We start from the raw sequence: 72,089 nt of genomic DNA, 5'->3' as shown, positions 1-72,089 counted from the left end.
GAAATGCAAACTGCACTCTCTGCTGATGGACGGAAAATCAAAGTTTCCGATCCTAAGAAGGAACTGAAGCATGAAGTTCAGTTGCTGGCTGATATCGTAGCCAAAGGGCTATTGGCCAAGGCAGGATCGTATGCTGCCCTGACTTTGGAGAAGTTTCAAGCTATTACGATCATTATGGCTGGAAGAAAATTCAACTGGAAGCAACTTATTTTTAGTATCTTGAAGAACATGTTTTCCTCCACCAAGCAATCAAAAGGATTTTCAGTGCCACTAAGCTATTTGATGAAAGTCAAAGGGTTGGTGGCTGATGATTCGGAGCGATTATCTAAATTCAAAATTTTCAATGGGAAGAATATTCTGCCACCCAACACTAAACTAGACATTTCTCCTGCTCAGTTTGTAAAGATAAAACAGGAGATTGGGACACAACAGCCTGCTCCCAAATCAGTTAAATAGGAGAAGACATTGGCTCAACTGAAGACTGTTAAAAGAAAACTGATTATTAGTGAATCCGATTCTGAGAAGACGCCCTCTCCAGAACTTGCATTACCAACCACAGTAAAATCAATTCGTACTGAAAGACTGATATCTTCAGATGCCCAACAGCCTATCAAAGCAGTTCCTCTGAAGATTATTCCACCAGAAATCTCAGCTGGTGCAACAAAGGAAACAGTTAGAATCAATGGTCCTCTAATCCACATCAATCGTCCTACCGTTCTAGCACCTCCCAGACCCAAAGGTATAAAGATTATAGAACATGTGGATACTACTCGTACTGGATTGGAAATTCCACACATCCTCAGTACTGAAAAAGGCAAAGGCAAATTGATTGAAGAGCCCAGGCCATCCAATACAATTTAAACTCATATTGACCTTATTTGGGAACATGTTAATAATTTTGCAGCATCAAAACTTAAAATCTATGAAGACTGGACCGTCTACAGAACTCAAATTTTTGCTAAGCAGCTGAAAAAGAAATCCCAGCTGAACAAATTTATCAAACTTGAAGCAATTGTCCTCAAGATGGTCAAAGCTGCTAGAATTGTTCAGGCTTTGGAGAGAAAAACATATTTTTTTGATCAAATTCGAGCTAAGAAGCTATCTCAACTTCTTGAAAAATTAAAGGCAAACTACATTCCCACCAATCCAACTGCCTATAATGATCGAGCTGTGATCACTCAGCTAGATACAGATCTTACTAACTTTCAAGCTCAGATAAAAATGTGGGAAATGGATCAGGAGTTAGTTCTTCCTGAGGAAGCCTCTGAAGAAGAAGAAGAAAACCCCTCCTCTCAGCAGAAAGAGCCATCCTCAGAACAAACTATTGTTACAACTGAAGAACCAGTTCAGGATGTGCCACAATCATCTGCTCTGGAACATCTGCTGTACTCTGAAGCCGAGTTGAATTTTGCCAACATTTATAAAATAATTCAAGCAGTAGTGACAGAATCCATGAATAATGAAACCATTTCTGAAAAAGTTGATCACTCAACTGATCAAATCACTCAAGAGGTTTCTATCTCAACAGAAGCTCAACAGAAGCACCAGTTCAGCCTGCTGTTTCTGAACTAAAGAAGCAAAACAGTGGTGCCTACTCAATCACCTAATCAACAGATTGCTGAAAATATGGAGGCAGTTCATGATCCTTTCACTGAAAATCTTATTCAGCAGGAAAGCCCAATTGTTGATCAACATCAATCTTCATCTCCTCCAGTCCAAGTAGCAGTAACTGAAACAGATGTTCCAGCACAGACTGTCTCTGAAACGATATTATCTGATAGAAACATGGTGGTCTTTGATCAAGTCTCACATGAACCAAGAACATCTAATCAGTCATCTCCTCTTCAATCCACAGAAATGGATCTTGTTCTTGAAGAAATCCAGAATATGCAGCACAATATGCAACAGATGATTACTGAAATCAAGAAAATTCAATCCAGACAATTCTCTCATACTGTCAAATTGGATTCTTCAATTGAATATGACTCCGCAAAACTGAAAGGCCATTCAAACAAACATGGAGTCTCTTACCCGAACTGTACTTGAGATGAAAAATAACAGAGGTCTAGCTCAAAGTCTCTATACAACTCAGGATATAATCAGTCAACGAGTTGAGCTATTGGAAACTTCTGTTTCTAATAAAATGGAATTGCTGCAGACTTGTTTACAAACTGTTGTCTCAAGTATCTCCGCAGATGTCAAAATTCTTTCCACTGACGTTCGAAAATTATCTGAGAAGATGGATTTGTTTGACAAAAAGGGGGAAGAAATCAAAGATCAAAGAGCATCTTGAAAAACAGCAGAAAACAGCAGAAGCAGTTAATCAGATTATTAGATTCAGCTGTTATTAAATCAAGATCTCTTTCAGTTCAAGAAATTCAATCTCTTATTTTATCTACAATGAGCTCAGATGTTCAGTTATTATTTACTTAGTTTTGTCAAACACCATAAAGGGGGAAATTGTTGGAAACTAAATTCCGGCGTTTGACAAAATATGAATCAACTGAAAATACGAACCAACTGATCGAGTAAACTGAACTCAGCAACTGGACTTAATAACTGAAATCACTGACTGATCAGTTGGAAACTGATCAGTTGATATATTCAGCCGTATGCTAAGCACCCTTCAACTGAACATATCTCGGGAAAGAACAATCAACCGTCAAGAGACATAGAAGATTGCAACGCCGCACTTCAATCAATACAGCTTAGAAAAACGCATTTCGGCGAAAGCAATTAAGACGCCGCATCACAATAAATGAAGCAAACAATGTCCAACGAATAATCAACGGATACAAAGATTCAAATTCATCTCAAGTTACCGTTGGAGAAAAGAAGCTTATAAATATGACAGAAGAACAGCTGAAGAAAGAGAGTCAACACTATTCAAAAAGCTTGCTGTCACTCTGTCGAAATCTCAGCTCAATCTTACTTGATATATTCGTAGCAGTTAAGGCTACAATTTGAGCTCATTAGCAAGTTGTAATAATCGTTGAAATTCGATAGTGCTAATATCAGTTACGCACTGAGAACATTCGGTAATACTAAGAGTTTCAGTTTTGGCAGTGTTAAGTCCAAACTGAAGTGGGTCAGTACAATTCTTGTATTTGATCAAAGTCTTTTAGTGGATATCCTATCCTTGAGATAGAAGGGGTGACGTAGGAGTAATTAAATTCTCCGAACATCAAGAAACAACCCTTGCCTATTTTATTTCAGTTTCGTATTCTATCTTTCAGTCAGTTATTTTCCGCAACTACTTTAGTTTAACTGATTGTCATTGACCAACAAGATTTCGAGAATCAGTTTGTCACCAAACTGAACTCAAAATTCGAAAAGATCAGTTTTAATTGTGAGTGTTTATTCAACCCCCCTTCTAAACACTCTTGATACGTTAATCGATCCTATCATTTTTGAATAGTGTTGACTCTCTCATTTCTTCAGCTGTTCTTCTGTCATATTTATAAGCTTCTTTTCTCCAACGGTAACTTGAGATGAATTTGAATCTTTGTATTCGTTGATTATTCCTTGGACATTGTTTGCTTCATTTATTGTGATGCGGCGTCTTAATTGCTTTCCCCGAAATGCGTTTTTCTAAGCTGTATTGATTGAAGTGCGGCGTTGCAATCTTCTATGTCTCTTGACGGTTGATTGTTCTTTCCCGAGATATGTTCAGTTGAAGGGTGCTTAGCATACGGCTGAATATATCAACTGATCAGTTTCCAACTGATCAGTCAGTTGATTTCAGTTATTAACTCCAGTTGCTGAGTTCAGTTTACTCGATCAGTTGGTTCGTATTTTCAGTTGATTCATATTTTGTCAAACGCCGGAATTTAGTTTCCAACAGACACTTTTCCCAATTAAGAACTAAGTTCTTTTCTTGACATCTCTGCAAAACAAGGGAAAGGTTATGTAAACAGTGATCAAACGACGAGCCAAATACCGAAAAGTCGTCCATGAAGACTTCCATTATTTCCTCCACCATATCTGCAGAAATGGCCATCATGCACCTCTGGAAAGTGGCAGGTGCATTGCATAACCCAAACAGCATTCTCCTAAAAGCAAACGTGCCATAGGGACACGTGAAAGTTGTTTTCTCTTGATCCTCCGGTGCTATAGCAATCTGGTTATAACCTGAATAACCATCTAAAAAACTGTAGTGACAATAACCAGCAAGTATATCAAGCATTTGATCAATAAAAGGTAATGGAAAATGATATTTACGTGTGACATTGTTCAACTTCCTATAATCAATACATACTCGCCATCCAGTCACAGTACGAGTATATATTAGTTCATCATTTTCATTCTTTACCACAGTCATTCCACCCTTTTTAGGCACTACTTGCACAGGAGATACCCAACTGCTGTCAGAAATAGCATATATAACTCCAGCATTTAACAATTTCAACACTTCATTTTTCACTACCTCTTTCATGGCTGGATTTAGCCTCCTATGGTGATCCACATAAGGAGTATACGACTCCTCCATCAAAATTTTATGCATGCATAGAGTGGGACTAATCCCCTTGATATCAGAAATAGACCAACCAAATGCAGTTTTAAATTTCCTCAACACTCTCAACAATTTCTCCTTTTCAGTACAAGTAAGAAAGGAAGAGATGATTACCGGATATGTCGAATTTTCACCTAAAAATGCATAACAAAGGTGGCTTGGCAGTTCCTTTAATTCAGGAGAAGGTGCTTTTACCTCAATTTTCTCATTTACATTAAACTCTTCAGGCGGTGCATCTTTTCTCCTTTCTTTCTGCAGTGCTTCAAGAGCCACCCGTTGCTCTTTCACTTTCCAATTTTCTTCATCAACAGTTCCAGCAGCACCTATCAAACAGCTCTCCAAGGGATCCCTAGTTCCTGCACAATCAAAGGACATACATGAGTCTAAAACATCAATGCTTTTACAAGTGCTTATCTCATCTGACTCCTTCATGGCGTGATAGATATTAAAAATGACAGCTTCTCCACCAATTCTCAAGGTGAGTTCTCCTTTGTGTACATCTATCAATGCTTTTCCAGTGGCTAAGAAGGGTCGCCCAAAAATCAATGGAGCATCTTGATCTTCTTCCATATCAAGTATTACAAAATCAGCAGGGAAGATAAACTTGTCAACTTTTACCAAAACATCTTCAACAATTCCACGAGGATAGGTGAGTGGCCTATCTGCAAGTTGCAAAGTTATAGTGGTTGGTTTTACCTCCCCTAGCTTCAAGTCCCTATAAGTAGAAAATGGCATAAGATTAATACTTGCTTCAAGATCACATAAAGCTTTATTAACTTGAGTACCACCAATAATGCAAGGTATAGTAAAACTCCCTGGATAATTTAGTTTTTGTGGTAGCTTCTTTTGGAGAATGGCGCTACACTCTTCGGTCAACTTCACTGTCTCAAAATCTTGCAACTTCCTCTTCTTTGACATCACATCTTTGATGAACTTTGCATAGTTTGGCATTTGCTCTAAAGCATCAGCAAATGGAATGTTGATGTGAATCTTCTTGAAAATCTCCAAAAATTTTGCAAATTGATCATCCAATTTCTTCTTTTTGAAGAGTTGGCTTAAATACCGGAGGTTGTTCAACTTCAACTTCAGCTTTGGATCCCTCAGTTTCCTCTTTTTCAACTGTCTTCTCCTTGTCCATTCTCTCCTTGGAACTTTTCACCTATAGTTCTCTTCCACTTCTCAAAGTTACAGCTTTGCATTGCTCCTTTGGATTCACTTCAGTATTACTTGGGAATTGACCTCTATTTTGATCTCTCAATGCATTAGTCAATTGTCCAATCTGTGTCTCCAATGATTTCATTGTGGCACCCATATTTCCCATGTGAGTTTCCATGCCATCAAGACGAGATTCAGTCCTAGCCATCCTTTTACTAGATTCAGCAACAAATGTCCCAACTAGATCCTCAAGTGAAGGTTTTCCTTCCCCCTTTGATGTATTGAACCCCGGTGGAAAATTCAACACATTCTTATTATTAGCATATGAAAAATTCTCATGATTTCTCAAACCAGGATGATAAGTGTTAGGGGGAGGGTTACCTCGATATCCTCCGTAGCCACCAAAATTCCTATTGTTGATATAATGAGCCTCATCAGGAATATGTGGTTCTTCAGTAACAACCGATGCATTTTCAACCTCTGTTGTACTAGCTTTATTCATAGCTGCAATTTGAGTTGTTAAAACTTAAACTTGTGCGGTGAGTGATGTAATAGGATCTATGGCATACATCCGAGTTGTTAAAACTGAAACTTGTGCGGTGAGTGATGTAATAGGATCTGTGGCATACATCTCAGCTGGCTTCTTTACTCCTGACCTCTCAGACGGCCACTGATAACTGTTAATGGTCATCTGTTCAAGCAAATCATATGCTTGATCAGGTTATTTTGCAAATATCGTGCCACCAGCTGCTGCATCCACAGTGCCTCTTGTTTGTCCATTCAAACCATTGTAAAACAATTCAATCTGTACCCAATCTTCAAAACCATGGTTTGGACACCTTCTCAACAACTCCTTATACCGTTCTCACGCCTCATATAATTGCTCAAAGTCAGTCTGCCTAAAAGTACTTATCTCAATTTTCAACTGTGCAGACTTCGCAGGTGGAAAATATTTAACAAGAAATTTGGTTGTTAATTCCTGCCATGTAGTGATACTCCCCTGTTGCGACTTTGATTGTTGCACTCCCAAGAGCAGGTTGTCCACAAGTAGTATAATTCGATGAGTTCGAATATCATATCCACGAGGAAGCTAAGGTAATTACAAGTCCACTACAATATCTTTTTATTTATTTTTTCTTTTAGTTGTTTGAATCTTTAATTGGTAATTTTTAATTGTTCAAATTTTAATTTAAGTAGTTGAGATTAAAGGATCCACTCTTGGTATTTTAATAAAGTTAACATTAACGAACAATATTGAAATCCACTTAATAAAATGTTTCAATATATTAAATAATCATATTTATATTATGTTATATATTATTATCTTATAAGTATATAATATATACCAAAACTTATAAATGTGGTCAAATATTTATTGTGCTATATATATTTGTAAACACTAAATCAAGGTTCCCACTTTAAATGGTTGGTAAAACCAAACAAACATTTAAATGGTACCAATAAATTAATACTATGATATATTCATATATAATAAATCAAGGAATCCAATTTAAATGGTTGGTAAAACCAAATTAACATTTAAATGGTTCCAAGAATTTAATATTATAATATATTTATATATAATAAATCAAGGCATCCACTTTAAATGGTTGGTAATACCAAACTAATATTTAAATGGTTCCAAGAATTTAATGTAACATATAGCAACAATAAATCAAAACTCCCACTTATAAGTAGGGTATAAAAATGCTTAAAGAAATAAATATAACATAAACAATAAATAATGATTAAATAATATAAAACATAGATTTTTACCTTTTAGTAACCTTATTATCATGCCAAGAGTTTCACCTTTTCATATCAACTTTGGGAAGTTAGCTACTCATTATTCAAAGTGTAAAACTTTGAATATGAATTTAACATGCTAATTATATTTAAATGAAGAAATAAAGGAAAAATATAGAGAGAAATATTATGAACTCAAAGGTTTGTTCATAAAATGAGGGATATCTCAATAAATTACAATGCACCCCTATTTATAGCCAAATTTGGGGAGACAACCACAAATAAAATATTATTTTTTACACATAAGTCTTCATTGGTGTTCCAAGAAATTAATATTTTAATACACATCACTTTTGAAAATCTTCTTCTCCGAATTTGCTTCTTCACATAAAAATAAACATGTGGATAATTGAGTTGTCTAGTTGTGGTATTTTTTTCAAACCATTTGACCAAGTAATTTGAGAGATATGGTCAAAATACTAGAGTATGGTAAAACTGTCACTCCTTTGGTAACTTTATTTGTTGCTTAATTTGATCTCAATTGTGAGAGGATTTTTATCTCATGCTTGCCACCAATATTGTAGATATTAACATCAACTTTCTACAGGTCCAAAAATCATCTTAATCCCATTTGCAACGCCAAGTTTATTCTTGTTTTATCGAACCTGTAAAAAAATAGTAAAAACTTGTAATTACACAACAACTTATATTTTATACAATTTATTATAAAACATATAATATTTAAACATTTAATAAAACAAAAACTATATATTATATTATAAAACATTTAATTAATGTACAATTTTTATGTTTATCATCCCCAAAAGAAGCGATTGGAGTCATCCTCTTGCTTGGTCCCTAAGAGAAAAAGGAAACAACCGCAATCGAATTATATCATCAGAAACACCATTTATTTTTACCGTGTCAGTGATTTCAAGGAATGTTCTGAGATGTAGATGAGGATCTGCAGTAGCGGCTCCCCCAAACTGGTTCTGTTGAACCATGTTTATCAATGCGGGTTTGAGCTCAAGTTATTTGCATTAATAGTCCCTCGTGCTATGCCCGAGTAATGAGCATTTAGTACCGGCCTAAAATGATCTCTGATGGGTATTGCAGGGGGTGGATTTTCATTATCTCTGTTGTCAGCCATTGCTCGAATCTCTTCTCTTCTTGCTTTTCTTAATCTTCTTGCGGTTCTTTCGATCTCAGGATAAAAGATAAGCAAGTCAATATTTTGCGATCTTCGCATGCACTGTCAAACAAAGACAAGAAACAAATCAATGTTTAATGTAATACAATAGAAACAGCTCTAAATTAAAATCAAGACTAATTGGTAACAATACTAATATAAATTTATAATAAACACTCCCCGGCAACGGCGCCAAAAACTTGTTGCATATTTTCTTAATTGCTTGCAAGTGCACAACGTCAAGTTGTAATAAAATGTATTTTCGAGTACAAGTGTCGATCCCACGAGGAGTATGTATATAAATGTATATTAATGCTTGTAATTAAAATAGTCTCGATTTTATTTAGAAAAATCAATTAAAAGATTTGTTTGCAAGAATAACTAAATTGAAAATGGATTTTTAAATAAAATACAACACCAAACTTTAGCAAATAAAAATATAATAAAAGATCTAGAGATCCGATTTCACTCAACTATCCACCATGTGTAATTTCTTGTAGCTATGTTGTAAAAATTCTTCTTATTCATTAGCCAAGAATCCTATAGTTATCTACTCCCTCTCCCGAGTGTTAAATAGATATTGGTTATCTAAAATTTGATTGCAATGTTCCCATCAACAATCTACAAATAAATAACACATCAAGCACTAGATTCTCTATAGGCTTCAATAGCAATATAGGCCCTCCCAAACTCTATAAATACCATTGATGTATTTTTCTCTTTTCTTGTTTATAATTTTCTTTTCCAAGTGATAAATTGTAAACATATAAATCATTCAACTCATGGCCAATAAATTGAAAGCATTAAGATTATAATAATACAAATGAACAATATGAAGAACTTAAATAACTTAGTTCATAGATTCCAACACATGGTTTCTAGTTTTGTTCCATCATTCCTCTAGAATTAAAACTTAGTTCATAATAACACAAATAAAATAACAAAACATGGTTCTAAAACAAGACATATCAAATGAAAAATAAAAGAAAGAAGAACTTAGAACAAGAGTTTGAAGTGCAGTTTCTGTCCCCGGATTTGTGCAAAATATTTCTCGAGAACTAGATGAACTTGATCTTCAATCTTCTAGCAGCAGCCTCCACTCTTTCCTTGGCTCCCCAATACCCTAGATGGTAAGTAAATAATGTCTTTTTATAGTCCAGACCAGTCTCCAATCGCAGCACACCTTTTTCTTCAACTTTCATGCGCAGCACACAAAGTTACAGATTTTCTGGACTCTGTTTTGCGAAGACCGCGGGTGCGCTAATGAAGCTACCGCGGGTGCGGTGCAGCTTCGGGGAAATCTTTTAATTTCGAACTTCATTGACCGCGGGTGCGGTTCAACATGTACCGCGGGTGCGGTAGGCTCTCGGCAATTTTATCTTTTGCACTTTCCAATTCAACACTTTACTACTCCAAACTCTCATTCTAAGCTTCCAAACTACAATAACAAAAACAACAACAAATCACATAAAACCTGCTCAAAAATCACAAAATTCCAAGTTAAAAACAAGTAATAAAAGTACAATAAATTGCACTTATCAGCTGTAGATGAAGTGAAGTTAGCTATAAGGTTGGATTTTCGGGCATCCAACAATGATGATGAGTATGAAGCTATGCTGGCAGGGCTCTGGACAGGCAGGAACATGGGAGCTACACAGGTGCTTGTTTTTTCTGACTCACAATTGGTGGCGCAGCGGATGAAGGGAGTTTATGATGTGAAAAATGAAAAAATAATCGAGCGTGCTCGAGAGGTGGACAGAGTTAGAGAGAAGTTAACAGAGGTCATGTTTGAGCAGATCCCCAGGAAAGAGAACGAGAAGACATACACTCTAGCCAAAATGGCCGGGGCGATGGGGAGTTGGAAGACTACAGATGTGGTGTTTCAAGTTGAACTCACACCTCACACGAGTTCGCCTTCAGTTGAATAGGAAGAGGAGGATTGGAGAACTGTCATAATTGGTTATTTGAAAGAGGGAAAGATTCCTGGTGACTCTAGGGAAGCTCGTAAATTGAAGATAAAGTGTTCGCGCTATGTGCTAGTCGAAGAAGTGTTGTATCAGAGATCCTTTGCAGGGCCACTCCTTCGATACTTGAGTTATCAAGAGGTTGATTATGTGCTCCAAGAAGTTCACGAGGGATGTTGTGGAAATCCTTTGGGAGCCTATACTTTTGCAATAAAAATGATGCTAGCAGGCTATTGTTGGCCCTCGGTGCTACACGACGCCCAGGAGTTAGTGACATCTTGTGATAGTTGTCAACGTCATGTTCGGTTGCATCACCACTCGACCACGCTGATGAGGACTATCATAGCTGCTTGTCCTTTGGCCAGCGGGGAATTGATATTGTAGGACTTTTCCCTATAGCTCCCGCTCAGAAGGAATTTTTGTTGGTAGCAGTAGACTATTTTTCGAAATGGGTTGAAGCGGAGCCTTTGGCCAGTATTATTGAGAGTGAGGTCTTGAAATTCTTATGGAAAAAAATAGTGTGTAGATATGGGGTGCCTAGGAGACTGATATCCGATAATGGAAGACAGTTCCAAGGAGCTAAGATCCAATCCATGTGTAAAGAGATGAAAATTCAACAAGTCTTTACCTCTGTAGTTTACCCGCAAAGTAATGGACATGTGGAGGTGACTAATAGGACGCTAGTTCAAGGTCTAAAGGCTCGACTTGGCAACGTTAAGGGCAATTGGGTGGATAAACTACCAAGTTTCTTGTGAGTATTCCGAACCATCCCAAGAGAAGGGACTAAATAAAATCTTTTCAGTTTAGTATATGGTAATGAGGCGGTGCTCCCAGCTGAAATCAGATTGGAATCGGCGATGGTTATGTTCTATGATGAAGATAATGGTATGAGACGGGCCGCTGACCTTGAGCTGTTGGAAGAGAAAAGAGAGGCCTCGAGCATTCGCATGGAAGCTTATAAAAATCGTATAGCTCAGTCCTACAATCGTAGGGTCATTCAGAGAAGCTTCCAAGTGGGTGAATTGGTCCTGAGAAAGGTACAAGAAGAGCATAGAGGAAATTTGGACCCAAAGTGGGAGGGTCTTTTTAGAGCAATCGAAAAGCTTAATTTTGGAGCCTATTACCAGGAGAATGTGCAAGGAAAAACTTTAAATAGACCCCGTAATTCTTACTACCTTAGGAAATATCACTCTTGATTTTATCGTCGATGTATTTCATTTTTAAATTTTTCCTGTGTAATCAGATGAAATTCAATAAAACCAAGTTATTCTAGTCAGTTCATGAATGTTTTTGTATTATGAGGATGAGAAAAATTAAATTTTACCTACTTGGGTGGTGCATAGTAGAGGAGAAGAGTTGGAGAGAAGGAAAATTAAATTTACCTACTTGGATTGCGACAGTAAAGAAGACGAGTTGAGAAGAATGAAAATTAAATTTTACCTAATTGGGCTGAGCCCAGTAGAGGAGATGAGTTGGAGAGATTGAAAATTAAAATTTACATACTTGTGGTGCGCCTAGTTGAGGATAAGGAAAATTAAATTTTACCTACTTAGGCTGCGCCTAATAGAGGAGATGAATTAGAGAGATTGAAAATTAAAATTTTACCTGCTTGGGCTGCGCCTAGTAGAGGAGAAGAGTTGGGGAGATTGAAAATTAAATTTTACCTATTCGGGTTAAGTCTAGTAGGGGAGAAGAGGTGGTGGAAACAAAGGTTAGATTCTACTTACTAAAGTTGAGCATGACAAAGAGAAGATGTGAGGATAGAAATGGAGCTTTGGTAAGCTCGCACCTTTGTTGATGAGCTTTGGCAAAGTCGTACCCTAGTGGTTTCAAAACATTGAAGATAAACTCAGAAGAAACAATATATTCAAATGCAAGTTAATCGATGTAGCATAAAAGTTGGTTTCATACATAACAAAAGTGTGCAAAAGAAGATAACCGAATATAAGTGTCATACAATCCATAATCGCATAATAGTAGGTAAAGAAAAGCAATGCAGTGAGTGACAAAATACGGCCCAAAGTCATACATCATCTGCATCAATGATAAAATAGCATAAAAAAATAACGTGGTCTAAAGGTCATGAGGGAAACTCGCTACGAAGTCCCCAAGGCTGATGAAGTTAATTTGGTACAAAAGCATCAGAGACTATAGCTTACTAGTGTTTTCGCTCCCACTTTCCTTCACGCCTAGCATCCCGTTCTCTCCTGTCGACGATCTGCCTAGATTTGCTACCCCTGGATCCATGCCTTTGAGCAGATGGAAAACCAGCCGACTGTCCCTCTAGGGCAGACACTGTATCGGGGTCCCCAACACTACCCGTATCACCAGAATCCTTGCTCCGTCCATCAATATTATCTTCATAACTGCTGCCACAATCATCTGATCTTTCTCGTGATTGTAGTATTGTGGGAAGTTGACCTGCAAATGGTCTTGCCCCTGATAATACAACTGTTGGCTGGTTGCCCATGGATGTATTAGAAGTAATAGCATCTTGCTGAACCGTTCGTACACTTGTTCTCAAGTTGCCTTCATTACCTTCCGGTAAATTGTCTCTTTCACGGTACCTATCTCGTTGCCTGATGATTAAAAAGTGAGAAATTGTGTCAGATGGCAAGACTTGAAACAACGATTTTTAAAAGCATGCCGACATCCATTGGATCTGGCCAGTAAACAAACGAGGTGATGGAAGAAAACCGAGCTTTTTCGTAGTAACATCAGTATCAAAGTCAAAAAGGCAATCTTTTGGAATTAAGAAGGGACACTAGCCAAAAGGCTTGATGCGAGTCAAGCAGTTCAATAAACTTGAGGAATCTTAACCAGCCTTAAAAGATCAAGACGCTGAAATCACAATAAAACGCTACCACTGCCTGCCTGAAAAAGACAGCATATCTGAAATATTGAAAAGAAAATCAAATAAAAAAGAAACACTAGAAATCCACATGATTTAAGGAATATTTGCAATTAATGTCTGACAACACAAAGCAACTATTATGATAGATGTTTCAATAAAAACAGAGTTTGCGGCCGCCTCCTCGCTCCGAAAAAGTGCTAGTCGGCTAAAAATTATTTCATTATTTTTTGGGCTTTTTTTGGGATTTTTTCTAAAAGTTTTTTGGGATATAAATTTAAATTAAAAGTTCAATCTAAAAAAAAGGTAATTTTTTATAGACCTTTGTTGGCTTGCCCTAACACACCAAACTTCATCTTATTATGTTGATACCATGGAACCCGCCTAGGCGGCCTAGGCGCTGGTCATGTGTATCATAGGGCCTCAGGGAGCAGGCAAGATGCACAACTTATTGACGCTAGGCATACCATAGTATAATACACTAAAAATTAAATGCTTGAAGAAAATTTCATCAAGAGTACCAACGACAACAAATATTTGTTAGTATCCAAAAGTGATGGCAATGGTATTTCATTCCGATTTGAATTTATAATCCATTCATTTAGAACAACTTAAAGGACCCTAGAGCCTTGATACGCACCAATGCTCGTGCATCATGGAAAAATCTCCTTTCCCTCGCGACAGCTTGATCCTAGGTGCTTGCATTATGAGCTTTTAATAACTATAAGCAAATCCCAGTGCATGAGAAACTGAGGGAGGTTGAAGCTTTCGTATTGGCCAAAAGAACTAGCAATGTTCCTTCACCCTAGTTATTATAATTTTCACAAGTTTCAAGGAGAGGCTTGTCATGTATTTATAAATCATAAAAGTCAATGGTACTGGTAATTTTCACAAGTTTCAAGGAGAGGTTTGTCATGTATTTATAAATCATAAAAGTCAATGGTACTGGACACGGTTATAATTTCTAGTTGGGCTGGTTGGACTTGCGGGTGGGATGGCTCACAATAAATAGCACCATTCCCGTTTCAAATCCGTTATCATGTTGGAGACTAGAGTTTACAATCTAACGAACCACTACACTAACAATAAGTATCCTGAAATTCCCAACAGGTCAGCCATGATATCTGCTTGTAGACTGAGAAACTGTCCAGGCCCATAAGACAGTAAATCCATAGCTCCAAGTGACATACCTAGATCAGCTTAATGCTGAAAGGTTAAAAAGATCACATATTTTTGTATTCTTAACAGATTGTCCTCGAATGCTACCAAAACAGCTTGTACAAGACTCTAAATTTAAAATTTAATGAAGCAATTGAGATGGGAGTGTAAGACGCACCTACTATGGCTGGAGGATGCAAATTCTCGTCTTGATGACCGCATCCCAGTTTCCACTTGCTCAAGTTCCCTCTGGAGTTCGCGCTACATAAATTCATCTTGTATTTGATAAGCAAGCAATGGATTGAGAATATTTTCATTTGAATGGTGAAACTATCTTTCAGCCAAATGTATATACCACTCAACTAATGAAAATTTTCAAGTAAATTTAGTCTAGCTTAGCACAAACCATGATCGCATAAGAATAATTGCAGAAAGGTCAGCACACATGACAAAAGGGATCAATGGAAATCCACGAATTACTGAAAGCTATTAATAAATTGATCAGTTAAACATGTTCACAAAAATCTAAAAAAATGACCAATGGAAGGCTATTTTGTGAGCAATCAGTTGCTTAGGTCTTTTACCTGCGCCAACTTCTCTTTCTCAATATCAAGGTTGTGCCGCAATTCTCTTGTTTTTGCACGCTCAAGTTCCAGAACCTGCTGTCTCTGAAGCTCCTTTTCTACTTCAATTGTTCTCTCTCTGATACAACAAAACAAATCCTTCAACAATGCAAGCAGACACACTAATCATGACACAAAATATGATAAATTACAGAATAAGTGGAAAACCTATCAAATTTTTGAATGAGTTCTGATTCTCGTAAAGCTGCTTCCTCTAAAAAATTTTGGCGTGAAAGCCTTAGAAGTAGCTTTCGCTGCCTACGAGCAACTATATCTTCCCTGACTTTTGTTTTCTCTCTGAAGAAAGAGAATATGAAAACAAAAGAGTGTATTTAGAGGGCGAAAGCTACAATCACATCGAGAAAAACACATCAACTTTCAAGGAAAATCAGAAAAGGAGAAGAAATGATCAAATGCAATTTTGTAGCAGCAGAGGTATCTTTCCAAAGGAAAGCACAAGTCCAAGTTCTTCTAGAACAACTTACAGTCAGGGATCAGATCCATGTTTTTCACCCATAAATACAAAATAAATTTCAGTGTAACAAACAGGATGTATTTAACACTCACATAAGATCTACAAAGAAACTACAATTCCTTTAAAAATCTAATATATTAATTCAGTGGCATTTCCAAATATTGAGCTTTTTCAGTTGCAATAAGTAAAATAATTCAAGTGCGTGACATCAATAACTGGGATTGCTAGCATTAGTAATATTTGTACTGGATTCGCTTGCTTCTTCTCTAAGCTACGCAGTTGTGATTGACATAAAAAAATATTAAATACACATACAATGATCTGATTCCATCCTTGATTTGCTGCAAGCGGTCATCATCCTTTGCATAAGCTGTATGAGACAAATAATTATGAAACTGAAATAGATATGGAGAGTGAATTTGAGAGATATTAGTTGGTAGTAAACTGTGGAACACAATTACTCTCAGTTCATAGTAACTCATGACAACTGTCTCTCATCCACTCAAAAATGTTTATTATCTAAAACCAAAAGCCTGCAAATAGTCCCTTTGGTTTAAGGAATATGCCATCTTGAAGTAAAATATCCATACTGGATAAAAATGGTAGCTGCCGCCAATCTTGAAAATCAATAGATGAATCTGGGACAGGACGTTCACTTCGAATAAGTTCCATTTCCATTTCAGCTTCTTCTAGTTCCTAAAATAAATAAAAGATGTCATAATTTGATTGATGAGCAGATTAAGATAGATCATCATAAGTGTGCCAAGACTAACCATGGCCTTTTGCTCAACTTCATTTGAGAAAAAATCAAAGTATGACTGGGCAGAGGATAAATTGCCAATAACCTGCAAAGAAATGAACAATAGATCAAAGAAGCACCATAAAACAAAAGGTAGGCGATAACAATAGACCACTAATAGACTGTGTTCAATATAAAAACATGATGTTGTACATGCACATATGCTACGTCTTCGTGATGCACAAACCTTTTGCTCAGTGAAAGAATAACAGGGCCCATGCTCATGGAAAGAAATTACCAGAATAAACATATTTAACTACTTAATATTGCATACCTGAAGAATTGATTCACGTGTGGTTACAAAATCAGGCATTTGCTTAGGAGAACTAGAAGAGAGCACATTCTTTAAGATCTACATCCCAAAAGATAAAAGAAAAATAAGGTAAGCAGAGCGATAAATTTTTTTAACTAATACCAAGAAAAAGATGCATCTAGTAGGGTGTAAGGACATTTCACTTTATAGCTACTGCAGCAAACATCTACAACTAATTCCATAGTCTGACAATTCATAGAAATACATGTGAAATTCAATTCTGCCTGGCCACCAACCTCTTTAGCCTGGTCTCCATCATCTTTAAGTCTGCACAGTGCTTCACAAGCCTTTTTCTCGAGATCAGTGCAATATCTACCTGCAAAGACAATAAACAGGGAAAAATGGTATTCTTAGATAACCAAATCTGAAAGACTAGAATTAGACTATATTTCTGGCAGCCCATAGCAAAATTACCATTTCCAGACATTCCAAAAGTTTCAATATTTCTCCAAATACATTCAGGAATCAGAGAGATGTCTTCAACTGGAGAGAAAAGGCAAACACTTGCAATGAGTGCCAAGGAGAACTGTGTCAATGGTCCATAGCATGAAGGTTGTGCGAGAGTTGTCAAACACTGAAGAATACTCTCAGCTGCTGCTAGAAATGACTGTAATTTACTTCTTTCTACATATGGAATATAGTAGATAAGAAGTGCTGTTGCATGGGTTCTTAAAAGCAGTGATGAGTCGGATGACGCCAACAAGACGACCTGGTCCCAGGTAGATGAAACCAGAGCGGATAATTTTGGCTCATAATCAGAAAGTGGTAGGTTTGATGAACCTGTTAAAGTTTCAGTCGTTAAAGGCAAAAACCACCTTTCTCCATTGGCATCTTGGCCGACAAGTCTAGCCAAGTGCTTGAGGGCAATATATCGTTGTTCAGGCTCAGGATGACCAAGCAAGGAACAGAACAAATCAAACAAGGGTATGGGCATTTCAATTTGACAAAGGTTATGGATGCCTCTCGCCAGAATCAATGATATCATTTTATCAGTTTGCAATCTCCAAATAATATTTGGAGCACTGTCCGAAAAATTCTTCACTGCTGAGAATATGTCACGAATCACATTATCCAAATGGAAAAAAAGAGGCACTCCTATAATTGATTCAAGCAGTACGGATGCAACCTCCCAACAAAGGTTTTCTTGAAGCACTAAGATCATTCTAGAAAGTCCTTCAAGACTAGTATTCCAAAATCCCGGGAATTCATCAACAAACTTACTTCGAAGCAGCTTCTCCATTTCCGAAGAAGCAGAAGCCCTATCTGCAATAAAAAACAAACACTTTGAGTACATGAAACACTCAGCAGATGTAAGTGCCAACTTCTTTGCCAATTTATGATGTATTTTCCAGCATTGTTCTGTGGTTGGGTTGAGTTTTGAAACAAGGGCCTCTAGGTTTTTCGAGATACTCCTTATCTCCTCTAAATCAAGTTGAAAAATCCTTTGACTTGCATCAGCATCTGCACTATTGTTATCTTGATGCCTCTCTGAATCCTCAGTAGGAGAAACAGAGTAGAACATATCACTGAGAAACCCTGAGCATGACTTGGGAAAACCTTCATCACTATCAAAGGTAGAGTTGGTACATGCTGACATTTTAAGTGGGATGATGCCCCAGATTCTAGAAGTGCCAATCAGTAGGTCTTTGCAGTTTTCCATGAGTGCCTGATATGCACATATATAATCATGAAATGCAGTTGTTCCCTCGAAGGAAGTAAAATCAGCCCATAAGATGGCGGACTGCAATACCTCGGCTTTCCCGTGGAAAGATAAATTACCAAAAATGGTAGCCAAAACAAATATTGTCAAAGCCTTGCATTTTCCTACATCTTTTGGAGAATCTGAACTTTCATCTCGTTGTCTAATATTGTTAAAAAGCTGACCAAAGCATAACGATTCAAAGTTATTAAATGACCCATCAACCAAAAGCTTTTCTTCATCAGACACCTTGTTCAAGGAATATGCTATGATGGGCTTCAACAAGCGCAATATGGAATCAAGAAATGACACATCAGAGTATGAAGTCCTGCACAGAGATACAAGCACTTGCACCACTTTGGGCATTTCGGGTACCATTGCTTCCATGTGCTCCACCACAATTGCTTCAAGAATGAACAGAATAACAGCTTTAGCATTCTTTGCAACAAAACCTTTGAAATAAACAGATTCAGATTGAAATAAGTCTTGGGGCTTCTGACTTTGAACAAATGGCCACGAACATAAACTAGAAAACCAACACATCAGATCTGGCACAAGAGCGGAAGAAAGAAATTTCAATTGCAAACCAACAGCTTCCAATATAGTTTCCCCAAAGGCTTCAAATTCTTTCTTCAGATTGGGAAATAATTTACAGATACCTGGATATAAAGCATGAAAAGATTGCTGTGCATCTTGATACCCGTGACTTCTGCCTCTATCCACCATGTTATTATCTTGGTGGATACCAAGTCTTTCAATTGACTCATTCCCACTTTTCTGTTCAATGATATTATCAACTAAAGAGAGATCGTCTGAAAATATGGACAAAATATAAGTTAACTGTGACAAATCAGAAACAAGGAAGAGACGCTCTTTCAGATATTGCTTTGCATTACGTGAAACTGCCATCCAACCAAAATATCTAACCAAAGGTCTAGCAGATGAAGAAAAGGCAGGCACTTTCTGTAGCCACGCAGAAGCGGGAATTAAATTTGAGAACCGAAAACCACTTTTAGCATTGATTGTCAGTTCATAACTTTCATCATTACCACTTGACGCAATCACCAATCTGTTGAGAAGAACCCAGCGGCATTGCACCTCATGCAGCTTAGAACTTTTCAATTGTGAATTTCCTTCAAATTCAAATGATTTCAGCTGTCCCTCAAAGGACTCTGCAAAATTTAATATAATGTCAACTACATGCTCCGGGGAACAGAACAATTTTGTAGCTGAATGCAACAAGAAGAGAAGACACCACATCAGAATCTCATGCATATAATATTGCTCCCAATCTGAATTCCTCTCCAGACGCCTAACCAAAAAATTGCACAGCATCGCTTGGTTTTGCCGAACCAAGGTAATAGCATCTGCATTAAAAATATCCTGCTGGTTCAAATTTATAATATCCTCATCCTCTTCAACATTTGATGTAGATATATCTCCCTCCAATGCAACTTTGCGATATTTCCTGTCTAACTCAGCTGCCGCAATCAAAATTTCAAGAACAAATCTGTCTCTTTTCCTTTCAAGATCAGCGACCAGTTTCAAGTCATTGTTTTTTGGGGGGAAAATACTGTTAATATCTGCAAGCCCACAGTTTTCACTGGTCCTTTTATTGTGAATATTTCCCACACCAACTGAAATGTCCTTGAAAGACTTCATGAAGTAGGGATTGATATAACACTCTGCTGCCAAAAGCAAAGCATCTATCGCAGTATCATGACTCTCCAGAGTAATTTCATTCTGGGAGCTCAAGTCCAGAGCTAAGCGCCTAAACTCGGTAGCCCTCAGCTCACAATCTCGATAATTCATAAGATGTGAATAATTAGTCATCAAATTGTACAATTCTATTCCATGACTGGAAATCAATGCCAAATCATTATGAAAATAGTTAATATTTTTCTGCACAGCATTATTGAACTGGGAGCAAACATTTGAACTGCTTGAATCAGAAATATTTTTGTCTCCACTGGCAGGAACATTGGTAAGATACATTCTATTCACTTCTGGAGGAGCAAAAAGAAGACTTACATCTTCAGGAACATCCACTTTAACACTGATGTCAATATCATCAACCTTCCCATCACCATTTTCTTGGCTATTTAATCTGGAAGAGGCTATTCCATCACAAGAAGCAGCAGGCAAGGTGGTAAATGATTGTGGTTTCTGTGTTGCTAAAGCAGAAAACTTGCGGCCATCAATATCAGGAGGTAACTGCAACTGAGCATCCAAAACTGCTAGAAGCACACTGCATAAAAAATAATTCAGTGTTATCAGCATTACACTTCAAGGAACAATAAAATAAATGGATGGAATTAAACTCATGCTTTTCGAGATTGTAAAGGCTGTTAAAAATAAATCTGTTATGCCTGAAATTATATGTTCAGAATTATGGAAGTTAACAATAATGAGTCGAGGCCTTTGGATCAAGCTACTGGAAACAATGTCCCTTTTCCTATATAAATTGAATTATGGGCATTCATCTGGCATAGAAAAGGTGCAAACTCTAAAGTAAAAAGAGTTAATATCAATGTTTTACTTGATGCATACTTTCTATAAACAATGTGTTGGAGTAATCTTTGTTGGCTAAACATTATTAATTTAGAAGAACCAACTCTGATGAAATGTTCAACTGATACTGTTTTGAAAATGGTCAAGGGCTCATCCACCAATCTATTTGACCAAAACCCAAAAGACAGAGACATCCTTAGGAGGCAAAGGTTAAGTTTTTCAAGTCAAAATATTTCATCTAAGATAAATAAAACAAACTCGGTAATGATCCAGGAGTCAACCTTCTCGGTTAAAACACAATACTGGAATTTATATCACAACAAAAGCGCGATTTAATCATAGCTGAATGCCTGAATCGGTAATGTTCAATCTTGCCTTATTTGTTCGGTCTTTAAAAGGACTTGGCTACTTTAGCTATGAAAAGCAGCTCGGTAGAAGGGCATTTCTTTCACAATCATCAACCATTTTAGTTGGATTTCCCTGCCCTAGGCAGTTTTGTAGAAGGATGATGATGGTTATTATCTTAAATCAGCTGTTAAGATGAGATTTATATTTAAATTAGTTTGTTATCAGTTTGTCATAATTCGGAAGTTAGGCACGTTAGATTTTAATATAAGCGCACGATGTACCTCTTGATTCAATCATCACTGAAAACACATTCCCTATATTATGCAGTCTTCTACATTTACAAATATTATCAAAGACGACGTTGATCCAGTTCATCTGATCCATGGCAAAATACGGGATGGCTGCTTCATCGAGTAGTGCTCCGTCTTCGTTGTCGGCCAGAGTTACCGCTCCCTCTCAAAACATGACAAGCCTTGTTAATAATATGTCCATCTTGATCACTTCCACAAACGGAATGGACATAATTATCTCCAATGATACCAATCCGTGATTATGTGCATCTGTGGAAAGGGAAAGGATGATTTTCTTTCCAGCGCTATCTACTGACCAGAAAAAGATGACAAGGCTTTCAGATTTGGAAATCGGAGAACAGTATGGTGGCGTCGTGGCTTATTAATTCCATTACAACCAAAGTTGATGAAAACTTCCGGTTGTATCCTTATGCAAAGTATACTTGGGGCGCTGCGAAGGAAACCTACTCGTGCAAGGAGAGTACAGCTGAACGCTTTGAGATCGATGGCCCCATACATGGCCTAAAACAATACGATTCAGTTGTCACCTCTTACTTCACTGCCTTACACGCTACCAGCAGCAACTGGACTTATTTGAAGTCTATGATTGGAAGTTCCCAGATGACAAGGCCTGTTACAAGCCTATTAGTGAAAAGAAACGGGTTTTTATATTTTTTTACGGGCCTTACCAGTCAACTGGATGATGTCAAGAGTCGGATTCTCGCCACAAAGGCCTTCCCAAATTGTGAGAGGAAAAAGAAGTTCAACATGAACAGCCGAAGAAAACTAATGTTGGGCCTTTCATCCAGGGCCTCGTCTTGATAGAAGGCTCGGCTCTTGTTTATCATCGCAATTCCTCCTCCAAAATTGTTGAGAACCCCTCTCCCAATTCTGGCCACAATCCTTTCCCTAATGCCATGAATGGGCCACCCTCATCAAGGTCATCTTTGGGGTGCAAAGTGCAAGAAATCAAATCATTCCTCGAAAACATGCTGGAGAATCCACGGGAAACCGCTAAATGGAAATTCTCTCGCACAAAGCATGTCAATTCTGCTGTGGCAGAAACCCCTGCATCGGATCAAAAACTCTTTAGCAAGGAACAACCAGAGATGCTCCACAAATTAACTGGTTCAGCCATTTCTAACACCGACAACTCTTCCCTTATTAGCCCAGGCAATGTAGCATATGGAGGTAATATTCCTTTTGCTTTCATCTCCAAAAGGTTTTATCCAAATATTGGATAGTTGACTCAAGTGCTTCGCAACATATGACAGGAAATTTGGAGCTTTTACATTCCTACGGCCCCTGTACAACTACACAGGTTGCCCACATTGCAAATGGGTTGAATGCTACAGTTTTGGGTTCTGGATCAACACATATTTCTAAGGATTTGTCTTTACATTAAATTTTATTTGTCCATTATCTTCGCAACCTTTTATTAGTTAGTAAAATTCAATCCGGATCTAAAGTGTTTCATTAACTTTTTCTATGATTTTTATGTTTTTCAGAATTTGGCATCGGGAAAGACGATTGATAGTGCTATTTTTGTGCCAGGCTGTATCTCCTTAAGTTGCATTCCTTGCAACGACCAACATACCACGACATAATTTATTTTTTAAATTTTGTTGTTATTCCAAATGAAGATAGTGATTTATTATTTTGGCACTGTCGTATGGGGCACCCAGAACATTGTATATCTTGAGAAATTGTCTCCTTCATTACTCCATAACAAAAAAGTCTAATTTTTTGTCCAGTGATGTTTGTCAATTTCCGATACATACACACTTCTTTCATATCACAACCTTACAAGCCTTTACAACCATTCTCTCTTATTCATAGTTATATGTGGGGTCTCTGCCATGTAAAAAATATTATCGCTGGTTTTTGTTATTTGTTGATGATCATACAAGGCTCTCTTGGGTGTTCATAATGAAAAGACAACTAGTACCTTATTCCAAAACATCTATACAATGATCGGAAATCAATTTTCAGCCCACATTCATGTATTGAAAACTGATCGAGCCCGTGATTACTTCAATTCGATCCTAGGCGCATACCTTCAAAGTCAAGGCATAGTCCACCAAAGCTCATGTGTGAATACTCCACAACATAATGGTGTTTCATAGCGTAAAAAACGCCACTTACTTGAGGTGGCCAGATCTTTACCCTTTGCCCACAATGTCCTATATATTTTTGGTGGGATTTCCTCCTCACTGCCACATTTATGATTAAAAGAATGTCTTCCCGTGTCCTCAACTACAAATCACCCATCCAAACTCTCCTTGAATCTTACCCTACCACCCGTCTGTGCTCTAATATACCTCTCAAAGTTATTGGGCGCCCTGCCTTTGTCCACGTCCATTCCACCTTCGGGTAATTAGGTGCATTTTCTGGGGTATTCTCCAAATCAAAAGGGTTATATAAGTGTTACTCCCAGGTAGCAAAGAAATTCACACCTACATTACCACAGCTGGAACCCACCCAGCTCACACCCAATACTGATAACCAGTCATTACAGGTGTACACTCGAAGGAATAAGCATCAAAAGAAGAAACACAAACAACCAGTACAAATTCAGCAAGTTCATGAATCTTCCTCGGTAACAAACTCCATTGGGAACACACAAGGTACTGATTGTGATTTCCCTGGAAATAATGAACTTGATAATATACTCATTGCATAAAGAAACGAGTTAGATCATGTACCCAACATCACATATGTAATGTCATCTCTTATTAGCACTTATCACCTGCATATTAAGTATTTGTCTCTAGGTTAGATCATATTCAAGTTCCATGCTCCATAAAAGATGCCTTCCAGGACCCTAATTGGAAAGCTGCTGCCTTTCATGAAACAAAGGCACTCGAGAAGAAACAATGCTTCGCATATCATTTATCTCTTCTCAGTTAAATAAAAGGCAGACGGGTGTATAGAATGTTTCGAGGCTTGATTAATAACAAAGGGATATGTAAAATCATATGGCATTGATTATCAAAAAATATTTGCTCATGTGGCTGAGACTCAATGTCATCTGAGTTCTCCTATCAATTGTTGCTTAACTGGGATTGGCTTTTGTATCAGTTGGATGTCAAAAATGTCTTCCTCAATGAGGACCTCGAGGAAGAGATTTACATGGATATCCCACCAGTATTTGAAACAACATCCACGACCAACAAAGTATGCAAATTAAATAAGTCATTCTACGGGTTGAAACAATCACCTCAAGCCCGATTCTTTCGATTCACCAATGTTTGAAAGTCATGGCTACACTCATGGTCATATCACACTTTGTTTTACAAACACCCACAAGCAAGGAAGATTACAATCCTGATAGTACATGTTGATGACATTGTTCTTACGGGAGATCGTGATGAAGAAATGACCCGAGTGAAAGCATTGCTCTCTGAAGAATTTTAAATAAAAGATTTTTGGAATCTTAAATATTTTCTAGGAATTGAAGTTGTTAGATCTTCACTTGGGATTGCAGTCTCACAACGAAAGTATGTTTTCGACCTCCCTAAAGGAAACTAGGATGTTGGGATGCAAACCTGTAGACACACACCGGGTTGATGCAAAAGTGAAGTTGGGAGTAAGAAAAAGCGTCATTAGTTGACAAGGGAAGATATCAAATATTAGAGGGCAAACTAATCTATTTCTCTCACACAAAGCCAGACATTGGATTTGTCATCACTGTTCTTAGTCAATTTATGAACACTCCAACAGAATCATATGGAAATTGTATATCAGGTATTGAGATATCTAAAGAGGAATCTAGGAAAAGGACTGCATTATAGAAAATCTTCGAGAAAAAAACTACAGCGAACACGGGTGTTAATTAGGCAGGCTTTCATGTTGATAGACCCTCTACATCTAGATATTGCACATTTATGTGGGGGAAATCCGGTTACTTGGATTGAGAAGCAATCTGTGGTGGCACATAGTAGCACTGAGGCAGAATATCGAACATTAGCTCATGGAATTTGTGAAGGGATATGGCTAAAAAGAAAAAAACTACTAAATTAATTGAAACTTGAAGATGGTCGTCCAGTTGAAGTGATGTGTGATAACCAAGCAACTATAAGTAAAGCAAAAAATCCAGTTCACCATGATCAAACAAAGAAAATTGAAGTGGATCGACATTTTATAAGCAAAAATTTTGAGAACAGCGCCATCGACCTCAACTATGTCCCTACTCAAAGGCAACTAGCAAATATCTTGACTAAAGCCCTACTTCGACCAAAATTTGAAGACTTGGGATCCAAACTGGGCATGATCAACGTATATGACATCTTGAGGGGGAGTGTGGAAAGATAATGGTAATTATATTTTATCATTTGTTGAGACAATAGATTTATATTAAAATTATTAGATTATTTTGTTATCAGTATATCTAGATTTTTATATAAGTGCATGATGTACCTCTTGATTCAATCATCAATGAAAACATGTTCCCTATACTATGCAGTCTTCTACATTTACAACAGGTGTGATAGTATAATAAGGTAACCCAGTAGACCATGAGAGCAAAGAACTCAATGAGACCGAAAGGCGTGGTCCAAGATAAGGAGATGACAACAATATTGCCATTCTTAATCAACTATGGGGTATTGAAATGAAATTTTAGTTTTCTTGAGTGCAAACACGTTCGTATTCTACCTCATATGAAAATATACACACATATTTCAATCCTCAACAGGAAAGGAAGTAACCACACAGCAAAACAAAGGAACCGTGTAGTAGAGAAGAGGAAACATTTAGAAATTGGCCCACTAAACACACTAAGTTACTGGACAGTGCTAAAATCCATAATCATCTGATTCATCTCAGGAAACATAAGCACTGCCAGAAGAATACATTATCATCAACATAGGCTGATTGGCAGCCCGCATTAAAAAGGATAACAACTTTTAAACCCCTAGATAATTGTACTTTTGAATGACCTGTTGATAAAAGAATAATTAAACTAGAAATTTGCAACACACCCAATTGTTCAAGTTAAAGCCTTTGGAAAAATTAGGAAGAGAACATGAAGTTAAATATTGTCTGAACATGAACTTAAATATTGTCATTACCTAGGTGAACTTGAATATATTAGAAAAATTTGAAAGTCGTGATGAACCATGAACACAAGTTTAAATACAATTCACGGCTCCTATTACCTTGGAGCGACAGATCCACGCCTCCATTCAGCTTCTAATGATGAAAGCACCGCAGACTTTCTTATTGCCGCGCGAATCACATCTAATGCAATAGCACAATTTTTTTCTTGATTTTCAATAAAAAAGGAAGACACGTTTCCAAAAGCAATCATGCCCTTTAAGGGGGTCAAAGCAGGATCGAGAAAAGGTTCCAGCATCTCCACCAAGAAAAGTATCTGATGCTTTGCCCCCTGTAACGCACGAAGGCAGTGCATAAGAAACAAGAACAAAAGAAGTTTAAAAAAAAATTAGATATGAGCCATGAGGTCCATGGTAGAACTTTGGAGCAAGACCTACAATTTCATTTTAAAATTTTCTCTACTCATGGAACTACCTTATAGCTTGCCAATACATCATCCATGTTTCCAGATAGTGCCAGGACGATATATTTGAGGGCAGCACGTGCACGGGACAAGGAAAAACGGGCACCCTATGCAAAATGAAACAGAAAACTTTTAATGCTTAGCAATCATGGCTAGAGTATCAGTCTGTAAGCGTATCAAAAAGATTAGTTTTATAAAGCTTTTCACCTAGAATTTTTTGATTAGCATCTAATGTGAATTCTTTGGATCACGAGGTCTTATGTTAACACCCATAACAAGTACACGGCCACTCCAACGGAAAAAATATTCTCTTTCAATCATGTTGTAGAGTGCTCAAGGTTCTAAAAATTGCAAGGCGCTAGTCGGGAAGCGTCTAGGCGTCGCTAAGCAGATTCCACGGTATCAACATAATAAGATGAAGTTTGGTGTGTTAAGGAAAGCTAACAAATCACATTTCTTGTTGTACTTTGGTTTAGGACCTATAAAAAAATTATCGTTCATTTTATCCAAAAAAATTTTCTAAAAAAAAATCCAAAAAAGCCAAAATAAAGTAGTTTTTGGCTAGGCACTGGGCGCGGGCCAACCGCACCGAAAAAGTGCTAGTCGGCCAGCCTAGGCAGCCAAAAATTACTTTTTTTTTGGGCTTTTTTTATTTTCGAAAATTTTATTGGGCTTTTTTTTTATAGGAAACGATATTTTATTAGTAATAAGGTAATTAAGAATACATCAGTGGACTAGTAGTTCACTGTCGTAATGAAGCACACAATATTAAAACTAACTTAATGATACACATATTCCCAATCTCTTATTAAATTTAAAATGGAGACATTCTTGAAATCTTTCTGAGTGCCAATCCACATAGCAATGTTAATCTTGATTTTTTCCCGGCAGTTTTCTGTATTTTCCTCGATCTCTTCGAAAATTCTTCAATTTCTTTCCAGCCATACCGTCCAACAAATGCAGTGAACCACCACTTGCCAAAAGATTTTTCTTCTGCTACCAGTTTGCTGTCCCAAATCCATAGTGAATAAATCCTTAGTTGACTTAGGTATAACCCAAACCAACCTCAGCTCTTGCAAAGTTGTATCCCACAACGATATCGTGAATGGACCGTGGATGAGCATATGATCCTGAGTCTCTATCTCTTTTCTGCACAGAACACACCAGTTGGGACACAAAGCAATTCCAGGACATCTTTTCTGAATCATCTCCGAGGTCGGTAACTTACACAGAGTAGCTGTCCAAGAAAAAAGCTTGATCTTGTTTGGAACGGGAACTTTCCAAATAGCATGGAACAGTGGAGAAGCAGGAAAAATATTATCAGGGAAAAAAGACTCATAGAATGACTTGACTGAGAAAATACCCGAAGAATCCCCACACCACTCAAGAAAATCATCTACCATTTCAACTAGCCTAACAGAATCTAAAGCTCCTAGTAACTCTGACAACTGAGCAATCTCCTCATCTCTCACGACCCTTCTAAAATGTAAATCCCAAGAATGGTTACGCTTGACATTATCAAAACGGACAAAATATGATATAGGCAGATTGTAAAATGATGACAGCTGAAACAATACTGGAAAATTATCTTTGAACGAAGAATCCCCCACCATTTATCCTCCCAAAATCTAACCTTATTCCCTCCTCTCACCTTCATTGAAACTCTCTCTTTAAAAGTCGGGGGTATATTCGGGAAATAAACTTCCATGGGCACCTGTACGTGACGTTTCTTGCCAACACCGCATCCCACCCATTTTCTTGTAACCCGTATTTACTAACAATTATTTTCTTCCACAAAGTCCCATGTTCCTCAAAAAATCTCCACAACCACTTCCCGAGCTAGGCCTTGTTTCTCAAAATAATTTTTCCAACACCCAAACCCCCTTTTTCCTTCGGTTTACACACTTGATCCCAAGCAGCCAAGTGAATATGCACATCGCCATCCGCTCCGTCCCATAAGAAGTTTCTTGAAATCTTTTCCATCGATTCCGCTATTCCTTTAGGGACCCTAAATAAAGACATGTAATATATCGGGATGGAATTCAAAACCGATAATATCAATGTTAATCTTCCCCCTCTTGACAAGAATGCTTTCTTCCAGGTAGCCAATTTATTCGACATCTTAGCAACCAATGGCTCCCAGAACGAAGCTTGTAGCGGATTGCCTCCCAACGGTACTCCCAAGTACTTAATAGGCCAATTCTCCTTACCACATCCTAATTGTTGTGCTAATGTTTCAATTTCTCCTTGTTCACGTTGTATACCCAACAAAGCACTTTTTTCCCAATTGATTTTTAATCCAGACATATCACAAAACGAACTCACCACTTGCACCAGGAATCTTATGTGATCCTCATTTTGCCCAAAGAAAAGCGTGTTGTCCGCAAATTGTATGTGAGATATCTCGAGCTTGTCTCTACCAACCTCTATCCCCCTTATGAGATTCCTTTCCTTTGCTTTGTCGATCAATCTACCCAACACATCCACTACCAAATTGAAAAGAAAATGAGACAATGGATCTCCTTGTCGGAGCTCTTTGAAAGCCTTAAATTTTCCTCTCGGCCTCCCATTAATCATAATCGAAAATGAAACATTCGACACGAATCCTTGCATCCAAGATCTCCATCTATTTCAAAACCCCTTTTTCATTAAAACAAAATCCAAGAAATCCCAGTTGACATTATCGTAAGCCTTCTCGAAATCCACCTTCAAAACCCGTCATTTTTTTTCTCTCTCCTCCCCTCTTCGAGCAGTTCATTCTCTATAAGTCCACAATCGAGGATTTGTCTTCCTTCGACAAATGCATTCTGAGATTCTGATATAGTATCCGCTATCACAGTCTTCATCCTCGCTGTCAAGACCTTTGCTATTATTTTATACAAGCTTGTTTTCAGACTTATCGGTCTGAAATCCTTCACTTTGTACGATTCAACTTTCTTTCTTATCAAACAAATATATGTCTCATTAGTTGCTCCATTTATGATACCACTGTGAAAGAACTCCTCAAAAACCTTCATTAGATCTGTTTTGACTATATCCCAACAATCTTGGAAGAATGCCAAAGTAAATCCATCGGCCCCCGGACTCTTGCATCCATCGCACTTGAAGACTGCTTCCTTTATCTCTTCTTCCGTGAATTTTTTTTCTAGCTCTCGACTCAGCTCTTCTTCAATTGGGCATTATTCCACACCTTCAATACCCCAGCATTTTGCCTCTGGCTTACTGTACAATCCCTTGAAGAACCGTAAAATTATGGAAACAATTTCATTCTCATCTGTTGTAATGGAACCATCATTTCTTTCCAATCTTTCAATGGTTGCCTTGCTTTTTACGTAGGTTCAGCAGCGAATGAAAGAATTTTGTGTTTTGATCCCCATCTGTAATCTATTTAACCTTGCTTTTTTGATAATTTATTTGATTCTTTGGACATATCAACTCCTCTAACATCAATTTTGTTTCTTTTCTCTCATTCGATACTTCTTCCGAACCCCTCCCCTCACTCTCCAATTTGTCCAATCTACTGATTTTATTTGACAACTCTGCTGATTTCATTTCCACCCTTCCATACACCTCTTCATTCCATCTTTTAATGTCACCCTTAGTTGTCCTGAGTTTCATCATAAATCTATATCCCTCCCATCCTTGTGAATCCGCATTGTTCCACCACAATTGAGCCAAATTTTTAAAGCTTGTTTGCCTCAACCACACATTCTCGAATCTGAAAGGTATTGGTCCCCATTTACTTTTTGTCAAATCAAGAACAAGTGGGAAATGATCTGAGGTGATTCTCGGTAAGATTGTTTGTCTGTAACACGGATAAATTTCAGTCCATCCCATCGTGAACAAAAATCTGTCTAACCTGCAACATATGGGTGAATTCCTAAAATTCGACCACGTGAATTTTCTATTCAATAAGGGTAGATCGCATAACTCCAGTTCCTGTATCAAGGTATCAAAACAGGACATGCTCGAGGTCTGTGATCGACTATTAATTTTCTCTCGTAATGATCTGACTACATTGAAGTCTCCCCCCAAACACCATTTGTCTCCACATAGAACCCTCAACTCTGCAATCTCATCCCAGAAATTAGTTCTTAATTTTGGTTGGCACGGACCGTAGACCGCTGTAAATCACCAGTCGTTGAGAGGATCCTTTTGAATATGAATTGAAACCGAAAAATCCTCAATCAAGTTATCCTTAACTGAAATGACCCTTGGATCCCACATAATCAGAATCCCCCCTGACCGACCCACTGCAGGTAAGGTAACCCACTTCACAAACCTTGACTTCCATAAACTTGCAATAAATCTCCTATCCACCACTTCTCTCTTAATTTCCTGCAAGATTATTAATTCTGGTCTTTCTTTGGCAAGTACGGCACGTATCAATCCCCTACGTGTAGCTGAACCACTCCCCCTAATATTACATGAAACAACTTTCATCGATTAACTTCATCATCCCTTGCAGAAAATTCCACCTTCTCTACACCCATCTTTTATAAACACTCATACTGTAATGCCTTCTTAGGTTCCTGCATCCCCAGACCCACATCATTCGAACCTTCAACCAACCCTTCATGAGGCCCTTTGTAGTTATAACCCGATATACCAAACTTTTGAACCACTGGTGTAATTCCCCGCCCACCCTTATCCTCTACCCCTCCCCCCAACCCGACCATAGAATCTGAAAAATGGTGAGAATAAGGAATATTGGGTAAGTTGCAAACCTTACTCGGAGATTCTTCAAAAAATTCCCCCAGATCATCGAACTCCAGAGAGTTCCTTGTCGACATATCCGAATGATCAGAGATATGACTGTCCGCGTCACTGTATTCACCTCCTTCATCTGAATTATCATCCGTCACTCCTTCATGTAATTCTTCCTCCCAGTTTCCATCCTCCCCATGAAGTATATCTATGTCATCCTCGATGAACGAAATCTTTGAAGCTTCTCCCTTTCGCAAGTAAATTGATTCTTTATGTGACTTGACTTGTTTCCTGCAGTAGACATGCTCAAACTTCCTTTCATTGGGACTACTCTCCTTCTCTAAATCATGATGTCCCGTCTTATTTGCTGAAAAAATGTTCACAGATTCAATAGTCCCCTTCCGAAAATCATTTTCAACTTTCGGCTTTAACTTTTTAAGAATCTTGATATGCTTCCCTGGATACCATGGTTCAGATACGCAGCTCCGACCACCTGAATTTTCAGCCCTGCCCTCGTTCTTTTGTCCTTCTGTTTCTTTGTTTTGTCCATCTTCAGAAAATCACTCTTCGGATTTTGCTTGGCAGATCCTTCTTGATTTGTTGATTGCTGATTTTTAGTGTCATCCGAATGTCTTTTTTGAATATCATTAATGGGTGCTGCATTGAAGTCATTTCCTTTGAGTCCTTTCACTCTACCCCATCCTGCCAAAACTCTAGCTCCATTAACCACCACTTGAGCATAAGATCTTTTTTCGTAAATATCATACGCTGATAAATTGACTGAGTCCACAATAATGCGAATGATCATAGGTCCTCTTTAAGTTTGGATCTTTAAATTTCTATTGATGAACCCTCCTTCAATTCCCACTACTTTGATTTTTGCTGCCGACGAGTCTTTGAGTAGGATAGTGTCTTGACTGATACTCAACAAGCCTCCACATTGCTCACCAATATTTTTGAAGAGATCTGTGGACCATAAATCCCACGGTATTCCCAATAAACGCACCCAACTGTTACAACATTCAGAAACTTCTTCTTCGCTGTTGATTTGCTGACTCCATCTCTCAAAGGACAAGGTAACTTTATTTTCCAGAAAGCATTTATTCAATCGCAAATAGAAGGATGCATCCTCATCGTTATCTGGCCACCAAACTGCTTTGTTGGCTTGGAATGGAAACACTTCAATCTTTCTCTGGACTGCCTTCCCAAGGGTAGTGCTCACCAACTCCCACGATATGTTGACACAATCCCTTGTAATGATGATAGCTTTACTCCAATCCTTAGATATACAAGCAGGTAATTGTTCAGTTGCTGCAACTTCTGAAAATCCCGTATCAATGTCATTCGAACTAAGATTTCCACTCTTTTGTGCTTGATCCATAGGCTTCCTAATATCTCTGAAGCGCGATACATTATCCCTTCGGTTAATCATGAGTTTGGACAGATTGTTTGCCATCCATTTCCAGCCCGCATCAAATCGTCCACTTGGTATGATGATGCGCTGTGTCTTTCCCCTCCAAACTAGCTTAGATATTTCTAGATAACTTCCTCGACCATTCACAACTTTCTGCATAGAGACCACTGCTTGTCTACCTCTGAATCTATTGAACATAGGGCATGATTGTGGTTTGTTAATGTATTCCCACAATTTCGACAAAATCCAATAAAAACTTTCGAAATCCAGTTCCAATACGTAGGTCGCATTCCTGGTCCTCTCGGTAACAAAAACCGTATTACCCCTCCTACCCCTGCTAATTAAAAACAATTTTTGTTCAATTTTGATCTCGCAGCTTGATTTAAAGTAATCCCTGAACATCCCTCGATTCATCTTGGATGTCCCAAAGATGTTATCGTTTCTACTAAGAGAGTTTTGGAAGGCTTTGGGATACTCTAAAATGTAGATAAATTATGAGCTTATGAATCGCTTGAAAATCAAAGTTAATCTCGATTTTGAAGACTCCATTATGAAAAGGACGAGTGATATGAATTGGAAAGTAGATGTCCGGCGATTGACAGACGGTACCGGCCGGTGATTAGATGCGCATTTTCAGATAGGCAAGTGAGAAAAGGTGAGAAAAGGTGGAAATGTGGAGGACGCCGACGGCCGTTGGCCGGCGCCGGTAACTGAGCGAAGTGGCGATCGACGAAAGTCAGGAATTGAAGATGGTGGTTGAAGAGGGGAAGAAGCCGATTTCTTGAGGTTTAAACGAGAGGGAGAGAATTTTCAAATTTTTCTCTCAAAGGGTTTTTTTAACATTTTTCAGTACTAGATCTTCAAGTTTTTTATTGGGCTTTTAATTTAAATTAAAAGCGAAAGGCCAATTTTTAGAACATTGAGAGTGCTCCAAGGGCTTTCCCCATAAGGATGGATAATCTATCAGTAATAGTATCCACCAGTGGAACTGCACTTTGCTTTGACTTTGTTAAGCTACAAAAGTAAGAAGAATTCATCTCTATGCAATACACAAATTATGCATAATCTGTCGATAGAACACTATGTTTTCACTAAAATTTAGAGTTACGTCTTAATTTAGATTTTATTAGCTAGTCACAGTACAAAATGAGAAAAGGAACATAGTGGTTCTGTTTATAACATAAAATTCATAAAAAAAACAGAGGCTCCTAATATTTTTTCTTATATATATTTTGCCGAGAGGGAAATGAAAGGGAAGAAAAAAGTTTTATCGACGAGAATAGCATATATATTATGAAGTTCCGGTGATGATGCTGTAAGAGAAAACAAAAACACTTAAACAGAGAAAAACCATTTAATGAGCACCAAGGGTCATGTACATTGAAAGATATTCGCTTTCTCTAAACATGTACATTATATAATTAGTTTCAATGAAAAAGGCAACATAACTTGAAGTTTTCCTTAGTTCAAAAGAAGAGAGTGCATAAACACTTTCTTCTAAGTAATCTCTGCATTTTTCTTTCCTTTAAACATCTTCCTGTGTAACAGGAAAAACAAATGATGGTGCTATATTCTACCAGCTGGAAAAGCAAGAGAAAGTCATCTTGGAATTTGGGGGAAAGAAAAGTTCGAAACATACCTGAATTACTCCTAAAAGGTCCTCTAGTAGCTCCAAAGTTAAGTCCACCTGAAATCCCAAAGCATAGAATGATAAATGACAACGAGTGGGTCCACCAGATGAGGCCCAAAACTATGTAGCAGATGATTAAGCAACAAACCATTCAACCTTTGCAATTATTTGAGCAATGCATGGTGCCAATACACCAGAGCACAAATCAATAAGAACAGATGCAGCCTTGACCTGAAAATACGTTAAAGATTAAAGCAGGTTATTTGAGAAGCCAGAAGAAGAGGACAGAATAGATCAACCCTAAAAAATATAGTTAGGAACAAATCTATTGAGAAAAAAAAAATTAGTATTTTGAAAAAAAATAAAGTAAAAATAAGTAACTAACATGTGATGGCAAAAAAGAAGATAAATATCCAGCACATGCACGAAGTAGAGGACGGTACACCAATGAAGATGAAGTTGCCACAATCTGCAATTACACAAATAAAAGTCAAGGTAGAAATTAGGATGGAGGGAACAATGAAAATCAAGCAGAAAGACATTTTGATCCATTAACACCTGACACAATGCATTTTGCACGAATGGTTGCTTCCAAAGAGAGAAGCTGTCATCAATTTGGTAAGGGCTGCTGATTACAGGCCGAAGTGCTAGATAAACATAGAACAAAGAAGTGTCAGTTGAGGCCTCAAAATCCCTAAATGAGAGCAAGTTATGAAACCTAATAGCTAGATTAGTAATACTATTATTTATGATTGTTTAAGCAAGTACAGAATAAAGCATCAAGTTTCGTAAATAAAAATATAAAATATCAATAGATCATATCATGCAAAAATATTTTATTCTATTTTAGTTGCTAGATACGAAATTTCAAATACATAATCATTTGTACAAATGTTCTAAGCTGAATGTCAGGAGAAACCTTCAGGTGTTCAAAAGAAATATACTCCAATCCAAATTACTGATACTAGTAAAAAAGTAAACTAAATATGTCACACTCTCGTGTGCGAAAATACAATTTGTTTTACGAGACACAGAGCACATTAACTGATTAATCATATTACAACCTATGAAAGAGAAAAGTTAACTTCAAACAATAGGAAACTTCCCTTCTCATCTTTACAATAATGAACATGTTTCTCTAAAGATGTTTTACAAAAAACCAAAAAAAATTTATTAAAAGCACAAGGAAACTTGATAGGGTCAAGGACTGTAGGCTCATTTGGATGATTATGTTATCTTTAGACCTGTTTTGAAAATGAAAATAAATTATTTACACTTGTTGCCATGAAACATTTTTAGCATGGCAATACTTAGTACTCATGTTTTCTCTTAGCCATGTTGAAATTGAATAAATAATTTTCTCAAAATTTTCTTCGTTCCAGTAAATAATTTGACAAAATTTAAAATAGTAAACAGTTAAGTAGAATCAATAATTTTCTCAAAGTTTCACTGTTTCAGTAAATACTTTGACAAAAAATAACTAACCTAACAATTAAACGTGCAATAATTTCAATTGGAAACTGGAATCAGAACAAGGACCTGGAAGCAATGCTTGTATCAGTGGTAGCGCCAAAAAATAGTCTGCAGTGTTCTCTGTCAGCTTGCTACAGAGTAAAGGCTGAACAGGAATTTATATTGTAGCTCTTTATCAAACATCAAGACAACGTACGTGCAGAATTATCACTATTGACAATTTTTGTCGACAAGGCACTTCTGTTCCATTTAACCAACCTGAGATGCAGATGCATAAAGAACATGCAGAATTCCTTCTTCTACTGCCTCGGAATCTAAGAGATTAAGGTATGTTAAATCCCAATGATCATCTGGCATGTGAAACTCTTCCCCAAACAAGTTTGAATAGTCAGTTAAGGAAACAGGAGCAACAGGTTCAGGTTTAAGATCCTCTTCGGCTACAGAAGATGTAACATCGGAAGCTAAAGTACATGCTTCTCTCCATATCGTAGACTCTGAAAGTTTCTTAAGAATCCTTGATGCCTACAACATGGCAAGTATCAGATAAAGAAAAATCAACCTGGTTAAATTTCTTTTTCCCAAAAAGCAATGAAAAACAAGAAGCATATCTTACAAGCCTGCACAACTTCCCCAGGTTAGAATCTTTATAAGCCTTTCTAAGCAATGTGAAGATTGCATCAGGACGAAATACGAAGTGACTAGAAATTGTTGATAACGAAGATGACGTATTTCGTGATCTCCTTGGCTGTGCGCAACAAAACAGAGAATTTAAAAAGTATCCAATCACTTGGACAGTAGAGTCAAAAGAAAGTGGAAATTAGTTGCTTTCATACAGAATTCCAAAAAACTTCTTGATTATTTCATCCCCGTTTTCACATATAAAACGACAAATAAATATAGCTCACTATCATGCATCAGTATGCCACAGTTAAGAGGAAAGGCATGATATTTAACGTTTTCTACATGCCTGTTCACATGCAGGACTACTACTTCTACAGCCAAGCCAAGGTAGTTTCTATTGCATGAGATTAGTTGGCATTGAAAGTTGAAGCTAGATGCTTCGTAGTGTATCTTTTAACAAAGCCGTTTGGTAAAGAAAATAGATAATTATTAAGGAAATATATAGCACCATGCAGAGATAAACAATGATAAAGAAGATGCGTCCAGCTTGCACTTAATCTAGATAATGAAATAATCAATACATCAAAAAGGTAAATACCTTTCCTGTCAATACCACGTACAACCAAAGTATTATCCAGACGAAATAAAATTTCAAAAGAGAATATTCTAAAATAAGATAGTAAATAGAATTAAGTGCAAAATTTAAATAGAATAAAATGACTTCATGTGAGTACCTCAAAGTTGGAGGAAACCATCAAGGATGTCGATGGGAGATTGATCTTAGAAGCTTCATAGTCAGAAACATTGACAGCCATTCTCGCAGCTTCTCTGCCAAGACTCGGAAAACATTTGTTAAAGAACTGTCTCAAAGAGAGTTACATACCAAAAACTGACATGGTTGTTTATGGAACAATTTAACTAAATTTGCATCACAAATAAAAAGCAGATAAGACTTGAGAACGGCACCAAATAATTGATTTTCAAACATTTTGAAATTTTAAACATTGTCCAAAAACTATTTAAGAATACTGGGTACATTTGAAAAATAGAGGTTTGAAGTGCATATACTCACTAACTATTAACAGAACTTCTTTTTAATATAAGAAACAATATTATATTTATTCATAATATTAGTTACAATGAGCAAACCAGAGGTCCACAAGAGTCAGAGTGAAAACAGATTCTAAATAGATTAACATAATGTTAGACCCCAATTTCTACACAAATCCGAAACCGAAAGCGATTTAAGCTCTACAATCCTCAAGCTTCAACATGAAACCTTGAATTTAATCTTGTCTAATGTCTCAACACCCATATCGAATCTTCTTGATCTTGAAAGATCATCTTATTCATTTCCATCCATACAAACCATCTCAAACAATGAACCATCAAATTTCAAAAAATTATGCCCCTCTTCCCAAGATCCCGTCCAAGATGCACTATAGCCTCGATTAAATCCCAAATTGATCTAGCCCCCAATCAAAATTTCACGAGTTTAAATTATTGTATTTTCCCGAAAAATATCCGCGTTCTTTTAATGAATATTCCTTAAAATGGGCCACATGATAGAAATCTACTATCAGTCATCACCATGGTCTAAAGTAGAACAAAGGCATACGGACTAAATTTATGGACTTTAAATATAAATTAATTTACCAACCTTTCATTTGCTATCTGAAGGATTGGATAAAATGGACCCGAAAGCATTGCAAGAAAACGAATAGCAGGTTCTGCGCCTTCCGAAAAGCTATTAAGATCAGCCTGCACAGTAGCAATTAACATGCATGACAGACTTCAGTAATCTGAGGAAAAGAACAGCGATGAAAACCCCTTTTCATGTGTTAAAACAGGCTCAAAATCTGTACCTCAAAGTAAGGAAGAAACTTGGCCAACCTACTCGTGATATCTTGAAGCAACTATAAATTAATAGTTAGAAAAGAAATCATAAAAGGAACAAAAAAAGAGAAATGTCTGATTATACAAGAATCTAAGCAGCATCTCGTGCACTGTAGGTATTTGCAGTTTGTTCACCTGAAGATGCATGTCACCAGCATCTTGTTTGTGGGATATTATACTTGGTAGCAAGTAGTTAGCCACTGGTTGAAACTCAGGCTCAAGACCAATAACTGGAACCCCAATAAGCTGTAATGAAGAATCATAAAACTTAGATACTGACATCACATTTTCAAGACATATTAACTGACAAAGGTTTAATAAAAGGTCACTTAAAAAATTTTCTATGTAACAGAATATCAATGATGAGAAATGCGTACAGTAATCATGGCAAGCAAAGTTTTTTTTTTTTTTTTGATAAGAAACGATTGAGTATTATTAATATTAGTTAATGTCCATTACAGGAAGTGGACTAGAAGTCCACTACTAATGAAAAGAAACTAAAACGTCTAACAATAGATGTAAGACCAATCTCGAAATAAGTCAGAAATCGAATAGCCCTCGAATTCTTTGTCTGATCGAATCCAGTTTGCTATGTTGATCTTGATTTTCTCCCAACAATCTTCTTCTGTTCCTTCGGTCTCTTGAAAGATTCTTCTATTTCTCTCTAGCCATATTGCCCAACATATTCCGTGTATCACCACTCTCCAAAAGATTTTTCCTTTTTTGCCAAGCAACTGTCCAAGGTTCGTAGCAAACAAATCCTTTGATGTTTTCGGAGTAACCCAAACCAGTCTCAGTTCTTCCAAAGCCCTACCCCACAGTGCACTACTGAATTTGCAATGAACAAACAAATGATCTTGTGTTTCAGCTTCCTTACGACACAACACACACCAGTTTGGAGAAAGAGCACAAGTAGGCCATCTTTTTTGAATCACCTCGGATGTTGGTAATTTGCCTAGAATTGCCGTCCAAGAGAAGATTTGAATTTTTGTTGGAATAGGTGTCTTCCAAATGATATCGAAGAAACTGAATTGTAGTGCAGAATTATTAACGATGAAGAAAGATTTGAACATAGATTTGACTGAAAACTTCCCCGACGGATCCCCCTCCCATACCCGGAAATCATCAACCCCTTCCACCATTATTACTCTGTCCAAAATACCTAGAAACACAGACAATTGATTGATCTCATCATCTCGAAGTGATCTACGGAAATGTAGATTCCATGATAGAGCAATTGACGAGTTATGAAAAGAGACAAAATAAGATATAGGTAAGTTACGACCCCGTGATATGAGATATAATGAAGGAAACATGTCCCGGAAAGATGATTCCCCCCACCAAATGTCCTCCCAAAATCTAATTTTAGTCCCCCCTCGAACCTCTAATCGCAAAAGTCGGTGATAAATCGGGTAAGATCTAGAGATGAATTTCCACGGACATCTGAACGTGACATTTTTCGCCAACCCCGCATCCCATCCGTTTTCTTGTAGTCCATACTTACTCCTAATTATTCTTCTCCACAACGTGTCATTTTCAACACTAAACCTCCACCACCATTTTCCCAGTAAAGCAATATTTCTCAAACAAATGTTCCCTACACCTAACCCACCACGTTCTTTCGGTCTACAAACCTTTTTCCATCCAACCATATGACAGTGTGTTTCGCCCTCATGTCCATCCCACAAAAAATCACGCATTGTTTTCTCCCACCCCGTTGCCACTCCTTTTGGTACTTTGAAAAGAGACAAGAAATAAATTGGCAAAGCATTTAGTACTGCAGCGATCAATGTTAATCTCCCTCCCTTGGACAAGAAAGCCTTTTTCCAAGTTGCCAATTTTCTGGTTATTTTAACCGTAATAGGTTCCCAAAAAGATGCTTTAAGTGGATTGCCCCCTAGAGGAACTCCCAAGTATTTTATCGGCCATTGTTCCCTACGACAACCAATCTTGTGTGCTACGTCGACCTCAAGTGCTTCATCTTGATTTAAACCCAATAAAGCACTCTTATCCCAATTGATCCTTAAACCTGACATGTCACAAAATAGCTTGACCACTTGCACCAAAACACTAATGTGTTCCTCAGTTTTAACAAAAAACAAGGTATCATCCGCAAACTGTATATGTGAGACTTCCACCTTTTTTCGTCCCACCTCAAGCCCACTGATTAAATTTGTCTCTTTTGCTTTATCGATCAAACTTCCCAACACATCCACTACCATATTGAAAAGAAAAGGTGATAAAGGATCTCCCTGTCTAATCCCCCTATATGCATTAAATTTCCCTCTCGGTCTCCCGTTGATCATGATGGAAAACGATACATTAGATACACAACCTCTCATCCAACCTCTCCACCTATCCCCAAAACCTTTTTTTCGTAATACGAAATCCAAAAAATTCCAGTCGACATTGTCATATGCTTTCTCAAAGTCAATTTTCAATACCCAACCATTTTTATTCGATTTTTTTCCTTCCTCCACCAATTCATTCGCAATCAAGCAACAATCCAAAATTTGTCTCCCCTCAATAAATGCATTTTGAGATTCCGATAATGTATGAGACAAAACCTTTTTCATTCTTGTAGCCAACACTTTTGCAATATTCTTATATAAACTCGTGATGAGACTAATGGGTCTAAAATCTTTTACCTTTAATGAATCATTTTTCTTTGGGATCAAACAAATATACGATTCATTAGTCAAACCATTTATGACTCCCCCTTCGTAAAATTCCACCAAAACATTCATCAAATCACCTTTGACAATATCCCAACAATCCTGATAAAGTGCCATAATGTAACCATCGGGCCCTGGCGCTTTGCATCTATCACACTCGAACACAGCCTTCTTAACCTCTTCTTCCAAGAATGGTTTCTCAAGCTCAAACCTCATGTCATCATCAATAGGTCTCCAATCCACTCCTTCAATCCCAAAGCTCCTCCCATCTCGTTTACTGTACAGTTGCTGGAAGTAATCAACAATTGTTTTAACAATTTGATCCTCATCCTCTACCACCGAACCATCATCAATTTCCAGTTTAGTAATCATTGCCCTGCTTTTTCTGTGATTAAGTAAAGAGTGGAAGAATTTTGTATTTTGATCTCCTTCTTTGAACCATTTTGTTTTCGCTTTTTGAAATAACATTCTTTGTCGTCTACACATCAACTCTTCCAACTCACATTTTATTTCTTTTTTTTCAGCCGCCCCTGCTGCATTTTCCCTCCCTTCACTTTCCATTTCGTCCAATCTTACAATTCGGTTTTTTAATTCTGCCTCCCGCATCTCAACCTTCCCAAACTCTTCCTCATTCCATAATTTAATGTCATTCTTAATGAACCTCAATTTTTTCATGAATTTATAACCCTCCCACCCTTGAAGTTGTGATCTATTCCACCAACCTGAAAATATATTCTTAAAATTTTTATGTTGCAGCCACATGTTCTCAAATCTGAAAGGACAAGGCCCCCATTTACATTTCTGTGTGTCCAACACGATTGGGAAATGGTCTGATGTAATGCGAGGCAACACCGATTGCCTGTGATGCGGAAATAACTCCACCCATCCTCCCAAAAACAAAAATCTGTCTAATCTGCTACAGATTGGGGTTGTTCTTAAATTTGACCATGTAAATTTCACATTTTGTAATGGTGGATCGTACAATTCCAATTCTTGTATCAACTTATCAAAACAAGCCATACTTGTTGTGTTTGAATGACTATTTATTTTCTCAGACAAGTTCCTAACAACATTAAAATCCCCGCCTAAACACCACCTATCCCCACACAAGACTCTCAAACCAGCCAATTCATCCCAAAACTTATTTCGCAATCTAGCTGTGCAAGGCCCATAAACTGCAGTAAACCACCAGCTGTCTTGTTCGTTGACATTTTCAATACGAACAGAAACTGTAAATTCCCCAATCATATTCTCCTTGATGGACACCACTCTTGGATCCCACATGACCAATATGCCCCCTGATCTACCGATAGATGGTAAAAAAACCCATTCAACAAACCTTGATTTCCACACTGAGGCTATAAAGCTTCTGTCGACCACTTCATTTTTTGTTTCTTGTAGAAGTACTAAGTCAAGTTTCTCCTTCCGTAGCATTTCGTGAATGAAACCCCTCCTGGATGATGTTCTTCCTCCTCTAATATTCCAAGAAATGATCTTCATAAAAACACCTTATCTCCCCTTGCACTCTGTTCTTTCTTTTTCATCACATCCCCCAATTCAACCCTATGTACTCCCATCATCTCCATACATCCGTTACCACTATCATAATCAGATGATATCCTCTTCCCTTCACAATCCGAATTTTGTTCGTGAATCTTGATCCCAGACTTACCCGACTTATCACCAAACACTGTATCACCCCCAAGATGAGAAACCCTCCCCTCCCCAGATTTTTGATGATCGAAAAGTTTAGGAAAAGATAAAGATGGAATGGAAGAGTGATTAAGTGAATGAAGATTTTTTCTGAAGTACCTTATCCGAAGGTGAAACAAAGAGAGTACCTAAGTCCTCCAATCCCAAGCTTGTGTGTGTCGTCTCGTCCGAGCTTGCGGAAATATGAGCATCCATGTCGCTGTAATCAGTATCTTCTTGAGAGTCAATAGCATTGTTCTCGTTAAATTCTTTGTCCTCCCCTGTGTCATCCTGTTCTCTATCCATTGGTCTTCTAGTCCAACCACTGTGTAGTAATCTTTGTCACATCCTCGTCTTGGATATTTGACCAAACATCGTTTGTCCTTGATCTTCTCCTTGAGTAAACAACCTCAAATTTCTGGTGTTGTGCGCTTGTTTCCTCAGTAGAACCTTTACACTGTAAAGACCCGAGCTCTGGTTTGTTCATCGATTGTACTATCCCCTTGTTGAATTCCTCCACCACTTTCAGGACTGACCCTCTTGAGAATCTGAATCTGCTTTGCCCCCTTGCAAATGATTTGGCCCCAACACTTTAGAGCCCTTAGTCCCATTCCTATTTGTTTTGCACCCACGTAGATGTTGTTTCCCCACGAAAACTTCCATCCCTTGAATAATCCGAGTATTGCTGTACTTCCATTCATTGAGTTTTGGAGCTACTTCTTCCCCCCCTACTGTCTCTTTCTCAGAGGTTATTTGTTTAGCCCCTTCCCCATCAGTTTTTGTCTGTTGTTGTACTGTTGTAGCCACTGGCTCCTTAGCTTTATGTGCTGTTGTAGAAATTCCAGTGTGTTCATCAATTGGTCTTTTCACCCTACCCCAACCTGCTACCACTCTAGCACCATCAACTACTACCTGTGCGTAGGATCTTTTTTCATAGACTTGATATGCTGATATATTAACCGAGTCTACATGAATGCGAACACTTAGAGGACCACTTGGTGTCTGTATTTCCAGCGAACTGTTAATGAATCCCTCTTCTAAACCCACCACTTTGATTTTAGCAGCTGATAAATCCTTGAGAAGAATTGTGTCTTGACTAATATCCACCAACCCTCCGCATCTATCCCCTACTTTTTGAAGCACATTTGTCGTCCACATATCCCATGGTAATCCCACAATTCTGATCCAACTGTTGCAGCATTCGAAGACTTCCTCTCCCAGGTTGATGTCACTTCTCCAAAGCTCAAAAGTCAAACTAATCCTCTTTTCGAAGAAGCATCGATTAATTTTCAGGTAGAAATCGTACTCCTCTTCATTATTTGGCCACCACACTGCTTTATTTGCCTTGAACGGGAAAAGTTCAATCTTCTTCTTGACCGCCTTACCAAGGACTATTTTAACCATTTCCCACGAAATGTTAACACATTCCTTCGTGACAATCAATGCTTTGTTCCACTGTTTGCTCAGACATTGTCGAAAATCTGTATGGGCATCAATGTCCCCGTTCCTTGTGGGTTTTGTGACAACCTTACCACTAAACACTGATTGCGTAGGTTGATGTTTCCTTTCCAAAGGGAAATCTCCTTTTAATAGTCTGCTATGCAGAATTTTGTCTACGAAATATACCAAGCATTTCCAGCCTTCTTCAAATCTTCCACCTGGGATTATAATTCGCTGCCTCTTATTGGATCTCATAAATTTCGACACTTCAATGTAGCTTCCTCGACGATTAACAAACTTTTGCACGGATACAACCACTTCCCCACTTCGCATTCTGTAGAAATTTGTATAAGATTTAGGATTGGTAATGTAACCCCACATAATTTTCCTCAGCCAGTAAGCAATTTGACGATCCACTTCCAGTCTATAACTTGCTTTCCGAGTTCTTTCTGTTACACAAATAGAGTCACCCCTTTGTCCCATTGAAATCAGAAATAATTTTTGCTCTATCCTGACCTCCTCAACTGCCTCGATATACTGATACTTACTAAATTCCCTTGTTGACATATCTGATGATGATGATATCTGAGAAGATGATGTTTGGTTGAGGATTTGGCCGGTGAAAAAAGACGATGCAGTGGATAGTAGATTTCGAAGGAAGAAAATATCAGTGAGGAACAAAAAGGCAGTAGGAAAGTAAAAACAGAAACAGATCGCCGGCGGGGATGGACGGAAATGGTGAAAGATGGTCGGCGAATAACGACGAAGGTCACCGGATTAGCACATCAAAGGAAGGCTTGTAAGACTAAGAGGAACTGAGGAATTTGAAAAAAGTGTTGCCGACGCAGTAGGAAAATAAAAACAGAAACAGGTCGCCGGCGGAGATGGACGGAAATGGTGAAATATGGTCGGCGAATAACGACGAAGGTCACCGGATTAGCACATCAAAGGAAGACTTGTAAGACATTATAGTAAGAGGAACTGAGGAATTTGAAAAAAAAAAAAAAGTGTTGCCGACGGCCGTCGCCGGTGACTGATAAAGATCTTGACCGACAATATTCAGTAGTTGGAGATTCTGGTTGAAAGGAGGAAGAATTCGGTTGTTTGAACGATGGAGAATGAAGGGAGCATTTTCAAATTTTTCTCTCTCTTACACTGTCGTACACCTTTTTCATTGCCAGTATGGCAAGCAAAGTTTGCACACCATTCAAATTGTATCCAGGAGTGACTACAATCCGATATAATGAAAGAGAAGGTATTCACTAGTTGTGATTGCAAGGAAATAAATCTTCACAAAAATTGCGATCAACATTCTGAGAGCTAAACCTAATTCTGTGGCGATTTTTGATTTTTCAGCATGTCCTCCGAGTGCCATGACAGGCCATCTCACCGCTACAGCTGGACCAACCACCCTCCTCTGAGCATTCGCCTCCACCTTCGCCGTGTGCTCCAGCCATTATTTCCTCCCTCCCCCCAATCTCCTCTCCAATACCTAACAGATTAGTCGATGATTACTCCTTCAAGCTGCTTGACAGCATTGCCACCGTACCGTTATAATCGCCTCCTACACTTCCTGCGACAACTCCGTTGAATATCTCCAACCTTTTATTAAATCCCTCCACATTTCGTGCCTTCACCTCAAAATTACCTGGTGAATTGATTCCCAAGTCTATCATGGAAGAAGTAGAAAGCTACTGTTATTGAAGAAATGCATGCCCTAAAAAAAATAACACCTGGAATTTGGTAGAGTTACCACAAGGGAAGAATACTGTTGATTGCAAATTGGTGTTTATGATCAAGGACAAGGCCTATGGCTCCATTCAAAGGCATAAATCACATCTGGTGGCTAAAGGTTTTACTCAAACCTAAGGGATTGACTACACTGAAACTTTTGCCCCCATCGCCAAACTCAACACTGTCGGGATTCTTCTGTCACTGGCAGTTAACCTTGATTGACCGTTGCATCAGCTAGATATAAACAAATGTCTTTTTCAATGGATAACTTCAAGAAAAGGTCTATATGAGTCAACCTCCTAGATTTCAACATAATATAGGTGGTAAGAGTGTGTGCAAGCTCAACCAATCTCTTTATGGGCTAAACCGGTCTCTTCATGCTTGGTTTGATCGATTTTCCAAGGTACTAAAAAATATTAGCTATATTCAGGGACATGTGGATCATACACTATTTGTCAAAAAATCACCACTCTTAGTTTATGTTGATCGCATCATTTTCACGGGGAATGACAGTAAAGAAGTGGAGGAAATCAAGAATATGATGTTGCGAGAATTTGATGTAAAAGACCTTGAAACTTTGAGATATTTTCTGGGAGTGGAGATTGCCAGAAACAGAAAAAATCAGTCTCCCAAAGAAAATACACTTTAGATCAGTTGAAAGAAACTGGCAGCAGCACACCAATCGAATTAGGATACCTGAAACAAAATCCTGGGAAAGACTTACTTTTTGCAAAGAAAAATGATCAAGGAGTGAGTGTATACACTAATGCTGATTGGTTCGGGTGAATCAATTATAAAAAATCGACTTCTGGTAATCGTACGGTAGTATAGGGAAATTTAGTGACATAACGCAGAAAAAAACAATCATTGGTTACAAGAAATAGTGTTGAAGCAAAATACCGAGCTATGGCTCATGGAGTATGTAAACTCATTTGGATAAGAAGAGTAATGAAAAAGTTAAAAACTCAGTTTGAAGATATTATGTTACTGTAATGCGGTAATAAGTCAGCTATCAGCATTGTTCACAACCTTGTTCATCATGATATGACTAAACACGCAGAGGTAGACCGTCATATCATTAAAGAGAGTGGATGAAGGCAGCGTCGTTATTTTATATGTTCCTAATCTCACCAACTGGTTCATCTCCTTACAGAAGGATTGTCTGAACAAGCTCACGATTTTGTTGCATGCAAACTTGATCTCATCAACATCTACAGCCAAACTTGAGGGGAAGTGTAGAAAATATTCAAATCACTTTGTATTTATTGTAAAATATTGTACAAAATCAATTACGGATACCTGATACGGTATAATCAATTACAATAAGTTATTCTGGCAGAATAGTTTTGTAACAACCCGAAAATCAGACTACGTATAAGCCATGCATAATTATTACTATTTAAATTTAAAAATGATTTATATATATATATATATGAAGGGTCTAATTCATTTTGATATTTGACAAGTCATAACTATTTATTTTAAATGCAAAAGTTTAATTTTATCTTTTCAGTTAAATACGCGAGGACGGACCGGAGTTTGAAGATTAGAGATAAGATTAATAATAAGAAAGACATTCCTAAATTTAAGTTAAGTCAAAGAATAATTTAATTTAAAGAAAAAGAATGTCCTTGGAATTTAATAAATTAATTAGAGTTAAGTTGGTAAATAAGTTCTTTTGGTTAATATTTAATTAAAGCTTAAAAAAAATATGTAAATAAATGGAGGATGAATTAAGCTAGGTATAAAATAGTCAAGAAATTTAAACATAACATTTAAATACATAAATTTTAAGTCAAGCATGCCATGCAATGTTCTATTCTAAATTAAATTGTAATTCATTAAAAATATATATAATAAGTGTATTAAACCTTAAGAATTTAAAATGCAAGATTTAAAACACTATTATACCATGCAAGAAGTAGTAATAATATTTGGTTAAGACAATTCAAAAATTGTAGTAGATCTCTTTCAAAGTTAACACTAAATGGTTTTATGGTGCATTCACTTTCTACCTTTAAGCTCCATAGTTATGGGTAATTCAAACACCATAATTAACCTCAATCCTTCCTCAACAAGTTACAAGCAAACTCACGTGTAATGCAACAAAAACAAATGCAAGAATCCATCGGCAACAAGGAAGGAGGAGAATTTCAAACTATTCAACTTCTTGCACTTGTAACTCCCCACCTAAATGCATATTATGACCCCTTAACACCTCTTATATCATTCACCTTCATCCCTAACATCATCTACACTAATATGCTCGAAATTATCAGAAGAAACACAGCTGAAAATCGTGCATAGCAGGAGAAATAAAATAGGAAACAAAGCAAACACAACTCCGACTCCGTCGCTCGTATTCGTCGTATTGGTTTGTTTTCGTGTCAAAACAATTTCCAGGCATGTATATATTGTTTCTTTGCTCTTGAATCAAGTCATATTAGATAATTTTAAGCATTATATGTTCATGAATCAAGCAGCATCACGAAAATAACAGCAACATTTAAGCAAAAATCTGCACAAAATTTCTTGGCTCTCTTGTTTTTCCACATCACGGTTTGGTGTGTTTTGGTTGCTTACAGGGAGTTGCTCGGTTCCAGGCACACATGGCTGCTACTAGGCATGAATTATAGCGTGTTAGAGTGTTATTGGTTCATTGGTTTACATCCATACACGCACCAACAAAGTAGTGACAGCAACTTTTCCTTAGGTGCAGAATTTGAGTCCAAGGTTTTATCATTTGGTGGTTTAAGGTGAAAGTTCGAATCATGGCTGTCCTATGGACTGTAGCCACGGTTAGAACCCTTCCATACCATGTCTAGGACGTGACCAAGGTGTCCTTTCAAGGTTTGGTTCATGGTTCCCTCAAAATTTTTAAAACAACAACACAAGTGCATAGTTCGAATTTTCCATTTCCTGTATTAGTGTGTCTTCGGTTTTGGGGTGTGGTTTGGATTGTGGTTGGCTTTTAGCCCTTAGCCATGGTTCAAGCCATGCCTTAGGATGTTGGTAAGAGTTCTTGGGAGGTAGTTCAAGCCATTGGTCAATAAATTTCAGAGTTTACACCACAAACGCACAAGTTGCCACTGCTGGTTTTTTTTTTGACAGCAACTTTCATCTTCGGTTTTGAGGTTGGTTTGAGTTCTTGGTTGGCTTTTAGCCCATGGCCTTGGACTGGACAATACCTTAATGAGTTAGGAAAGTCGTGTTTTTGGCCGTTCGTGATTTGGTCGAGTTTAGAGGTCGTACGAGAATTTACGGTGAAAGGTGCCAAAATGACTCTCGAAAGAGTGTTTTATGTTTTTGGATTCCTTTCACCTATTTTCGTGTTTTACAGTTATTATGCATATTTTTCAGTATGTTTGGGGTATTTTAATCATGGTTAAACGTCAGTTTAATGTTGGTTCGGGTTGGTACGAACCCATGGTTAAAAATCAAGTTATTGGCTCTAATCGTCTCGTTTTTGGTTCTATTGTTAAGTTTTTTTTGTCAAGTTAAGATTTATTGCACGTGTCACATATTAGTAGTAAGTCGCAGCAAGCCTGGGAGCGATCCAACTCATCCGGCAAAAATAAGGTTATAATTATATTACGTGCATAAAAATATAAAATGTTAATTTTTGAGATATATGCTATATGTCTTGTGGCCACCTTATGCTTATGGGTTTGGAAGTCGGTAGGCGCAACCGAGGACCTCTCCGCCCGGTGACTTACGACCGGTTTATGATTATGTATGGGTACAGACATCCAGTCCAAGGGCTGTGATTGATCTCTACCGCCCAGTATACTGTGGTTTAGTCTGATCAGGTGCTTACGTTATGTTATGGGCCACTTGCTTAGAAACATTATCTCTACCAGAAAATTATGATATGACATGACAGAGCTCTATTGAGCAAAGCTTTTACGTATGATTTTCAGATATGCACGTAGTTATAATTATTCATGATGCTATTTTCACCGTACGCTTTACGATACATTATTTTTACGTTGCATGCGATTTTATGATATATTTACTTGTTATTCACGATATATACATGTTGAGTCTTTAGACTCACTAGACTTGATTGTTCTAGGTGTTGATGAGGTCGAGACCGCGGGCGGAGACCAGTGAGCGATCTTGGGACAGCAGTAGTAAACCCGAGGACCTCATGATTTCATGATTTAATTTATGCACCTTTTATTATTCAAACTCAGTTTTAATACGTTGGATTATTTTTAAGTTGATGTTTACGTTGGATTATTTTTAAATTGTTGGTTGAAAACAATATTTGTTTCCGCTGTTATTTTAAAGTTAAAATTATTTACATGTTTATTTTATAAATTGGACAAGTTATTTATTCATTTAATTATTTATTTAGAAAAATTTTAATAATTCCGCAAAATTATGAATACGAAATACGGGCCTTGACAAGTTTCCTTTATTTATCTCTTCATTGTAACTCTAAATAGTGTGTCTTTCTCCTCTTAACTTATAGTCTTATACCATGGAAAACAAATGTGGGTTAGTCCAAGCCTTGGCACATTCAGGAGTCCTTGACATTCATCATTTTTTGGTTTATTTGGACTATGAGCAATGAATCTAAGAATCATGGTATTCTGATCGCCCCGGCCCAGATCTAGTTTCACAGTGTGCAGTTCCTCCATTTTAGTCTGGTGTCTAAGGCCTCGTATTCAGATTCAGAGTTCAAAGAAAAAAAAGAATGGTTCTTTCAAAATCATTTTTGTCCAGATCAATAGTTATCCGGTTAAATTAGTTCATTTTGGTAAATTTTGGGCAATAAATATGGCATACATTTGGCTGCTTTATTTCATAGTCGATGGCTTAGTATGTGATAAACACTATGACATTCATCCCTAATGTTCAGATGGACAAAAGGTAATCTAATTTACCAAGAAAAGCAAATAAGACACAGATGTTCAGCTTAAAATTAATAAATATTGGTAGCAGTAGCATGTGATAGCTCAAGAGAGCTTTTACCTGAATGAAAAAAATAGCTATGGGGTTTCCACGCATACATGATAATCGCACATAACGGCATGGGGTATAGTTCATTGGGTACATCATGTCACGCCGAGGTGCTTCACAGCGGGGACGAACTTTTACAAAAGCCTCTGGCTGTCGTAAAATATGTTGACAGGACATATAAGGATAGCAAAATAAAAAAGTGAGATAACCACCACATTTATAAAAGTATAACTATTCAAATAACAATATTACAAGACAAATAACATTATAGCAGAAACCAAACACAAATCACATAATGCTATGAGTAATCAAGGAAAAGACATCCAACCCTTGCACCTTAGCAACACTGTAGGAGGAAAATACAGAAGCTTAAGATGACACAGGCTGTGAAAATTTGAAAATGAAAGTAGTAAGTAAATAAGAATCTACATTAGGAGCATTAACTAGATTATGATAAATTAGGAAAGAGCCTAGAAAAGTAATATACTTCAGACAGAACAGCTGAATAGGTTGTAACTAAACAGAATTATCTAAGCTTTGATTTCTCATATGCTCATGGAAAAGGGACAGAAGGATGAACATCCAAAAATCGGAAACTTAAACCATCAAACATGCAAGCACCTACTCTAACATAACTAAACCTGATAATATCCTGCACAAACAAAAGAGTCAAATGGGGAACTCTAGGAGCAAGATCGAATAAAAACTGATCTAGTTTAGCAGAAACCGATTTACTAAAAAAGATTCTTCATGCAGAAGATTTCACAAAGTACAGTTTGGCTGAGTTGAAGCATGTTGGATCTGGAAAATGCTTGAAATCTCATAGGATATGAAGATTTGTTTTTATCCCTCAGCAAACTACATAATACGAGCTAAATGAAAAAAGCCACATCACTATAGACAGGCCCTCTTTTGGTAGTTTAGAAGAGAAAACTAGATTGTCAAGGCATGGCTCGTCAATTCCATGGAGCCAGACATTGGATAAACTTATTTGTTTTGCAAGACAGACAAGGATATTGGGTAACTATCCAAGAGATTTATTCTGATTTTTAAAATATGTCCCGGTCAATGTTTAGAAAACAGAAAAAAATCCCAATACACTAGGCAAGGAAGCAAAACTATGACAGAGTATTACTGAATTCTGGCAAGGAATGGATCCCCTTTTTACGAGATAGGATGGAGTTGTGCAGCAGATTCTAAAAATACCAAAAATGGTAAGAAAGAGCGCATTTTAAAAAATCTACAGGGGGTTGATTAGATTTGGATGAAGCATGTGGGAGACTGTGTGGTATGAAGCCATCTCAACCACTTTAATTTTCATTAGAAAAGCTGAGAACATATGAAGGAACCGAATGTTGATAAATCCATCACACTCCTGAATTAAATTCCTTACATACGAGAAATTCTTCTCTTGCAAAGATGGTGTTCGCAGCTCGCAATTCAAGGAAAAATATCTTCCGTGATTTTTGTAAAAAATGGATCATACCCGAGAGACATGTTGGGAGCTCCATCGTAAGCCATTTGGCTGGAAATGGAAAAAACAGAGAGGGCAGCAGTGTAACATGACGCAAGTAGCATAATCTGAACCGGGAAAAGATGTTAGGCCTAATTTTCCATTTCCCCAAGCAGGTTGAATTTTATTCAACTTCTCAATGATAAAATGATTGAGACAACATCTTGAGGTCAAAACTCAAAAACTTCAACTGCAGCGACGGTACAAGCAGGTAACATGCGCAAATCCCTTTTATAATAAATCTTGTGAAGGAAAACATTGGATTGTGGATACACGGGACTCTATTTGGCTCCTTGGATGTATTTCAAAAATATGACACATGATCGAACGAGAAGGAAAAAGTAGTCTAGTTGCCGGAAAGGAAGCGGTTTGCTAACCCGATATAATTAAAATCAGTTTTGTATGTGCCAAAATTATCTTACGATTAGTGTCTATAAGAAATTAGCAAAGGAGCTAATTTATATCGCGAGATATTTTCCCATCTCATGGTGAATTTCTAGGCCAATTTTTGTGGAAGATGATTGGCAGTGCTGAGGAAATAGATGGTTCATACATCTTAGGGACCTACATTACTAGATTTGTGCCACAATATAAAATGTTCATGGCAGTTGAATCTGATTCTGATATCACGTTATGGCACCAACAATTAGAACATCCAAATTTTTCTTACTTGAAAGTTTTATACCCGCATCTCTCCGTCAAGAAAGAAATATTTTCATATAATTGTAATGAATTGTTCCATACATTTGTGTAAATCCTCTAAACCATTTCAATGAACACAGTGACATACCATATGGGATTTCACAGTAAAATGCAATCCCATGGCGATGTTGAAAGATGAAAAATTATATCTAGTATAAGTGAGGATCTTTCCAAAACTAAGTCTATAAAAATGAAGACAGTGTGTAAGTTGAAGAAATCTTTTATGGCCTGAAACAATCTACACGAGTTTGGTTTAAGATGTTTTGTACTTTCTTGATCAATTTATCTGAATATCAATTAGGACAAGTAAATCACACAATTTCATAAAGCAAGCGAAAGAACGCAAAATGGCTATCCTTGTAGCATATGTAGACGATATATAATTACCGGAGATGATGTTATTGAAATCATACAACTCCAGGGTTACCCAAGGGAGTTGCGGAGATAGGATTTGGGTGCACTTAACATCTTGTCTCAGTCTTTGAATGGAATTGCTAGGAATCGACCGTCAATAAAAGTACATTCTTTATTTATTGAAAGAAGCTGGAAATAAGGATCCAAAGCAGTTGGCAAACCACATGAAACGAAATCGGAAACCGAGGACGAGAAAAGTTAATCTTCCTATTGACAAGGGTAGGTGGGAAACTTAGTTATTTGTTTCTTTGTCAACTGAAGATTGTCTGTGCGAATGAACGTTGTAAATCAATTTAAGCACCCTATAACTAAGTGCATGTAATCACCCGAATCTTTATTTTGAATGAAGTACTAATTAAGAGATGGTTAAAGGGTTGTTAATTAAGCATTATTAAGGAATTGATAATTTGGGATCAACCTGTTGGGATCCACCGAATTTAAAATGGACAACCTGATCTACTTCAAATTACATTATCCCGAGAAATCCAACTAGACGAATGAGATTTTAACACGTGGCAAATAAGATTGATTTGGATTTTCTGAACTAGTCCGGATGTAGCCTACAAATGGAAGCTGATCTCATTTGTTTCCTACACTGCTTCCTACAGCTACTCTCTCTCGAGTTCTAACCATATACTTTAGGTTTTCTAGCTAGTTTTTAGGCAAGTTTAGTGACGGGAAATTTCAGAGCTAATGTCGACTTGAGGATGAGTCGGTGGACCGGGACGCAGATTGAGACATCATCAGCGGGCTGATGACTGACGCATGTACAATCCTAAAGCCTTAAATAGTGATTTAAGGATCATTAGGAGTTGTTTCATTATGTTGGTATTGTCTAGGTTCAGACGAATAAGCTTTCTGTCAGATTGTTTTAGTGAGGTATATGATGTACTGACCGAGATATCCAAGCGTAGTATAAACACTTATGTGCTGCATATTTATCTGTTGCATGATACATGTTTTAAAACTTTGTCATATTATGCATGACATCATGTTGGGCCTGATATCTTTTGATATGTACCTCGTTTGTTGGGGCCGCTCAATCATGTTTTGTATTGTAGACGGTTGGGCATTGAGAGCTACAGTGTCCGACGTGACCCGCAGACTCTGATGACACTGGACATTGTAGGTCCACGTCTTGATGATGAGTGTGGGAGTCAAAACATGCCTAGGGCAGATCAGAGACTACACACTCAGGCGCCTCTAGAGTGAGCATGAGATTCTTGACTTGATCCTTGATATCCTAGCATATTGCATTCACATACATCATATCAGTTTGTATACTCGTACATTCTCGTATTGGGCGATTGTCGCTCGCGTCTTTTTTCATCTTGGGCACCCCATTCCATGGGGCAAGTCGGACGGCCACGGGCAGTGGCAAGAGCAGTTAGGTTTTCGATGGTGATCCAGTTGAGGTTTTATCAGGTTTATCGTATTCTCGTGCAGGATTATGTTTTCGATATGGTTGTATTAACGTTTTAGATTGAGATTACTGTTCTGTTTTCGTTTGGGTTGTAAGATGATTGAGTTATTCGGTTTCCACTATTTAATTTTTGTTATTAAGTTTTAATTTTGCATGCTTATTTGTCTGTTTAGTAGTGGCTCGGGTAAGAGCGCTACAGTGCATGTGAATGTCATAAACTATATTTGAAGGGAAGTCCAGATAAGGGTGGAATACAACAACAAAAACAAAAAGCTTTTATCCCACTAAATGGGGTAGGTTGTATGTATTTTCGTAGGCCACAGTGTCCAGTCCCCTACTATAGCTCCATGTATATTTGAGTGAATGTTATCATGTTTCATCGTTGCTAGTCAAGTCTTCTTTGGTGTTCCTTTTTCTCAGTTAACATGTGTATTTGACATGGTCTCACATCACCTAACTAGGGCATTATTGGTTACCTGAGTACATGTACATACAATCTTAAACGCGTCTCTTTAAACTTTTCTTCAATGAGCACAACCCCAATAGGCTGTATGTATTCTTCTGCGCCACAGTGTCCAGTCTCCTACTATATCCTCATATATAGTTGAATGAATTTTATCATGTTTCATGTTACTAATTAAGTCTTCTTTGGTGTTCTCATATTGTCATCTCTGCAATTCTCATTTTTTGCTTGTGCGCTCGATTCATAGTCAGGCAGTCAACTCCATATAACATAGCATATCTAACAATCATTTTGTAATACTTCCCTTTAAGCTTTAGAGGTACCAAATGATCACAAAGAACATCTGACATCCTCCTCCATTTCAACCATCATGCTTGTGTTCTATGTAAATCATCTCTATCAACCCCTCGTCATTTTGCAAAACAACCTTAGATACTTAAAGCTCTCACTTACAAGTAACTCGTTATCTCCAATGACCTATCTTAGTTATTGTCTTGCTACATCTAATAATGCTAAACTTAAATTCTATATATTTTATTTTTACTCTACTATTCCTATTACTTTATACTTCCATTGTTTCCTGCCAAGATTCGAGCTTTAGCAGAGAGGGTATAGAGGGCTCTGCTAATGTTGAGTGGACTAGTGAGTTGAAACCACTAGGCCCACTTCCTGTTACTGCACAGAGTATGGGACAACCTCGTAACTTGTAGCAAAAATGAGAAAGGTATACAGATGGTTTTGCAGATGATTTGTGGGGTTGGGAAAATAGAAGATACTATAGTAAACCCAATTTCGTTTTTGGCACAATGTTACAAGGCAAACCTAATAACTGTGAGGAACAAGAAACAAACTATTATAGCTCGGACTAGTGTTCAGCATAGAATCGGGTGATAGGACAAGGGATTTGTGAAATAATCTAGCATCTAAAACTACTTAATGATGTACAAATATCTACAGTTTTTTTACTAATTTATATAGTGAAAGCACGTCTGCCAACAATATAGTTAGCAATCCAATTCAACATGATAGATTGAAACATGTTAGAATCAATTGCAACTTTATAAAGCATGAAATTGAGGAAGGATAATTATGATACATTTCTATTCAATTCCAGGATGCAGATGTCCACACAACCACAAAAGGCCCATTCTTTAAGCAATCTTGTGTAAGATAGTAAGGATGAGCATCTAGTTCTCAATTTGGGAAATGCTGGAGAATCTAGAAGACACTTAAAAGTTATATCCAAACGATTATTTAAGTGATATCCCAAACGATTAGAAGATATGTTTTTACAGGGAAGAACAATTTTATGCTTTGATTAAGCGGATTTCGAGGAATCGTTTTTTATATTTGTTATAAATATTTTCCTTTCTGATTAATTTTTTGTCAGCTCGAGGATAATTCTTCTTTGTTGGTGGATTGACAAGTAGGCAAGAATAATTCGCAAAAACTCTTCTTTAATAGTATAATTAATTAATGGTGAAAATTAGTTTTTATACATGTCATTTGAGTTTCCACGCGCTGAAAATGTAATTCAAGATACAATATATCTAAAACATCATTCGGTAAAACTATAAATACAGTAATAAAATGAAAAAATTTAATTTCTTTCTGTCACAAATGAACAAACTCTAGATTAAACAAAAATAAAAACAAATAAAATCAACTTCGTTTTTAGACAGTAGTTTATTAAACTCTAGGATCACAAGGTTCTTGATAAAACTACAAAACAAACAAGCCAAAATATTACTCTACAGTCTAGATTATGTATAATGTACATAAGATAGGTTTATTGTTTTAATATCACATGGAACCAACAAATGCGTGACCACTTACTCTCCCATTCTACCACTCATGGCTTTCGATGCCTTTTGCATTATCATCCATGGACAAAGTGATGCGACCCCATTCTAAGTCATGAATCAAAATCAAAGCCTCATCAAGAATCAAGGTAAGAAAGATTCATGCGACCAATTGACATATCAAAATGGAGCGAAACTGTGAAAGCTAATTGAACAAATTATTTGACAATGAGCAAAAAGTCTTATTATTTTTTAAATATGAGCCTATAGTTAGTTATTTTAATTTTCCTATTAATCCCAAATAGTACTTCTATGGCTAGCTTAGGACCTATCTCTTTATGAAATATTTACGTTGTGTTATGTACACATACACAAGGGTCCGAAATTAAAGAAAATTAGATAATTTCAAGAAGCAACTCTTAACAATGCAACTTATCAAAATCACAGTCCCTAGTGTTCGATTCAAACGAACGAATGTCATCTAAAACTAATCCAGAACCTAGATGAAATACATTTTTTGATTATCACATAATTGTTAGATCGTATTTCCAATCCAAACCAAGATACTGCATCCCCAGCCTGGGTTTAGTTTTATAGTATTTGTAATCAATCGTTGATATCAGGAAAATATTGAGGGAATATTTATACAGGAATTCTTTCACTATATTGCTGAGGTTTTCATTACCGAGGCACAAAAAAGAACCGATCGAAATTGTCAAATGCAATCAGCTGTATAAGATATCAGGAAATCAAACTATGGGCTCATTGTTAAGAGAGCAAGGGAAACTGAAATTCTGCATGATTTATTTGTTATTGCTTTCCAAAGAATAAAGAGAACAGAAAAATTAAAATTCCATATATGCATAACTGAAACGACCTCAACAAGCAGTGTCTTACCTTAGAACTGCATTAGACTCCCATTTTTCTGTAAAAGTGACCTAAGAATCTATTGCCCCTTTAGTAGGCGCACTAAGGTAATATATATGGATTTATTTTCATAAAAAACCCCTGTTTCATAAAAAGCCCTGCTCCTTCACACTATTAATTTACAGCAAAAGTAAATGCACTCATAAACTCCCATTCTCCACGTCTGGAAAGTCAGAATGAAAAAATGGAAAATATTGCCTAGCACAAGCATTGTTATTAAAAGATGATGAAGATGAAAAGCACATATATAATTCGAATTTTACAAAGGTGAACCACATTTATATAAGGATTACAATAAAAAAAACCTTGAGGAAGAAAGCTCTTTATAGAAAACTCTGAAAGGAAAAAATTGAATGCATTTTCTGTTAAACCTCATGTTCTCCTGACCTTGTAACTCAATCCAACTGAAATTTCCCACTCCAACACAGACTTGTTATAAATCCTTGTGTGTGACAACAAGCACGGAACCTGGAGTGAAATAAAACCAGTGATAGCATTAGATTATAAATGTATTGTACGCAACATTAACAAAGACAGGAAATAAATTTCCAACAAACAGATAGACCACATAAATGTCCAAAAAGGGATTCGTCCTCACATAGTTTACCAAACCACGAAACCCAAAATGAAAAAAATGCTGCAATAAGTCATAATTCATACGACGAGTGTTTTAAATTAGCATAAACGGACAAGGAAATAAAAGCTAAATCACAATATTTGCTACCTAACCTAGCTACAAATCAATCAAGCCTGCCAGCTTTTGCTGGACAACACTATGCCAAGCCCCAGTTTGACAAGTAAGCTCCCACAAGCTAGCCTAGTGACACCCTATAGCATAAAATTTAAACAGCATTTAAACCTTTAATTTTAGTGTGGAAAACAGTAAAGCAAACATTCATTTGAGCAAATATGATAATGAGATAAAATTATCAGTTATTCTAATCTATTTTATTCAGTTTTGCATGATAGTATTCAAAACGTTAACACGATTTATGCTTATATACCATCAAAAAAGGAAAATTGCAGCAGAATTTGGTTCCTATAATTTCTTTTTGCTTGATTTCTTTTACTTCCATTTTCCTTACTATAAATCAAAGGCACAAACATATCGTTCATGAATTGATAGCAGGCTGTACAACAACTAAAAAGGAGATCAGGGATTGACCTTTAAGATGATTTAAGGCATGTTCAAGTCCAATGTCAAACATTGAGACACCCATGACAAAATGAAAGGAAAATATCAATTAGTGCCTACAACAAATGATAGAAACTTTTTCCATTAGGAACAAGACTATAGGATATCATAATTGAAGATGGATGACTTTTGTATTTCTTATATGCACAATTTTGAAAATTGAAGAGCAGCTGCATATGCTATGCTGCAGTAGTTAAAAATAACTATGGAAAAATACCTCAAATGGAAATTTGTACGGGGGAAAGTTCCTATGATTAGAGGATCACAGCATTAGGTGTGTAAACTAATCGAGCCGGCCCGAAAAAAAATTTATTCATATTCAAAATTATAGATTCTATCTGAACTCAAACTTTTTCAAGCCATGTTCGAGGCCAAATTATCTTGCTCGATAGTTTGCAACTCCTTTCAAGCCTATATTTTCGAACGGTGGTTTGAATAGCTCGTAAACATACACTAACATTTCAAACAAGCTCAAACTCGAGCTCGAGCCAAATTCAAGTTTTGTATTTTCATCTTAGGATGTTATTCTAGATAAGAAATGCCAACAACACTAAAGTTAACTACAAGGTAATCCAACTTAAAATTAAAAGTACATCATCATCACTAATTCACTGGGTTTCACAGCACAGTCAAAAGCATTCAACGCAGATAAATTGTGTCTGATAAACACTTGAAAACTCAATTTCTTAATAACTTCCAAATAAAATTGTGGCTTTCCTATTGTAACAACCCCTTCCCAAACACATATTCAAAGGCAAAAAAATGGTTGTATGGGAAGCATATCCTTAAGTTCATGCAGCTTTGACCATGCCAGTCACGACTAACTGTACAAACATATAAAATATACTCTTTCAGAACCACTTTAAAATGTACACACCCGACATTCTTCAAAAAATTTACAAAGAGAAACAAAGGGTCGCCAAATTTTCAGTTCAAACTCCACAATTCAGCAACAAACTTCCAATGAAATCCACATTATCAAAACCAATACGTTCAAGAACAGAACAGCGAAAAGTTTGTTACTGAATTGTGGAGTTTGAACTGAAAATTTGGCGACCATTTGTTTCCCTTCGTAAATTTTTATCCACATTATCAAACCAATACGATCAAGAACAGAACAGCAAAAAGCCATTTGATATATCACCCCTTTTCAAACTCCCTAAAAAACCTGAAACGCGAAATAGGGGCAAACAAGTGGCATGAGCGTGTACACTTACATCGAGCTCAAGTAAGATCCACTCCTTGGTGTTGGTAGCGGTGGACCAATGATTGCGGAGGTCAGTGTCGAGCACGTGAGCTGCCTTCTGCGCAGGAGATTCTCTGGACATGGCCTTCACTTTGTAACTCAAGGGCTTAACCCTCGGCTCCAATTCCACTTCCATGTCTCCTTTTCCGAGCGTTATTCTGTGTCTATGCTGAGAATGAATAATAATTCGGAGTTGGCTTCCGCAAACCCCCCGACAGTTCTGCACACAAATAAGTCTTTTTAATATTTAATTTTACCTTTTAAATTATAAATATTCGTCCAATCCATGGCTATAGATATCCTTATGACCCATATGAGTCAAGCTATTTGTGATTAGCTCGGCTCAAGCTCGGTCAAAATTTGAACTCGAGTTCGGTCTAAACTCAAGTTCGGTTCGAGTTTAGTTCGAATAGCTCAAGCCTTTAATCAAATCGAATTGTTCGAGTAGCAAATATATATATATATATATATATATATATATATATATATGTGTGTGTGTGTGTGTGTTAATTATTTATTTAAAATTAAAATAAAATGAAAATCGAGTTTTTCGATATCGAGTTTTTCGATACGTTATCGTGTTAAGTTTGAGTTTAAAAATTAATACTCGAATCGAATCAAACTCGAGCTCGAGTATTTTAAAAAAAAATTCGAGTCGAGCTCGAGTAGTATGATACTTGACTCGACTCAATTGTGGCCCTAGTTATCTCAGGTCACAATTTCATTTTATAAATCAATTATCATTTCATATTTTTTTATTAAAGTTCTCTACTGTCAAATATATTGAATTCTAACTCTACAATGCAACTAAATGATACATTAAGACTTTGTTTTAAAAAAATTATTAAACTCAGAATTAACATACCTGTTTTTTTTTTTCTTCACCCTCACCATCAACGTTCTTCTCCCTCCATCAATTCTTCCAGCCGACTCTTTAATTTGGCGACGACGACTGTCCTCCACCGACGAGATCATTGAGATATTTTGGACATATCTCTCCTTTCAAATCAAGGGCTTCATCTTTCTAAAGGGCGAGCCATTTGTCCTTGTGTGACGTCCGAAAAACCAAACCTACGTAAACCACATGCATGCAAAATTATTTTAATTACTTAATTGTTTTATTTAATAGATTCTAAATGCTTGCATGATATTATTAAATGATTAAAGGTATTATTGCATGATTAAATGATTGTATAACATGACTTCATGAAGTTAAAGAGTTTTACCCGAATATTCGATAATAGGATGGGGAAAGGAGACCAGGAATGACCAGGACTAGAATAAATATTTTTCACTAAATATTTGCAAGGCTTCCTAATATGACTAAAAATTATTTAACATTTCTAAAAATGTTAGAGTTCAAATTATTTTACGATTCGAACTCGATTTTACCTGGGAAACCGGTTTTGGGCAAACAATGGACTTTTAAAATATAAAATGCATCATGTATGAAAGGTAATTTTTATGTATGTTTTAATTAAATTAGAATTATTGGACCCAATTTAATTGTTTTAAGTAGGCTCAATTGCTCCTATACTTGGAGGCCCAAAACCAAATCTCATTATCATGTTAATTAAATTATAAATAGGATTCACAGGCTTTCATAACACCACAATTCAACCTTCTATCAGCCAAAATACACACCAGCACACACATTATTTTCGAAATTTACAAGGAAGAAAAGCTAAGAGTCTTCGTCGTCTGTTCGTTCTTCCCCGCCGATGATCACGTATTCGAGCGTTTTAAACGCAAAGGCACATTTTCTAAACTCTATTAAACATCATACAAATCATAATATACATGATTTAATTATTTATGCATGAAAAAATAGGTGTTTGATTATTTTTACAGTAGAAATTATTTTTACAGTAGAACATTTATTTTAAAAAATATGATGATTTTACGCTTGTTTTAAAAACATTATGATTTTCAATGAGTACGCTGCCAATACATGATGAAATATGGTTAGAACATGACAACATTAAAAGGAAAAACAAGGCTCGAAATCGAGGGGAAGGATAAGGAGAGGAACTTAGGGTTTTTGAGTCATCCATGTGCACTAGGAGGTTGAGGGCTCGACTACTGTGCATGGGTTGTTGGGGCTTGGCCAGGGCTGGTTCAGGGGCTGTGTTGGTCTCGGTCTGGGGCTAGGTTGGGTCCTAGGGTGGCTAGGGTTCGAGGTAGTGCCCCCCCCCCCCACGCACGTGCATGGCAGCATCGGCCAAGGGGGCTCGCTGCTGGGGCTGGGTGGCTCAGGTTTGGTCCATCAGGGTCCCAGGGAAGTGGTCAGGGTTTGTGTCATGGGTTGGTGTAGGGTGGCTCGACGTGGACTAGAGCTTAGCATGGAAGAACATCATGAAGCGCGCGGCCACTGTTCTTGCTTCAGGCGGCTCGCGGCGCTGGTCAGGGGTCTGGGTTGGGCTTGGTTGGGTCTGAGTGTGGTCCAGGGTCGGTGAGGGTCATGTGGGCTCGGTGGTGGCTCGGGTAGGAGTCCTAGCGTAGAAAGGAAGTTCACGCGCAGCTTGCATCTTCTGTCCAGGAGAGTTTGCGCGAGTTAGGTTCAGGCTCTAAGGGTCAAGGTTGGTCAGGAGGGTGCCTAGGTGGGTTGGCTCGGGTTTGGATCGAGGTGGCTCGACGAAATTGGGAGATGGCTCGTGTTGTTCAGGTAAGGGTAAAAAACGAGATTTAAAGAATAAAAATTGGAATCATGGGTCCACGGGTGTGGTTCATGGCTCACAAGGGTATTTTAGATAATAAAAGTCTATGTTTAAAGTTTGGGAAGAAAATATTAAATTTTGAATTTATTCAGGAATTAAACGCCTCACGAATAGATAATTAAAGAATTAATTAGAACACCTCGAATAAAGCCGAATAAAATTACAAAAAATTATATTTAAGCTTAAATAACTATTTGGGATATGTCCATGTCATTAAAAGTAAGGAAAAGTTAAAATCAAGAAATTTTACGTCTACGGGCAAAACGGTCATTTTACACTTGGGAATTACGTAAAAGCTTGGCAGCGTCCTAAGGGCTCATAATGCATGTTAAATGATATTTTATGATTTTAAATGATGATTTTTATGAAAATATGATATTTTATGATTTATGGTAAAGTTATACAATTTTTACTGTTAAAATGCTATTTTGGAAAAGATATGATATTTTATGATTTTAAAGGAAAAATGAAAAATATTTGAGGGATGTGAATTGACTTTGACAAATGATATATGATATGTAGGGGATCCGTTTTAAGAAGGAATGGTGAACTTATGATTTTGTGGGGATATCGTGAGGGACAAGGCCCCAGAGGGACTCTGTGTACGGGACAAGGCCCCAGAGGGATCCCAACGATCGTATTTCCATGGTGGAGCCTTGTGCCCACTCCCATGGGCCATGTGGAGCTGAAAACTGATCAGTCGACCAAAGGATAAAAGCTAGTCACTTTCAAGGATCAAACTTCACCCAAAATGATAAAGGATTGAAAGCTTTACGATTATAATAATTTTATGATATATGATTTCTTATGCTCAAAAGCAATTTTAAATGATTTATTTATGCTTAAAGCTATTTTAAATGGCTTATTTATATTTAAAAGCTATTTTAAATAAAAATATTATTTTTAAATACATGTGAATGTATGTGTCTTATTTTCTATTCATGTTTAGAACGTGTTGAGTCTTTAGACTCACTGGGTTTGTATGATGCAGGATTTGATGGTTTGAGGAGAAGCTGACGATTGAGTGCTGCAGTACACTTCTGAGGGCCATTTATTTTCTGCACTAACTTGATAGATAAAAGATTTAAAAGATTTATGGTAATTATTTTATTAACGAGTTTTTATGCTTTAATTTTATGTTGATCTTTTTAAAGGACGATGTAGGATGTTGGTTAGTTGGTGATTTAGAGATTTATTTTACGCACTTGATATTTTAGTTGTTGATGTATTATGGTTTATGATTGTGTTAAGTTATTTATGCATATCAATTGTTGATTTTATTAGGTTTAAAAAAAATTTAAGGTCGTTTCAGTTGGTATCAGAGCCAAGGTTTTTCCCAAAGGGTTGTGTACTGTCATTCCGAGAAGCTCAAGAAGTCACGCCTCAAATATGTAAGTTTTACTGCTTTATATTTTATGCTAAAATTCTTTTAAAATGCTTTTATGATACGTGATATAAATGTTAGTTGCATGGAAAAATTTTAGTGCATATTGGTTACGTGGTTTGGACGACGTATACAGAAATGCCTCCTAGAAGGATTTTGCATAGGAATGATGAGGATTGACATGAGGAAGAGATTCCACAGCCTCCACCTAATCAAGATGCTAGTGCCTGTGTACTAGCCGGTATGGCACATTTACTAGAGCAACATGTAGGAAATGGAGCGAGGGTTAGACCGGAGGCTGCATATGAGCGATTTAGGAGGATGAACCCTGAGGATTTTCATGGCACTACTGATCCATTCGTTGCTGAGGGATGGATTCGATCTTTAGAGGTGATCTTTATTTACATGGATATGACAGACGCTGACCGAGTTCGTTGTACGATCTATCTACTGAAGGGCGACGCTTCCTTATGGTGGGGAGGAGTGAATTTGAAGACATTGACTTGGGAAGAATTTAAGAGGGTGTTCTATGATAAATATTTCACTGTCGATGTCCGTTCTAGGGTCAAGAGAGAGTTTATGAGTCTCTGTCAAGGGGATTGATCTGTTGCTGAATTTGTGCAGATGTTTGATAGGGGTTGTCACTTTGTGCCCTTAATTGCGAATGATGCTGCTGAAAAATTACGACACTTCCTAGATGGGTTGAGGCCGACTATCCGTCGTGATGTGATTCTTGGCGATCCTACTGAATATACTACTGCCGTCACCAAAGCTTTTAGAGCTGAACAGTAACTTAAATATATAGATTGGGAGATGCAGCGAAAGAGGAATCGTGCTCAGCAAGCTAGTCAGAATAATAAGAAGCCTTATACGGGACCACCTAAGCAACCAGAACCACCAAAACCACAAGGAAAACCACCTAGGGAGAACATTCCGAAGAATGATGAGAAACAACTGTACAAGGAGTGCAATCGTCCACACTATGGCAAGTGAATGTGGGGCACCTACAAGTGTTTCAAGTCCGGAGAATTGGGACACAAGGCTAGGGATTGCCCAAAGTTCAAGCAACCCACTGCTGGAAGGGTATATGTGATGCAAGCTGAGGAGGGTGAGGTTGAGCCAGCAGTACTACACTGATTTCTAGGTAACCTAGCTGTTTAACAGTGTTACGATGCTTTTATTGCATGAATTGTTGAAATAGGTTAAAGGAATTGATTGGGATAATGAAGAACTTAGAGGAGAATAGGATGCATGCACTACTTGAACTGGATTTAGGAGACGATATTGGGAACTTTTGGGATATAAATACAATTTTTAAAATTGTGAGGACAGAAATGAAGAGTATGAATTAAGCTAAGAGGGTTAAGAGGGAAATAATTATGGGAGCCAAGCTTTTAAATTATCAAGACAAAGCAAATTTCGAGGACAAAATTTTATTTAAGGGGAGAGATTTGTAACGTCCGAAAAACCAAACATACGTAAACAACATGCATGCAAAATTATTTTAATTACTTAATTGTTTTATTTAATGGATTCTAAATGCTTGCATGATATTTATTAAATGATTATAGATATGATTGCATGATTAAATGATTATATAACATGACTTCATGAAATTAAAGGGTTTTACCCGAATATTCAATAATAGGCAGGGGAAAGAAGACCAGGGACGACCAAGACTAGAATAAATATTTTTCACTAAATATTTACAAGGCTTTCTAATATGATTAAAAATTATTCAACTTCTCTAAAAATGTTAGAGTTCAAATTATTTTACGAGTTGGGCTCGATTTTACCCGGGAAACCGATTTTGGGCAAACAATGGACTTTTAAAATATCAAATGCATTATTCATGAAAAGTAATTTTTATGAACTTTTATGTTTTAATTAAATTAGAATTATTAGGCCCAATTTAATTGTTTTAAGTAGGCCTAATTGCTCATATGCTTGGATGCCCAAAACCCAAGCCCATTATCATGTTAATTAAATTATAAATAGAACTCATAGGCTTTCATAACATCACAATTCCCTCCTATCAGCGGAAATACACATACCAGCACACACATTATTTTCAAAAGTTACAAGGAAGAAGAGCTAGGAGTCTTCGTCGCCCGTTCGTCCTTCCCCGCCGACGATCACGTATTCGAGCGTTTTAAACACAAATGCACATTTTTCTAAACTCTTTTAAACATCATACAAATCATAATATGCATGATTTAATTTTTTATGCATGAAAAAAATAGGTGTTTGGTTATTTTTACGGTTGAACATTTATTTTCAAAAATATGATGATTTTATGCTTGTTTTAAAAACATTATGATTTCCAACGAGTACGCTGCCAATACGTGATGAAATATGATTAAAACATGACAAAATTAAAAGAAAAAACAAGGCTGGAAACGAGGGGAAGGCTAAGCAGAGGAACTTAGGGTTTTTGAGTCATCCATGTGCACTAAGAGGTTGAGGGCTCGTGTAACAACCCATTACAGGCCCAGTGGACCGTCCATACGGCCCACTGCCCCGATCGACCCAAGGCTATCCCGATCTTGGGCTCTGCTCTATGGGCCTTGGCCCATATGGAACTCTTTCCCTCACGGGCTTTCCATAGACGTCGTACGGGTTACTCAGAGAACTCTTCAGCCCATGCACTGAAGCTTGTGCCTTCCCAGGATCGAATCTAAGACCACATGGATATATAGGTACTTAGCACAATCCTGGGAAGGCACAAGCTTCAGTGCATGAGCTGAAGAGTTCTCTGAGTAACCCGTACGACGCCTATGGAAAGCCCGTGAGGGAAAGAGTTCCATAGATGGGCCAAGGCCCATAGAGCAGACCCCAAGATCGGGATAGCCTTGGGTCGATCGGGGCAGTGGGCCGTATGGGCGGTCCACTGGACCTATAACGGGTCGTTACAATAAAAGGCGCCTTTTATTGTAACGACCATGGGCTATCCCGATCTTGGGCTCCCTCGGGGGCCTTGTCCCATCTTGGGTTTCCTCTGGGGCCTTTTTCCTCACGGGCTTTCCACATGCGTCATTACTCATAGGACTCTCCACAACAGGTTGGTGGAGTGGTACCTCCCCAAGTCTCGAACCCATGATCTCCTGGCATAAGTACATAGTTCAAAGAGACTTGGTACTTTGAATGATAAAAAGGTGCATAAATTAAATAATGAGGTCCTCGGGTTTACTACTGCTGTCCCAAGCCAACTCACTGGTCTCCGCCCTCGGCCTTGACCTCATCAGTGCCTACAACAATCAAGTCTAGTGAGTCTAAAGACTCAACATGTATATATCGTGAATAACAAGTAAATATATCATAAAATCGCATGCAACATAAAAATAAAGTAACGTAAAGCGTACGGTGAAAATCGTATCATGAATAATTATAACTACGTGCATATCTGAAAATCATACGTAAAAGCTTTGCTCAATAGAGCTCTGTCAAGGTGTTTAGGATTTATTAAATTAATTGGAGCTAAATTAGTAAATAAATTCTTTAGGTTAATGTATAATTAAAGCTTAAATAAAAATATGTAAACAAAGAGAGATGAATTAATATAGGTCAAATATATTCAAGAAATTAAACATAACCTTTAAACATTTAAATTTGAAGACATGTATGCCATGCAATATTCTAAGCAAGATTCTAAACTAAATTAAATTAATTATGCATTTAAATATATATAATGAAGGTTTAAAATCCTAAACAATTAAAATGCAAAGTTTAAATAAAAATATACAATGCAAGTTAGTACTAATGACCAACATTTAAAATAATTCAAATGGTTAATAACACCCTATTCAAGCCCTCTCTAATTTTATTTTATGGTGTAATCGTCTCCCCATTTTAATGCACTAATTATAATCAAATACAAGAATACACCTTATTCCTTCCTCAAGTTATTATACTAGCAAGTAACGTGAATAGGCATAAAAAAATTAAGAACAAGAATCGGCTAGCAAGAGGAAGGAGAAACAATGCAAACCCATTCAAATTCTCACTTGTAACTCTCAACTAAATGCACTTCAAGACTCCTTTATCACCCCTTGTAACCTTCATCCTCATTACCTAGCAGCCCTTCATCCATAATTTCGAAATATATCAGAAGAGAACAGCAGCTGTAATCGTGAAAATCAGCAGAAAACAAGAAAGAAATTTTCATTCCGACTCCGTTGCGTCGTCTTCGTCGTATTGATTTGTTTTGTGTCAAAACAAATTTCAGGCATGTATATATTATGTGAAGCCCGGGGCCGAAGAGGGCGGGGGGTGATCGCCGGTGCCATGAGGTTGCACGGACAATGAGCAGCTCCTGGCAGGCTTCTAGGTGGACGGAACATGAATGAACCGATCTCACATCGGAATGAGAGGGATTCCGAGACTGTTCAATGTAATGGACTGTACAGTTGAAGAGGGCTTAAAAGATTTGATTTGTACTACTCATATCACGAAGGTGCACCTTCTTTTCGGTAGCTCATCACATAAGAACTCCAAAGTTAAGCGTGCTTGATTTGGGGCAATTTTGGGATGGGTGACCTCCTGGGAAATTTCCCAGGGTGCGTGTGAGTGAGGACATAAGCACGTTGGAAAGACTCGTCTTGATACAGTGAGGACAGTCGTCGAATCTGGGGGTTACAGTTGGTATCAGAGCCGACCTCTCGTAGTACGGTGTGTTCGTGGACGAACCAAGCGAAAGCTAGTGGGCATGTGAGGCCCGGGGCCGAAGAGGGCGGGGGGTGATCGCCGGTGCCATGAGGTTGCACGGACAATGAGCGGCTCCTGGCAGGCTTCTAGGTGGACGGAACATGAATGAACCGATCCCACATCGGAATGAGAGGGATTCCGAGACTGTTCAATGTAATGGACTGTACAGTTGAAGAGGGATTAAAAGATTTGAATTGTTCTACTCATATCACGAAGGTGCATCTTCTTTTCGGTAGCTCATCACATAAGAACTCCAAAGTTAAGCGTGCTTGATTTGGGGCAATTTTGGGATAGGTGACCTCCTGGGAAGTTTCCCAGGGTGCGTGTGAGTGAGGACATAAGCACGCTGGAAAGACTCGTCTTGATACAGTGAGGACAATCGTCGAATCTGGGGCGTTACAGCTCGGCTGCTGTGCATGGGCTGTTGAGGCTCGGCCAGAGCTAGTTCAGGGGCTGTGTTGGTCTGGGCTGGTTCAGGGGCTGTGTCGAAAACACATCGATCAGTTCAGTGTGGTATCAATTGGCTTATTTGGAGGCGATAGGGCGGATCAAGAGAGGGGACCGTGTATGGATGATCGGGTTCGGTTCGAGATTCAAGTGTAACGTACAGTGTAGTGTGGCGTGCTTTGAGGATTGTTGATCCTGCTGAAGAGAGAAATGCATGGACTGATGTCAATCAACAGTTTCTGGTTGAAATCTGCGCATAATTCATGCTAATTAAATTCTAGGTTGAGTTTTGTCATAAAATAATATGACTTCGTTTTGGGAGAAGCTCTCTCCCACTACAACTATTATTTAAATTCTAGATATATATATATATATATATATATATATGTATGTATGTATGTATATATATCTTTTTCCGTGTATCGTGTTGAGCTATATTTCACTAAAAAACTATTATTTTTTTGTATGTTTCCATTCATATAAGTCGTATGACAACTCAAACACAACAATCGTTAATTATCATCAATTATATTCTCAATTTATATAAATCGAACACGTGAAAATACATTAGCTTTGATATCAATTGCACCTCTCATCATTCACCTTCTCAATTCATAAAAATCGAATACATAAAAAGTACATTAGTTGCGATATCAATTGCAGGATCGCTAATCATTTTACTTAAAAATCAGATGAAGATGAAAGTACTTTCAATTTTTTAATTTGTAGAGAAATTTTGGTGTCACACATAGGCATTTATTAGTGCTCGCATGGCTTTCCATTGAAGTCAATAAATTGGTGTTGACATTCTTACATATTTAAGTTTAGTCAATTTAAGATCTTTTATTTGTTTGAAGCAAGCTTCTTTTTCTTTACCTATTAAACAAGTTAACTATTTTGTTTTTCATTAATTATTCAGTAGCAAGTTGAACATTTTGAAAAACAAATATACAAATGTATACCATGCTTTATTTCAAGTATACATACTTATATGATCTTTCTTGTTCTTTTTAAGCATACTCCATGATAGGACACATAATTTCATTTGTACAATATCATTTATATAAATGTGCAAAGAGTTAGTTTATCCTTCGGGATTGATTCTTTTTATATCTCAACCTCATTAGATCACTTCAGTACTCCTCATGTTTTAATGAAAATTGACATCATATTTCGATTATCCGACAGCTAAAATTTCATATCATAGGGGAATAAATTATTCAGGTGTAGCATAGAAAAATTATGAGCCAATAGGCTGAATTAGGAACTTTCCAACTGTTGAATCACATGTCCATGGTGTGGTTTAATCGATTCACTAGTAAATTATTGTTGAAAAACTTCGCCACTAATTACTTTAGAGATTACTTGTGACTAATGAATATATTATAATCAACTTCGATTATGAAACTGACGAAGTAAAATATTGTTTTACACTTCACATATTAAAAAACTAATTCCAGTTCCAATTTTAAGTGAGATTTTATTTCAAAATTTTTATTTTATGAAGTAATAAGTTACAAAATAAAATTTCTAATTTCAAGTACTGAAAAAATTGAGTGAAGGGTAAGAAAACACTTTTCCTACTTTTTCAATTAAATCGATTCTCCATGCTTCGTCTGTCTCTCTCCCATTGATTGGATCTAGGACTTTCAACAGCATTCGATTCCCGACCACCCTTGACGGCGACGTCTACTTTTCCGCCTGGTTTCACCCCTATGACACATAGTCCCGGTTTAATTTAATTCAT

General features: G+C 37.2%; 1 protein-coding gene across 3 annotated transcripts; it reads right to left on the bottom strand.

The window, feature by feature from the left end:
- Positions 1-12,554: 12,554 nt before the first annotated feature.
- LOC142531555 (uncharacterized) lies at positions 12,555-61,324 on the bottom strand. 3 transcript variants are annotated; one of them, XR_012816322.1, is made up of 27 exons: positions 61,062-61,324; positions 59,037-59,117; positions 51,418-51,555; positions 39,032-39,142; positions 38,866-38,916; positions 38,661-38,761; positions 37,735-37,828; positions 36,993-37,124; positions 36,638-36,901; positions 36,446-36,524; positions 35,465-35,553; positions 35,292-35,375; positions 35,063-35,137; positions 34,916-34,963; positions 27,167-27,262; positions 26,794-27,023; positions 17,201-20,733; positions 17,023-17,102; positions 16,748-16,825; positions 16,448-16,519; positions 16,265-16,370; positions 15,990-16,044; positions 15,368-15,496; positions 15,161-15,278; positions 14,755-14,837; positions 14,059-14,223; positions 13,021-13,146 (listed from the first exon to the last, which is right to left on the bottom strand). XR_012816322.1 is itself a non-coding variant. In XM_075637732.1 (26 exons), exons 1-26 carry the CDS (start codon positions 61,224-61,226, stop codon positions 12,726-12,728), a joined length of 6,513 nt encoding a protein of 2,170 aa, XP_075493847.1. In that variant the 5' UTR covers positions 61,227-61,324; the 3' UTR covers positions 12,555-12,725. The 3 variants fall into 3 exon arrangements, 2 of the variants coding, with proteins under 2 accessions (XP_075493847.1, XP_075493848.1); XM_075637732.1 differs by lacking the exon at positions 14,059-14,223 and having other exon boundaries at positions 12,555-13,146; XM_075637733.1 differs by lacking the exons at positions 14,059-14,223; positions 61,062-61,324 and having other exon boundaries at positions 12,555-13,146; positions 59,021-59,090.
- Positions 61,325-72,089: the final 10,765 nt, after the last annotated feature.

This window comes from Primulina tabacum, chromosome 17, assembly GCF_025594145.1.
Source record: "Primulina tabacum isolate GXHZ01 chromosome 17, ASM2559414v2, whole genome shotgun sequence".
NCBI classification, from domain to species: Eukaryota; Viridiplantae; Streptophyta; class Magnoliopsida; order Lamiales; family Gesneriaceae; genus Primulina; species Primulina tabacum.
This window is presented reverse-complemented; position numbering and strand designations above follow the sequence as displayed.

What these genes read in the sequence shown, in the direction of transcription:
- LOC142531555 (XM_075637732.1), bottom strand. Translation starts at nt 61,226, where the DNA reads ATGGAAGTGGAATTGGAGCCGAGGGTTAAGCCCTTGAGTTACAAAGTG. An exon ending in ATGGAGACCAGGCTAAAGAG is followed by an intron (nt 16,826 to 17,022) that starts GTTGGTGGCCAG and finishes TTTGGGATGTAG; the next exon opens with ATCTTAAAGAATGTGCTCTC. An exon ending in CACGTGAATCAATTCTTCAG is followed by an intron (nt 16,520 to 16,747) that starts GTATGCAATATT and finishes ATTTCTTTGCAG; the next exon opens with GTTATTGGCAATTTATCCTC.